This window comes from Hippocampus bargibanti, linkage group LG08 (assembly GCF_051943395.1).
Source record: "Hippocampus bargibanti isolate YZ-2025 linkage group LG08, ASM5194339v1, whole genome shotgun sequence".
NCBI classification, from domain to species: domain Eukaryota; kingdom Metazoa; phylum Chordata; class Actinopteri; order Syngnathiformes; family Syngnathidae; genus Hippocampus; species Hippocampus bargibanti.
In genome coordinates, this window is record NC_142741.1 from 8552249 (window position 1) to 8613196 (window position 60948).

General features: G+C 43.1%; 3 protein-coding genes across 4 annotated transcripts; 1 reads left to right on the plus strand and 2 right to left on the minus strand.

The window, feature by feature from the left end:
- Positions 1-13591: 13591 nt before the first annotated feature.
- cdk5r2b (cyclin dependent kinase 5, regulatory subunit 2b (p39)) lies at positions 13592-18002 on the plus strand. Its single transcript, XM_089003207.1, has one exon. It carries the CDS (start codon positions 13964-13966, stop codon positions 14810-14812), a length of 849 nt encoding a protein of 282 aa, XP_088859333.1. The 5' UTR covers positions 13592-13963; the 3' UTR covers positions 14813-18002.
- An 11910-nt stretch (positions 18003-29912) lies between these two features.
- Positions 29913-36670, minus strand: fev (FEV transcription factor, ETS family member). 2 transcript variants are annotated; one of them, XM_089003182.1, is made up of 4 exons: positions 36581-36670; positions 36277-36471; positions 32859-32930; positions 29913-31774 (listed from the first exon to the last, which is right to left on the minus strand). In XM_089003182.1, the coding sequence occupies exons 2-4, from the start codon at positions 36281-36283 to the stop codon at positions 31200-31202; spliced, it is 654 nt and encodes a 217-aa protein (XP_088859308.1). In that variant the 5' UTR covers positions 36284-36471; positions 36581-36670; the 3' UTR covers positions 29913-31199. The 2 variants fall into 2 exon arrangements, with proteins under 2 accessions (XP_088859308.1, XP_088859307.1); XM_089003181.1 differs by lacking the exons at positions 36277-36471; positions 36581-36670 and adding an exon at positions 33338-33930.
- Positions 36671-54938: 18268 nt separating this feature from the next.
- Positions 54939-60320, minus strand: cryba2b (crystallin, beta A2b). The gene is made up of 5 exons (XM_089002362.1): positions 60168-60320; positions 59091-59263; positions 56820-56961; positions 55683-55825; positions 54939-55282 (listed from the first exon to the last, which is right to left on the minus strand). The coding sequence occupies exons 2-5, from the start codon at positions 59246-59248 to the stop codon at positions 55135-55137; spliced, it is 591 nt and encodes a 196-aa protein (XP_088858488.1). The 5' UTR covers positions 59249-59263; positions 60168-60320; the 3' UTR covers positions 54939-55134.
- Between the last annotated feature and the right edge of the window lie 628 nt (positions 60321-60948).

Here is a 60948-nt window from a genome sequence, read left to right on the forward strand (position 1 = left end):
CTTCTGTTTTTAGCGCTCTGTCCTCTTTTATAATTACTTTACAATCCAAGAAGGCTAGTTGGTTCTCTTGAATGTCCTCACGAGTAAATTTAATGTTGAAGTCTACAGAGTTGAGGTGATCTGTGAAGGATTGAATTTCTTGTTTCTTAATTATGACAAAAGTATCGTCCACATATCTAAACCAGTGTCTAGGTTTTGTCCCTGGGAAGGATGTGAGGGCCTGTTTCTCCATCTCTTCCATGTAAAGATTAGCCACTATGGGTGAAACTGGTGAGCCCATAGCACAACCATGAATTTGTTTATAAAATTTTTCCCGAAATTGAAAATACGTAGTGTTAAGGCAGATTTCTAATAATTGGCAGATGTGATCCGGTTTAAGTTTGGTTCTTTCATGCAGAGAAACATCCGCCAGCAGCCTCGTCCTCACCACTGAGACTGCTGCTGGGGTTGGGACAGATGTAAAGAGAGAAGTCACATCGTATGATGCCAAAGTTTCCTCAGGTTCCAATATGAGGTCTTTGATCCTCTCTACAAACCCTGTGGTATTCTCTACGTGACATTCAGTGTTACCAACCAACGGAGCTAAAATAGTTTTTAAATATTTGGCTACATTGTATGTAGAGGAGTCAATGCTACACACAATGGGTCTGAGGTCATTGCAGGAGTTTCTGAAAAATTACAAAGAGTCCTTTGGCAACATAAAATTCCTACTTATTTCAAACCGATAAACACGTTAAGGCAAAAATTAGTGCATCCAAAAGATAGGCTACCAAATGAAAAACAAAGTAATGTAGTTTATTCCATACATTGTAAGAATGAAAATTGTAAAGAGCAGTACATTTGGGAGACTCAACAAATTCTCAAAAAAAGACTTTATCAACATCGCAGGGATAATACTAGTGGGCCTCAATCGGCAGTACATTTGCACCTAAAAGCTAGCAACCACTCTTTTGACGACAATGAGGTTAAAATCTTAGCGAAAGAACATAGATGGTTTGAAAGGGGCGTAAAAGAAGCGATTCTTATAAAACAACAAAATCCTTCGTTAAATCGGTTTGGTGGGGTGAGGTTCAATTTGGATCGTTCATACAATAGCCTGCTTAGGCAAAACAGGTTAGGCAACTTTCGCAATGCTGATGAGGGTCGTTATGCTGATGAGGTGATACCGGGGGCAGTGGGGGTAATAGGCCAATCGTTAGTCAGGAATATAGGAACAATCAGTGGGGCCACAGGGAGGGGTCCCCCGCCCCTCCCAACCTGAGAGTAGGGACCTATCATAGCTGTGTCCGGCGCCACCATGTCTGGACATTAGGGATATATAAATGGGGCCGATACGACCAGTCAGACTTTAGTTCGCTGACGAAGCCTCTTGGATAGGAGGCGAAACGTCCGAAACCTTCACTTTTGTACAGATGACGGCTGAAGAAACCTTCTCACAGTATACAGTTGACATTTTTATTTTGTTATGCTTAGAATATCTTGTTTTCTATCCTTTCACCCCACCCCAACTCCATCCCTTTTCAATTGCTGCTGTGGACTGCAAATTTCCCCATTTGGGACGAATAAAGGTATTCTGATTCTGATTCTGATTCTGATCATCGCAATTACTGCCATGTCAACCTGCAAAGATAAACTGTGAGAATAAATACTTGACATGATTATTTAATTATCTATAACTTTTAATAAATTTAACATATTCACACGCGTGATGGGAAACTACAGTCATCATTATTTGTATTCAATATTACACGAGAATAGTAAATTTAATAGCGGCAGCACATTTACTAACTGTAATATCGATTTTAAATTGTGTTAATAACCTCATTATTAAAATACAATTAACAGTACAGGTAGAGTAGATAGAAATTTTAGCTTCACTTTCACTTTATTGACCTTCTACTACCAATACTACGAATGTCCCGGTTGCTCTTGTTTTTCTTATTACATCAGACTGTGTAGCTGTATGCCCACCTTGTCGCTTTTCATACGTGTAATGTCCACGTGAGGGACATTTCTTGACTGCAAGAAGTGTTCTCAATAAGCAGCGCGCGCGAGCGTCTACCTGAGCCAAGCTGACCAGGTAGTACATACATGCGCATAAAAAAAAGATTGTGAGATTTCGAATTATTTGCGAGATCTCGCAAAGTTGTTTATTTTTTTGTTCGATGTCCCCAGGGGCTCCCTAAATTCCTAAGGGATATGGCGGCTCTAAAGTGATGATGGCGTTTCTAAAATGTGCTTTTTGATATGTTTGGGGAAATGAAAAGTTTTCCCATTGAACAATTTGCGTTAAAACAAAATATACAATATTTAGTAGTGATACCTTGGCTTACGAACTTAATTGGTTCCCAGGCAGAATGTGTAAGGCGAAATGTGTGTATCCCAAAAATTAATTTCCGATAGGAAACCATTAAAATGAAAATAATCTGTTCCCAGGTCCCCATAATACATAATGTTCTACTTAAAATATATCTTAAAATTACACAAGATATACCTTATTTTATGTATAATAAATGTGCTATGGTATTATAATTAAAGAAATATACTGTACAGTGGGGCCTTGGCTTACAAACTCAATTGGTTCCCAGACAGAGTATGTAAGGTGAAAAGTGTGTATCCCAAAAAATTATTTCCCATAGGAAACCATTAAAATGAGAATAATCTGTTCCCAGGTCTCCATAAAATATAATTTAATAAACTAAATAAGCCTTAAAACTACACACAACATACCTTATTCTATGTATAATAAATGTTATATTGTATTGTAATGAAAGAAATACATTGCACTGTATAATAATGTCACTTTATTTACATTTGTGATGGTCGTTGATGGCTCTTAATTGACACCTGTTGCAAGGTCTTGTAACTTGTAACAAGATCTGACTTCTAAGGTCTTACGAAACTGAGGCATCACATTATCATTCATCATGTTGATGATTCTCATAGCCACAGTCTTTTTTGCATGGAACTGTTCAATAAAAGCCTGCACATCATTCCACTTAGCCAACATTGCCTTGATGCTCTCACTTGATGCTGCAGCCATCTCCACCGCCTTGCCCTCAGATGGCAACTCCTGAATGGGTTGCTTCTGCTTGTCCTCTTGAAGGCAAATCAAATCCTCTGTGTTGAAGACCTCATTATGGTCAGCAACAAGCTCTTATATGTCATCTGCATCCACTTTGAGTCCCATGTTCTGTCCAATGGAAACAATGTCATCCAAAACAACAGAGTGATAAGGATCAAATCATTCAAAGTCCCTCTCAAGGATGCATGGGGCAACAAATTCTTCTATGCTGCTTTCAAGGATCGAAGGGTAACATCATGCCAAGCCTTTAGTCACGTGAAAGCATCGAGTAAATAAAGCCTTTGTGTAAAGCTTTGTTGCGAAGGATGGTAGCAATGGTGGACTTAGCATATCGGTACCGGGCCGCTAAATCAGACAAACACACACCTTATGTTTCTCAATGATCTCCTTCTTCTCCTCGACTGCAATTTTGTTTTGTGTCTTCTTCAGATGAGCACGAGCCTGTGGTGGGGTCTTTTTCGGTCCCATAACAGCAAAAGTATCTGTAAAAAAACTACTTGGAGGCGATCGACATGTGCATTCAGAGAAAGGGGTTGTGGAAAGGTAGGCCGGCTGGGGCTGTCGCGGTTTGCAAGGTGGTGATGGCAGATGTGGATCCCAAAAAGCAGGCATGAGGAAGCAGAAGGTTGTGTTTGAGAAATTGTATTAAAATAAAGTCAACAGGAACAAAATCTAAAACATCAAAGTCGTTCAAACATAAAAAATACAAAGTATCAAATAAAGACCAAGAGTAAAAGTCTGCCAAGATTAAATAAACATATGCACAGCATAGAATGCATACACAGTGCATACAATTGCATACAACAATGACCCGACAAGTCATTTTATTTACCTTTGTGATGGTCGTTGATGGCTTGATGGAATGGAGTGACCGCACTAAACACTAAATGTAACCTTCTTCTTTCACCATGTTGAGGTATGATCCCTTGTAGGTGATTTCTCTGTGATAATTGTATCTAGTGAATTGTAATTCACTTCTTTTTGGGGTCAATCAAAAATTTCTCCATAAACTCCAACTAGTCCAAAATTCCTCAGCCCGGATCATCACAAAAAACCCCTCATTTCACCACATCACTCCTGTCCTCCAACAGCTCCACTGGCTCCCTGTCAAACTCCGTATTGAATTCAAGATACTTCTGTTTACATTTAAAGCCATCCATAACCTTGCCCCCCCCCCTATCTGTCTGACCTAATTCAAATCTCTGTTCCTTCTCGGACCCTCAGATCCTCTTCCCCCCTCCACCTCTACATGCCCTCTGCCCGTCTCACAACGATGGGGTGCAGAGCTTTCAGCCGCTCCATTCCTAAACTCTGGAACTCACTTCCACCCAACATCCGCAACATTGACTCCCTTCCTTCTTTCAAATCTCACCTGAAAACCCACCTGTTTAAACTTGCTTTCATGGTCTAATTTATTCTGCTGTTTTATTATTTATTGTTTTATGCATGATTTTACTGTTTTGTGTGTTGTCTTTGTTGTAAAGTGTCCTTGAGTGTTCAGAAAGGCGCTTGTAAATTAAATGTATTATTATTATTATTATTAGTTCCTCATCAATTGTGTTCTGTTTAGCTGGGTTGATAGCTTTTTGCATCAAGTGTAAGATGGCTTGCGCATGTTGTTGGTGGAGCCTGGTTGATGGGATATTTTAACCTTGCAGTCTCCACTCTGCCTTTGAACTATCAAAGTTGAAACTCACTCACTGTCGTTTGCCTGTCTCTTTAATGTTTAAACTACCCCCCCCCCCTCACTGCTGCGATCTTGATCAAGCATGTGGCTTTAACCGAAGACTGGGGCGGGGGAATAGAGGACAAAAAGTCGGCTGCCATTTTGTTGTTAGACGAACAGGCTCGTTCGCAAACGACACATTACTCATTGAGGCAGCTCCGTGTACGAAAAAGTTTGTATGCCAGGGTAAAATTTTCATAAATGTAGCGTTTGTAAACCGAAAAGTTCATAATCCAAGGAGTTCGTAAACCGAGGTATCACTGTATACAGAAGAACTGTGTCCTATGTTGATTCATTCACTGCCAGACGATGTGGAAAAAATGTGTCCACTCCAGTGCCAGGGTTTTGATCATTTTCACTCAAATTGCAGGACCCACCAAATATTGAGTTTGAGAACTTACATAAATATTCAATACAGCGTTAGAAATCGTAAACTCTATTCTTTCATCAGGAAAAAAAGAGTTTATTTCTAAATTATATTGGTCTGGAGTTATGAGTTTGAAATGGGGGCACCTGTGCAAAATGCAATACATCCATTGATTTATACAGCGCTTTAACAACCGCTGAAGCTGTAACAAAGGGCTAACATGAAAAAGAGGAAAATGCTGCCCGCTCGTGGAAAAGAAAAACACATTGCCAGAGGTCCGACCAGCGCTTTATCGGCAGTCACGCAGGAAAAAACAAAACCCGAACAAACTCGGGAATCAGAATCATAAAGCCTTTAATAGTCCCACAATGGGGAAATTTGGCACTCTATATGTAATGTTTCAATTCCCGAATAAATTCGAGCATGGCAGTGAATGAGTTAATAAAGTAGCAGCCCTCTTTCGCAAATCCTTTTTTTTTTTACAACTCTGCTCACCTGTTTGTGACTAAGTGAAATACAATACAATACAATACAATACAATACATATTGATTTATATAGCGCTTTAACAACAGCCAGAAATGACCATTCGTGTCCACGAATCTAGCCGCTAATGATGTCACCGACGATTCAGCCGTGATGTCATCGACTGGCCCAAACAAGCTGCGCTTTGACAGAAAGCCTAGAAAAGCATTATAAGAGCACCTGATTAAAGATCAGTTTATTTAAATCGATGCCAGAGGCCAAATTGGTGGCATTTGAGTGAATATCCAAAATGCAAGGTCACTTGATATTCTGTATGTGTGATCCAAAGAAGCTCGATCCAATGCCCAGCTTGTGGGACAAACAGCGGCAATTTTCCTCCAATATCAGGAAAAAAGTCGAAAGCCTTTCTGCCGTATCCAAAGTCAAACAGATCGAATTCATACACGACCCGAAGCGGTTCACGTCCAACGTGAGGTCAAAGGTGAAGACCGTAGCCCTGTTTTCCCACCTGAATAAGAACGCATCCATATCCAGATGGAGGACCATTGTATCCACTTATCGAACGCAAATATGGAAGTGGCTTCACTAACTTGCACCAAAGCATCTGATTTTGTTTAACATCCCAACTCCAACGCGGAAATATCGACGCTTCTCATTTGGTGTCCCAAACCCAAGTGGACAACGCTTGTTCCAATAGTGAAGACATCTTCTGATCCGATTAATGGCTTCATTGGACAGTTTGAGATCAAATGATGTAACAACAAAATAAAAAAATGTTCTGAACAAAAATCTTGATGACATTGACAAAGTAAAGTACAAGACAAAATCTACAATTTCAGTTTACAATGCAATGAGATGAAAGGAGTGTTAACCGAACATTCGCGGCTTGGAATTGAAGCGAATTTACGTGAGACAATCTCTTTTAGTCAATGGATGCTCCAGCTTCGTGGTTGCTTTCAATGTTTAGCTTGTAGCAAACGTGCACATGGCGTCCCTGATTCATTGGTGAAAAGGACATTTAGATGTCTTTCATCTAGAACTGCTTTATACAAAAAAGAGGGCAGAAAAGTGCTTAAGATTGAATGACTGTGTCTTTGTGGTGTCATATTATTTTGTGATTTTGTTTTTTGTTGTTTTAAATTCAAGATGGCGCTGCGAGAGTGGCTGCCTTTACAGCAGCTCCTGTATTTTGTTTTTCCACTTCTTCCTTTCCTTTCCTCTTCCTTCCATAACTTTGCTGCAGTGAAATGGAAATTTCTCCCCTGCAAGACTAATAAAGGCTAATCCAATCCAAGAAGGACAGTCAAAACGTATCCCATTTTGATCAATTTCAATTTTAGGAACTTGTGCAAAATGTTCTGTAGATGAGGGAGGGTGTAGCATCTAAAAATAACTTTACTATCACTGGGGTGATTGCTTTTTTTACTGAGGAGAATTTTGTCTTCGCCATTTCCCCCACATGCCTCGTTTTATTTTATTTTTTCCATGAATGCAAATGGAACTCCGCCTTAGCCGTTGCGTCTACTTTCGGTTCATCTGAATGGAAAGTTGTCAGTCGGTGGCCTACGTAAGTCGGCTAGTTCTTCTTCGAACTAATTGGATCGGCCGTGGAATTCCCTGAGGCACGCAAGCAATCGTACTGTAATCTGCATATTGGATTAAAGTCGGCCGACAATACGGAATCCTGAATGGAGGGAACCAGTACGCATTTTGACTGAAAGGCATGCCCTGAGAGGGTTACAAAAGAAATAATGTGGGTGGAATTAAAAATAGATTTATGTTCGACACTAGAATTGTTTGTTTATTTACATTTACATTTTAGGCCAAATTTTAAATTTTATATTGCAACAACCCATATTTACAAGTGTCCAGTTTTTTTTTGTTTTTTTTCACATGTGATCATTGAGAAATGTGAAGCCTGACAGCAGTCGGTAGGAATGAGCGGCGGTACCTCTCCTTGCAGCGCGGGTGTAATAGTCTCTGGCTAAAGGAGCTACCCAGTGCTGTCAGGGTGGGCAGGAGGGGATGGGAGGGGCTGTCCATCATAGCTTTTAGTTTAGCTAGCGTCCGTCTGTTGCCCACCTCCTCCAGAGAGTCCAGCGAGCAGCCCACGACAGAACTGGCCCGCTTGACAAGGCGCTCCAGTCTATAATATAGAAATTCAGCACCATTTTTAGGCCAAAATGTCCAAAATAAAAGAAATTCCACATCCATTTTAGAACAACTTTCCCAGAATAATAGGCCAGAATACCTTTTAGGCAAATGTAGCATACATTTTAGGTCAACTTTTCCAAAATGATTGACAAATTCAGGCCAAATTAAGGCCAAATGTTCCAAAATAATACAGAAAACCACCATACATTTTAGGCCAAATGTTCCAAAATAATAGAGTATTATGTCCTTTAGAGTTTTGAAAGCCGTTTATAAATGAAATGTGTTATAATTATGATTCAGCAGCCATTTTAGGCCAAGATCTTCAAAATGGAGAAAGTCAGCAGCCATTTTAGGCCAACTGTTCCAAAATAATAGCGAATTTTGTCCTTGAGAATTTTGAAAGACGCTTATGAATTAAATGTGTAATTGTAGCCGTTGAGGAAGGAGGACACATGACGAATGTAGACACGTGTTTATTCCAACGGCTAACAAGTGGATCTGGTTCCAACATAGAAAATGCAGTCAAATATACTTAACAAAAACACACCCGTCCTGTGCACCTGCTGGGTGTGATGCCTGGTCCTAGTGCCCGCCACAGAGCCCCCCAGAACACCCAGAAGGAAAGTCAAGGTGAAAATTTTTGCTGGGGGCTTGACCAGCCTGCCGCAACGACTAGGCAGTCCTTCATTCGGTGGTATAGGAAGTTATTTGGGCAGGCAACCCGGGTGAGACTTGAGTGGGGGAAAGACACTTAACCCTTGCATGCTGCAGTGAGGCTGGAGGTTTCGGAGGGCATATGCGACGTGGGACGTGGGCCGGAGAAATGTACTCGCCCGCAACTAAATGAGCCGGTTTGAGTCTGTCTACTAAAATAGTGGAGCACAAAACTATTTTCACTGTGTTCGAGCACACTAAACAGGCCATCGTACGGCGGCTGGATGTGAGAGCGGTGGGCATCGTGACGCACGAAGACAAACCGGGCTGACCTAAGAGCAGACGGAACAAATACTTTGGGGACACAATGGTGAAATGGTGCTGGAGTCAGGGGCTCTCATGGTAAAAAGGGGAAAGAAGATGCACCCGAAGCTTCAGGCAGAAATTCACCAGGAACACGGAGCGGCTGACCGAGCACTAACTCTGCCGGAGTGGCGTTAAGGTCTTCTTTTGGGGCCGAACGTAACCCGAGCAGGACCCAGGGAAGCCGGTCGACCCAGTTACCGTCCGAAAGCGCGGCCCTTAGCGCGGCTTTAAGTGACCGGTGGAAACGTTCACACATCCCGTTAACCTGCGGGTGGTAGGCCACGGTGCGGTGTACCTGCGCAACCAAGGACTGTGCCATGGTCGACCAGAGCTCGGACAAAAACTGGGGGCCCCAGTCCGAAGTGATGTTGGATGGCGTGCCGAAACGCACGACCCAGGACGACAGAAACGCGCGGGCCATATCTGCCTAGGTTGTGGAAGACGTGGGGGTTGCTTTCGGCCACCTAGTGGTCCGATCGACCATAGTGATGATTGCAACCCTGCGAAGGAGGGAGGGGCCCGACCAGATCCACATGGACGTGGTCAAATCTCCTGGCTGGAATCTGAAAAGTTTCCAGGTTTGCCCGGGTATGCCTGTGGACTTCGGCGCGCTGACATGACACGCATGCAGTTGCCCACTTCCTGACATACTTTCGTAACACGGGCCAGACAAACTTGGCCCTAAGTAGTTTGACTGACGCTCGGACGCCAGGGTGTGAGAGGGAATGGATAGAATCAAAAATTCTCCGACACCACTCCTGCGGAACTACGGGACGAGTGCGACCCGTAGACACATCGCAGAGGAGAGCAGGACCCCCTTCAGGGCCATGCCTGTCGCCTTGAGCTCATGGATGTCTGGATCCTCAGATTGGGTGGCGGCCATCTCTGAGAAATCCACCCCAAGCTGGACTGGACATACGATCGCGCGTGACAAGCAATTGACCACACAGTTGCCAGCAACGTGCGTGCCGAATGTCTGTTGTGAATTCTGAAATGGCAGCTAAATACCATTGCTGTCGGGCCGACCACAGTTCAGACACCTTCGACATGGCGAATGTGAGTGGTTTGTGATCCACATATGCGGTGAAACGGTGCCCCTCGAGGAGGAAACGAAAATAGCGCGTTGCAAGATAGAGTGCTAACAATTCTCTGTCGAAAACACTATACTTGTGTTCATTATCTTGCAGCTTCCACCTGAAAAATTCAAGGGGCTGCTATTCATTCTCCACAACCTGCTCGACCACCGCCCCTGCGGGAACTTCAGAGGCATCGGGAGTCAAAGCTAAGTTAAGTGCAGTTGAGATCGGGTGGCCCAGAAGAGTTGCACTCGCGACAGCGTCCTTGGCTTGTTGAAAGGACTATGCTTGTTGCGGAGGCCACTCGACGGGGTCATTAGCCTTCTTTTTTCTCAAGGCGCCGTAGAGGGGTTGTAGGAGGTTGGCTGCGTGAGGGAGCAACCTGTTGTAAAAATTAAATATGCCCAAAAACTCCTGCAGAGCCCTAACTGTGGCCGGGCGGGGGAAGTCCACCACTGCCTGCACTTTGGCGGGGCAGGGGAAGGCGCCCCGAGAAATTGATCTTGGACACACCAAATTTTCACTTCACAGGGTTAACGATAAGGCTGTGCGAATCAAGACGCTTAAAAACCTTAGTTAAGTGCGACAGGGGAAGGCTCACCACAAGGATGTCATCAAGACAGACGAATACAAAATTGAGGTCTAGCAAGACTGAGTCCTTCAGTCTTGAAAGGTCTGTGTCACCCCCTTAAGGCCAAAAGGCATGCAAAGAAAGAAAGAAGCCAAAAAAGAAAGAAGCCAAAGGGGGTAATCACCGCAGTTTTTGGCACATCCTCTGCCCGTACTGGCACCTGGTGATAACCGCGAAATAGATCTACTTTAGAAAAGATCATGGCGCCGGCCAAACGTGCAGAAAAATCTTGGATGTGCGAGATTGGGTAACTGTCATGTGTGGTTATTTTATTAAGCCGATCAAAATCACTGCACGGCCGCCAAGAACCATCACTTTTGGGCACCATGTGTAATGGTGAGGCCCATGGGCTGTTGGAACGCCTCACGATGCCTACGAGCTCCATCGTCGCGAACTCCCCTTTTGCCATTGCCAATTTTGCCGTGTCAAGGCGACGAGCGTGGGAAAAATCTGGCGGGGCAACCGTGGGAATGAAATGCTCCACCCCGTGTTTAGTATTGGAATTTGAAAAGGCCAGAGTAGTTAATGACGGAAAATCGGTCAGCAGACGTTCCTAAATATTACCTGACGTTAAATAATTTGCGTGTGTTAACGTTCAGAGTCGTCCAGCCTCACATGGGAAAGTCGCGAATGAGATGGTGTAAATCAAACGACGGTTAGCAATGTCCACAAGTAGTCCGTGAGCACATAAAAAATCTGTGGCGATTATCTGAACTGTGATCGAGGCAAGTTCCACTTGAATTCCCGTCCGTGGAAGCACACAGTCACTGACCTGGAGCCAAAGTCGGCGATGGGCCAGCTGGTAGCTGCGCACAGGGGAGGCCCGCATCCACCTGCCATCTTGCCCGCGGCGGTGGGCGTCATCAGGCTGACTTGTGATCCGCTGTCCACAAGAAAACGTCTACCTGACAAGGAGTCCGTTATGAAAAGCAGCTCGCTTTCGTTGCCAGCGCCCACGGCTGCTACTTGGAGTTTTCCGGAGCCTCATAGAAGCAGGGGGGTACGCAGCATTGAGCCTTGGCGCCAAACCGCTGATGGAAAAAGCAGATGGCCTTCCCGCGCCTCTTCTGCGATACCACTCCGGCCACAACGGTCGGATCAATGCTCAATGCCAGTTCCCCGAGGGGTTCGGCCGTCATGCTTTGCACGGCGACCCGCCATGTCGCCTGAAGCACTCGATCCGCTTCTTCCGCCAAACCTCAATAGTCGCCGAGTGAGCAAGCAAGGCGTGCACTGTGAGTGGTAGCTCACGTTGACGCGGACGTTGCACGGCTCGTCGTGGATGCGACTCAATTCGTCATGCACGACGACAGCGTGGCTGGACGTGGGTGTGCACTGCCAGACACCCAGTGTCACCCTGGACGGCCACCTAGAAGGAGGTCTCGGCCAGACGTTGACGTGGACGTTACGGCTCGTCGAGTGACGCAATTCAAACTCGACGAGGCGTGGGCTAACGTGGACGTAGCATTGCCAGGGAAGAAATGAGATGGGTCCGTTGTACCTGCGGGATCCAATGGTTGGTCGGTTGATTCTGTCACGGTTTGCAAGGTGGTGACGGCGGGTGCGGATCCCAAAAAGCAGGCAGGAGGGAGCAGGAGGTTGTTTGACAAATTGTATTAAAATAAAGGTCAGCAGGAACAAAATGTAAAACATCAAAATGATCTGAACGGAAAAAAGTATCAAAAGAAAACCAAGAGTAAAAGTGCGGCAAGGTTAAACAAACACATGCACAGCATACAATGGATGCAATTGCAGACAAAGCATGCAACAAACAATGAACCGACACCGGATGGTCGTGCCGGGAGTCCTTTTAAGTGTCACTGATTAAAACGACCAGCACCTGCGAGGCTGCAGGCAGGGCTGATGTCGCTACCCGTTGGTCGCCAATCCGAACGTGGCAGTCCGCCACTGATCGGGACGACCAACACCTGTGCAGTTGCAGGCGAGGCCGACAGCGCCCCCCGTTGGTCCCCAACCAGATCATTACAAACAGCGACAGCATTTTGTCCATTAGATCCACTGCTGTTCCGTCGCAGAGTCCGGGAAGGGACATAAGCCTGTCTGCTCTCTCAGCGGCCGATAACGTGACTGCCTGAACAGCAGGTGTTTGAGCGCCACGTATTTCTCGCTCTGTGGAGGTGCACGTGAGATCGGCAGCACACGACGAGTAGTCTGCTCATTGAGAGACGCCACGACCAGATCATATTTCGGCTCCTCTGTCGTGATGCCTCGTAGGTGGAAAAGCGCTTCCACATGCTGGAACCACGAAGCCGGATCGCTGTGCCAGAACTCGGGCAGTCTCACGGCTGAGGCGGCAGTTGCGAGTTGGAGCGTTGGTCGCGACGACATGGCCGAGGAAGATACCTCTTCGTCAGTTGACAGGAACATTTTAAACGTCGAAGTCACCAGTGTAGCCGTTGGGGAAGGAGCACACACAACTGAATGTAGAAATGTGTTTATTCCAATGGCTAACAAGTGGATCTGGTTCCAACATAGAAAATGCAGTGAAATATACTTAACATAAACACACCCCCTCCTGTGCACCTGCTGGGTGAGATGCCTGGTCCTTGTGTCCGCCACACAATTCTTATTCTTATTCTTATTCTTATTCTTATTCTTATTCTTATTCTTATTCTTATTCTTATTCTTATTCTTATTCTTATTCTTATTCTTATTCTTGTTCTTATTCTTATTCTTAGTATTATTCACTTTGGAGAATATGTAATATTCACTTTGCTGCTGTGAAATGTAAATTTCTCCACTGTGAGACTAATAAAGGCATATCCAATCCAATCCAATCCAATTCAACTGCCATTTTGAGCCAAATGTTTCCAAAATAAGATAAATTCAGCAGCCATTGTAGGCCAACTGTTCCAAAATAATCAAGAAATTAATAGTAATGAACCACTAGAAACACAACACTACTCCAGGTAATTGAAGTGGTGTGTTTATACGCCCCCCCCCCCCCCCCCCCCCCCCCCCCGCATTATCCTTCTTTGGTCGCCCTGTTCAGGGAAAATAGTCTGGTAATGCGTCTCAAGGCAAAAAATAGAACAGAAATCTAAACGAGTGCGGGTCAACTCAATGTAGGCTAACAGTAGCTGCACTTGGATCCGTAAGCCGCGCTCCTAGTGGTTGCCCGCCGCGTCAATCAAGAGGCGGAGCGAGAGATACGGAGACTCGTTGCGCGTGGTGGGAGTGAGCGTCGGATGCGGTCTTCGTCCTCAAACGGGCTCCTCGTCGCTTCGGAACCAACGTCGAGCGTGTCGATGGATTCCATCACGTCATCGTGACTCTCCCACGCCGCTTCTGCGTGATTGTAACCGCCAGCAGTAGCCGCAAAATCGGCAGGAGAAACATCCTCTTCGCCTGCCTGTCACGCCACCGCGGCTTCCCCCCGCTCCGCCCCTTCCAGCAGCGATGGGCACCGTCCTCTCCATCTCCCCCGCCACCAAGAAGGCGATCGACGCCAGCGACGACAATGGCGACAAAAGCCTCAAGCGGCCCTCCGTGTTCGTGTCGCTGTCGTGGAAGAAGCTGGTGGCCAGCTCGGCTAAGAAAAGCGTCAAGAAGGTGACCCCCAACCCAAATCCGAACCCCCCTTGCGTCCAGGTGGCCCAACGCAACAGTGACAACATCCGCAAGAGCCTTCAAAGCGAGGAACGCAAACAGCGAGCCCCCATCCCGGTTCCGGTGCCCACCGTGCCCACCCAGAACCGCAACGACAAACCACCACCGGCGGCGAAGCAGGTCAGCAACCCGTCGGCGGCGTCCCCGAGGCGGATCGTAATCCAAGCTTCCACGGGGGAGCTGCTGCGCTGCTTGGGGGATTTTGTGTGCCGCCGCTGCACCAAAGTAAAGGAGCTGAACAGCGGTGAGGTCATCCTGTGGTTCCGCAACATCGACCGTACTCTGCTGCTGCAAGGCTGGCAGGACCAAGGTTTCATCACGCCGGCCAACGTGGTCTTTGTGTACCTACTGTGCGAGGCCACCCTGGACGAGAAGGTGAGCAGCGCGGCCGAGCTGCAGGGTGCTTTCCAGACCTGCCTGTACCTGGCCTACTCGTACATGGGCAACGAGATCTCGTACCCCCTCAAGCCTTTTCTGATGGAGGCCAACAAGGACGTGTTCTGGGAGACCTCGCTGGGCATCATCCACAGCCTCAGCGGCAAAATGTTGCGGCTCAACGTCGATCCGCATTTTTTTACCGAGGTCTTCCAGGAGCTCAAGAGCCAGCGGGACTGCGCCGAGGCCAACCTGGACCGCTGATGGCGGCTGCGGGGTCCACGCAAATGGGCGGATTTGAATGTAACGGCCGATCCGGAAGGCTCGATATTGCCAATGCGGCATTAGTTTAGACGGCGGGGGAACTACTTACTACTTGTGCATGCCATCAATGGTGCATTGTCACCCCCGCTTTTTTTAATGATTAAATTATGACCACATTTAAATGCTAATTTCATTTGTAATGAGACGGCTTTCCGGCGCAGAGTGCTCAGAGACCAGAATAGATGATTGCTGTTAAGCGCATGGGCTGAGCTCTCCAAGGTTCTGCTCTCTGGACCCCCCCCCCCCCCTTACCTCCCACCACACACACATCCACTGCTAAAGCAATTGCCTTGTGATACAACCTTAATTAATCCCACTAAAAGCTCCTAACTCAAAATAATTGCATCTCAAATCTACTTTCTGAATAAAAAAAGTTAATCAATTCCCAAGATTACAACAAAATAATAAAAAAAATAATAATTCAGATCAATTCATCGCAAAACCATCGGGTGTATCCACGACTTGGCCACCAGGTGGCAGCATCGCACAGCTGCACCGACAAATGTTTCAGCAAAACCACTGCATCACTTGGCTGACGTCGATCATGCTGCCTGAGGATAAAGAATATATGCCCTTGTGTGTCGTGATATTGTCTATTTAGAATCAATCTATTCCCGCAATTAAAAACAAAATACCTTTTTTAAAATAATTTGGAACAATTTATTACAAATCCTACGGGTGAATCCATGTCTTGGCCACCATGGGACAGCATTGTGCAGCTGCATACACAAATGATGAAAAATATTTGCAAAGTCAATACACTTGGATGATGTTGATCGCTGATGGATGAGGATAAAGAATATATGCCCTTGTGTATCATGGTATTGTCAATTTATAATCAATCTATTCCCACGATTAACAACAAAACATTTTTTAAAAATAATAATTCAGATCAATTCACAGCTGCATAGACAAATGATGAAAAATCTTTGCAAAACCAACAAGAGTCACTTGGATGATGTTGATCGTTGCTGCCTGAGGATAAAGAATATATGCCCTGGTGTATCGTCCATGCATCCATACGGAAAGTACCATGTTTTTGGAGTGTGGGGGGAAACGGGAGGACTCGGAGAAAACCCACGCGGGCCCGGGGAGAACATGCAAACTCCACACAGGGAGGCCAGACCGGGACGCGAACCGGCGACCTCTACACTGTGAAGCCGGTGGCTAACCACTCGACTACCGGGCCACCTAGTGTATCGTGATATTGTCTATTATTATTTAGCGTGTGTTGCTGCACCATTGGTGTGCAAATAACGACTACCACCTAAACTTTAGCACATTTTTTGGGGGGGTGGGCTCACCTGCCTGGCGATTAAAATACATAGATATTTCAGTTTGGATGTTAAAATGCAATTTTTAGATGTGAAACAGCCGAACTGTTGCGAGGCTATAGAAATAGGGGGCCGAGTCGGGTATTTCATCCCAAATTCTAGCTGTCTGTTTTATTTTCCGATTTATTGTCTTTGCGGTGGAGCCTTGAGATACAAGTTTAATTTGTTTCTATTAAATTTATTTAATTCGCAGTGGCACATGAGCGAGACCAAAACGGCACGTTGACTCAACGATATCAACTCGAATTGTTGGTGCCTGAATGTTGTGAGTTTAACTGCCGCCATCTAATGTTGGCGGGCGGAAGTATGCCGTGCCGGATTTTGGCTTTTACCAAATTGTATGTATTTTTTTTTACATTTAAAAATTTGGAAAAAATTGTTCATCTTATATTTTAAGGCATCGCTGTATTGAAGGGGAATGTATTTTTGTTGCTTTCTAACAATCTCATACGTGCCAACTGTTTTATTGTCTTTGCCTGCTACTGTATTGTTTACATTGTTCATATTGTGATTTTTGGGCCAAGCGCAATGAAAACATATGAATGTTTTTTTTTTTTTTGTTTATTGTTTTTTTTTTTTTTTTTTTTTTTTTTGCAAACCAGCAATATGTAAATAATGAATGTTGACTATTGTGTCATTTGGCACATCGCCGTCAGTTTCCGAAAAGCAACGTGGACAACAAGCAAAGCTTCGTCGTATATTTATGCCCATCGTAGGTCGTACGATGTTGTGTTGTGATGCCGTTGCTCCGAGTGGAATGTCGTGCCGCTACGTTTTTTTTTTTTTTGGTTTTTTTTGCACAGCCGTGAACAAAATTTGCGATATTTAGGTTATGTACCAAAAAATTCCACCGGGTGGTGCGCTGGATCATTTGCTCTTTTAACTCATTCACTGCCATTCACAAATTTATTCGGGAATTGAAAATATGACGTTGAGCGCCATTCCCGAATTTGTTAGAGTTTTGTTTTTTCATGCTTGGGTGCCGATCAAGCGCTGGTCAGACCTCTACCAATGTTTTTCCCTTCCACAAGGGGGCAACATTTTCCTTTTTTCCATGTTAGCGCTTTGTTCTAGCTTCAGCTGTTGTTTAATCGCTATCAAAATCCAAATCCAGCAGACATTTAAACAGCTTCTTCCCCCAAGCCATTAACTCTTTGAACTCTTTCAACAGTAGTCAAAATGGACTTAGCAGTTTTTTTGACGACGATACTAGTGCAGCGTGTTCTACCGGAAACAAATTCCTTGTGTGTTCTACATACTTGGCAATAAAGATGATTCTGATTCTGATTCTGATATAAACCAATATGTTTGTATTGCATTGTATTTTGGACATCCGCCCTCATTTCAAGCTAATATAACTCCAGAGCCATATGATTTCGGAATTATCTATTTTTTCTGATGAAAGAAGAAAGTCTAAGGTTTCTAATGCTGTATTGAATGTTTATGTAGTCCTCAAACTCAATATTATGTGGGTCCTGGAATTCAAGTGACAATGACAAATACCCTGGCACTGGAGTGGACACATTTTTTTTGTACATGGTCTGGAAGTGAATGAGTTAAATTACTCCATTTGCAGCTACGGGTGGACGAACGAACGCTTTGTGAACTGGACATTCTGTACAGCATTTTTTCCGATCCTGCCGTCAACGTGTTCTTTCGCGTGTGGTTTGATACACGCTTCGCTCTTCCGCCGCATCACGCTACGTGTTTATACAGTCAACACAGTGCAACTTATTATTTCTGGTGACCAGGGTGAAATAAATCATTTTCAACAAAATAAATTTTGACTCTTGCATTTAGATATTTTTTTTTGGGGGGGGGGGGTAGTGGCATACTACCGCAGACGGCGATCTTTGCGCCATCTGGTCACGAGTCCACTTGCAGTGTAAACAGAGGCTGGCAACCATCGGTACAGACCAGGGGTCGGGAACCTATGGCTCGCGAGCCATATATGGCTCTTTTGATGATTGCATATGGCTCGCCGATAAAACTATATACATATTGCCGTTTTATTTCGCTGTTCATTTCCCGTTGGGGCTGCAGTTGGCGGAAAGCGCAATTTTGATTGGATGACACTGACCTAGAATGGCCGAACGCGCCATTTTGATTGGATGATTGTGGCCGTCATGTTGAAACAGGTAAACGCCCCTTTAAATGAGCCCAACTAGTGCACTTCAGCGTGAATGCACCGGAGCATTAGAGGAGAGAAAATGTTCTGATTCTAATTTGCAATGAAACAATACCATCGATGAAACAGTCGAATGTCAGTGACATTTTAACAAGCCCCATGTTAACGTTAGCATCAACATACTTATGCGAGAAGTAGATTTCAGATAGCAAGTGTGGAAGCTTATGAGCCGTGTGCAGGCTAGGCAGTAACTTCGCCTCTGGACTGGCAAATTGAATTTCATTCCGATCGTTTGCCTGGATTTTTACCAATCACGAGGAACGGAAACCATTCATGTTAACGGTGAGTACTATCACAAAGTTATTTTAAATAATACAGTCTGATATTTTGTTGAAAAATGGCCGCGCGCGCGTGTGTGTGTGTGCGCGCGCAGTCGAGCTTTTGTACGTGCGCGCGCGTGCGTGTGGCTCTCACTCAAAAACATCTCTAAATATTTTACTTTTATGGCTCTCTTAGTCAAAAAGGTTCCCGACCCCTGGTACAGACACTCCCCTACTTACAAACATTCAAGGTACGAACAACGGCACATACGAACATTTTTGTAGTAACATATGGAGTATTCTCTCCAGTTTTATAGAGCATATATTTTATTCAATGTTTTCTTTTCAGTACAAATCGATACAGGTTACTTATACAAGCCTTAAACATGCTTATAGTGTACAAGCCTTAAAGGACAACCGACGTCTCCGGACAAGTTGTGTCCATAATTTGTAAAATGGTTTCAAATGACTTATACTGAGCGTATATTACAAAGATTACACCGCATATAGCTATATTTTCTGTTTTAAGACTTGCGCTGAATATTCCGGAAGTCTTGTTTTTGAGTTGTTGACGAGTCCTCACCCTACGTCACTGAAGGAACGCCCCTGATCGAAAAAAGGACACATTGTAGCAGTCCTTCCATCACATCAATGCATTTTGCTGTACTTGTTTGGTCTGAAAACTTCATGTTGCACCAAAAAGAGGCAGAAGAGGGCGTCAAAGCTCCCTGTAAGGAATTAATCAGCCTGTGAAAACGGGCTGATTAATTCCTTTCACGGAGCTTTGTCACCATTTTCTGCCTCTTTTTTAGTGCTACATCCCCCCCCCCCCCTCCTATTGCCTCAAAATGGCACGGAATAAATTATTGAATCGATTGCAAACATGTTTGCTTTCCCCTTCAGAACTATTTGAATCATATTCATAACTGGATGAGTAACAAGAAAGCATATTCTCCGAATCTGAAGCCATTATTTTGATTCTCCAGCAAGGCAAGACGTCTTGGGGTGACACCACGAACAAGGGGGCGGGACCTTCTGAAATTGGCCACTTCCGGGTTCATTTTTGGCAGATTTTGGACACTTTAAGTCATTTTTATCTGTTTTGCATTTCACTAAAAATATCACCACCATCAAATATGAAAAGTATTGGGTATTTTAGATGCTATAAAACGTTTTTATGATGTCAGTTAGGAAACAAAAAAGTGATGTCGGTTGTCCTTTAAACATACTTATATAAGCCTATAAACATACATTCCAAACAAAATATAGCACTGACGCAACTTACGAAAAAATTCAACTTATGGACCGTTCAGACCGTATCTTGTTCGTAAGTTGGGGAGTGTCTGTATCTACATTGGAGTCTTCAAAATGGTCGCCGCACAGGGTCACATGATCGTTCCGAAGAGGATTTGTGTGAATGAAGCCGTCTTGTCCGTGTGGGTTGGCGCGGCAGCTTCCGTCGTCTGATTGGCTACATTCTGCTGCAGTCTCCAAATTCTCACTCATTCCATTTGTCTTTAACGCATTTTCTATTCACGGGTTCTTGTGGTTTCTATTTACAGATCAAAATGGAACCCGGTAAGAAAGCACGGATATATCTATTTTCCCAATGTCCCTTTGATAGAAATTCAGCAATCTCAGAATCCACGATGCAGACTGTATGTGATTAATACTGCCTGAAGGCTGCCGGTTCTCACCTCGTTTCTGTGACTTCATTGCAGATGCTGCAGTAGGATTATATAAGAGGCTAGCGCCACTATTAGAATTCAGTCCTGGTCCGCGTCTGACGGTCTGTCCGCCAACTCCCATCCTCCCTCCCTCCTTCTCTCGACGCATTCTTTATCTCTTTCTGCTGCGTATCCATAGCAACGGCAAGATGTGAATGTGAGCCTGACAAAGTGTAGGCAGCTCCGAGTCGAAAGCAAGGTGCTCCCTGTTTTTACTACGACAACATCACTGATACATTTTTTAAAAAATACAATATTTATTAAAAACACTATAAAAACAAAGTAATGGAAATGTACTTTCTGTGTATCTAAAAGTGAGCAGCCATTTTTGGGAATCTACAGTGACACCTCAGCTTACGAACTTAATTGGTTCCCAGAAGGTGTGTATAAGGCGAAAAGTTGGGTCTGCCGAACATGTATTTCCCATAAGAAACCATTAAAAATGAGAATAATCCATTTCCGAGTCCCCATAAAACCTAATTTTCTACTAAATAAGCCTTAAAACTACACAAACTATACCTTATTTTATGTATACTAAATGTGCTATTGTATTGTAATTGAAGAAATAAACTGTATTGTATAATAAAGTCATTTTATTTACCTTTGTGATGGTCGTTAATGTCTCTTGATGATATCTGAGTGAAGCTCACATGCTTCACTCAGCTCACGTGCGATAATACCCTCACTCACAATGTCCCATGCTAGCTGCTTTTCGTTCATCCAAATCAACAGAAGTTTTTCGACCTCTTCTATTGTCTGAGATCGTTGCTTAGACAACACAGAAACACTCATAGACACACGTAGCAATGGTCGACTCAGCATACTGGTACTGCGACGCTAAGTCACACAAACGCACACCTCGTTCGTGTTTCTCGATGACCTCCTTCTTCTGCTCGACCGTCATTTTCTCTTCTTAGGCTTAACACTAGCCTGTGGGGGGGTCTTTTTCTGTCCCATAATAGCTCCACACGATAACAAATCACATCTGCACTCAAAGAAAGGAGGTGACAAAAATGAGTCCGCCAGCCACCGTGACGCTGTGTGGTTTAGTTCGTCCGCCGAAAACTAGTTCGTATGCCAAGATTATATTCTCGGGAATTTAATGTTCGTAAAGCGAAAGGTTTGTTAGCTAAAGCGGCCGTAAACCGAGGTATCACTGTAATTCCATGTGTAAAGGAAAAAAAATCTGAAGAAACAAAACCAAAAAAAGGATTCTGATATTTGTTTTATAATACAACAAAATACATATTGATTGGGATAGAACTGGAGCTGTAACAAAGCGCCAAATGTGGACAAGTAACATATGTTAAGATTAAAAACATAAATAAATGTTTGAATGCAACATTCGAAAAGTTTGAAGTTGCATTTAAAAGTTAAAGACAACTGATTGATAACAATAGCAACTTATCTTAAAGGCACAGAAAATCCCCAAAATAAGAAGGAAATTACAATTCCTGTAAGGCTAATGCCTCACATAACCAAAATAAAACAACAAATGTAAACAAAGTTAGTCGACACCTCAATGGGATTATTTCTTTTTTGCAATCTTGCTCGTAATCTCTTCAATATGTTTAGCGCGCACGGCATTGACCCGTTTCTTACAGAGCACTCAGATGAACTGAGATTTATTTGTGCATTCGTTTATATTTCGCTTTGAAATTCTTTTCGGCGAGTGTCATGTCGCGCGCGGTGCGGCATTCGTCTCATTTGAAACAAGACGTACACGTTACGCAACAATTTCTTTCATTCACCCACCTACAAAGTGTCCTTTGGTGTCCTTTTCCTTTAATTTGCCCATGAATCAATTGGCGGTGCATCAATCTGTATCCTGATTCATTCACTGATTGTTGTATAAGAGACTAAGAGACGTGGATTTTGTTTAGCAAGTCAGGAGGAGCGGGGGGGGGGGTTGCATATTCATTCCATTTGGGTTCCATTTGTCTCATATCTCACTAAAGTGTGTCTCTGCTAGCCTGGCGTACAGCCCAGATGTACAAACATACTCTTCTTTGGTTTATCACTTAGCGATGAAAAGGTTTCTTCGGCCGTCATCTGTACTTCTTTGAAGGTGTCGGACATTTCGCTGCTCATCCGAAAAGCTCCGTCGGCGAAGTAAAATTTTGCTAGTAGCTCTGGCTCTATACAGGTAACATCCGAGTTACGACTGGGTTCCGTTCCGACAAAACGGTCGTAAGTTAAAATAGCCGATGTGACGTTTACATGACAGGATAGTATACGATGTCAATCTGTTGTTTTAAGCAACGTTTTCTATTGAATACTATTATATACCAAACTGTTTACAGTTCATTTATAAATTTTATAACTTTTAGTGTCATTTTTATCATTTTATATTTCGTATTATCAATTTTTATTACTGTATAACTGTACCTGTAATGGATACAAAACTGTTTACTGTACAGTTCATTTATAAATGTTGTACTTTTCGACGTTTTGATCATTTTAAATTTCATATTATTGATTTATATTTTATGTTCAGATTTTATATAGTGGGTTAAAGAAAACACTTATACATAAAGAATACTGCATTATTACAGTATTAAGACAACATATACTCTAGGTACAAATACAAAATTAAACATGTAATAAAAGTACAAAAATGCAAAATCGCTCTCCCTGCTAACAGCCAGAAGAGGTCACCTGACACACACGCTTGGACTCAGGCGGACACAAAAGGAAAAAAGCAGTGTACAGAACTACAGGAGATGTTGCCGAGATGGTATCTGCACTGTATAACTACTGTATTGAGGGTAGTCACACAGTAGATTTCTGTGCGAGTGTGTGACATGCTGGCCGGCCAAAATTGTAGTATGCGTTGCCGGCTGCTTGCGCGTTGCAGTACCAGGCGTAGAGTTAAAAAAAGGGTCTGGCGGTCATAGTCATAAGTACGGGTGGTCGTAACTTGCGCTGACCACCCTCGGATGTTAGCTGTATTAGCTGACTTAGCTGAGTTAGCTGTATTAGCTGACTTAAAGAACATATATATATATATATATATATATATATATATATATGACAGGTCAGGCACGGCCTTTCCTGCCTCCCCTGACTGCACGTCACTGCACTTGAGAGCATCCCGACTGATCTCAAACAAAAATACATGTTGGTCTACAATGCATCGCGAACACATAATGACTATTTTCTGACCTTGATGTTTCAATTGTCATTTTTTCCATTCATCTTTTCATATATTATGTGAAAGGGAAACTAGGTGAGCGTCAAATAGACTCGAATGCTCCATGGGGGGTTGTGTGTCGAGTTAACGCGTCAATGAGTCACTTGGCCCATCTAGAGAGAAAGCCAACTAATTAGAACTGCACACTGAGACACTACTGAAATAGACTTGTGAACACAAGGGAGTGAGATGGAGAGTTTCCAAAAGAGAGACCATGAAAAAAAAAGCTGAGTGATAAATCCGTCTATGTAAACTTTCAGTCGTATCGGAGTGGCCCATATATCATGAGGTTTCTTCAACCGTCATCTGTACGTCTTTCAAGGTATCAGACATTTCACTCCTCATGATATATATATATATATATATATATATATATATATATATATATATATATATATATATATATATATATATATATAGAGTCGAGTGGTCAGCACACCGGTAGTCGAGTGGTCAGCACACCGGCTTCACAGTGCAGAGGTCGCCGGTTCGCGTCCCGGTCCGGCCTCCCTGTGTGGAGTTTGCATGTTCTCCCCGGACCCGCGTGGGTTTTCTCCGGGTCTTCCGGTTTCCACACTCCAAAAACATGCATGGCAGGCAGATTGACCACTCCAAATTGTCCCTAGGCGTGAGTGTGAGAGTGACTGTTGTACGACTTTGTGTGTCCTGCGATTGGCTGGCAACCAATTCAGGTTGTCCCCCGCCTCGTGCCCGAAGACAGCTGAGATAGGCTCCAGCAACCCCCGCGACCCTAATGAGGAATAAGCGGAACGGAAAATGGATGGATGGACTTGCTCACTGCAAGAATCCAAACTAGGGCACGGAAAATCCTACTGGACCCTCCGCACCCTGCCCACCACCTTTTCCAGCTACTCCCCTCAGGCAGGCGCTACCGATCCATGCGCACCAAATCCAGCAGACATTTAAACAGCTTCTTCCCCCAAGCCATTAACTCTTTGAACTCTTTCAACAGTAGCCACTTAGCAGTTTTTTTGACGACGATACTAGTGCAGCGTGTTCTACCGGAAACAAATTCCTTGTGTGTTCTACATACTTGGCAATAAAGATGATTCTGATTCTGATCTTCACAGCCCCGCTTTGTTCAGCGGAAAGGTCGGTGCTGTTGGACAGTCTGCGGCTGGATGTTTGCATGGCTTGAGGAGCCCGCGATAAAAAGAAAGGAGCGTCACCGCGGAGCGCCGATGCGTATGTGGAACTGTTGCGGATTGGAATTGAAGCAGATTTATGTGGCACACGAGATGTGAGACAATCTTTTTTCGTCAATGGATGCTACAGCTGCGTGTTTGCTTTCAACATTTAGTTTGTAGTCAACGTGCACGTTCCACCATGATGTCACTGATCCACTGGTGGAAAGATGCTTTGATCCTCCCCTCTTTCGGGCTGCCTTTCCAGCAGCTCATGTATTTCTTTTTTCTACTTTCATTCTTTTCATCACTTTGCTGCTGTGAAATGTAAATTTCTCCACTGTGAGACTAATAAAGGCCAATCCAATCCAATCCAATACATACACATTGGTTTATATAGCGCTTTAAGAACAGCTGAATCTTTAACAAAGCGTTAACATGGACAAAAAGGGAAATGCTGGCCCTTGTGGAAAAGAAAAAAAAAAACATTCCCAGAGGCCTGACCAGCGCTTTATTGGCACAAAGGCATAAAAAACAAAACTTGGTAGTTGCGCTCTACGTCATATTTTCAATTCCAAATTAAATTCGGCAATGGTAGTCAATGAGTTAATCACTCAAGGAGACGGCGGAAAATTAAATTACTGTATTTTCCTGTGTGTAAGGTGCATAAGAGTATAAGGTGCACCAATGGTGTATTTTAAAAAAAAATCCATATATAAGGCGCACCACACTTTAAAACCCACTTTCAAAGAATCAAAAATGTTTTTCAAATATATAAATACTGTATATAAGTTTTCCAAGTATATAAATACATAAAAGACCGGAAAATACATTTTAAATAGACAAAATAAACTGCAGTACCAAGACTCGCCATTGAGAGACAGCATAGCCCCCAATAGGCATCCAAACTGACAGAATATATTAAGAAGAAAGTGTAGCAGAAAAGCATGAGAAGCTAGGATAACTGCTGGCTTCATTGATAAGTGCTTGTAAACCATTTTTATGGGAATGACGAGTGAGACATATTGTCCAACAACTTTTAAAATAAGACAAACATTATCAAGAAAATCCAACAAAGGACTGTGTCCAAATCTGTGCTAAATTGGGCAATGCTAACTGCTTGTTTGTGGAAGCAAGCTTGGACCATCACATTATTTTATCAGCACACCAACCATTTGTACAAATCAAGGTATGAATGGTAGTGATGTGTAGATGAGGCATCTTTCCACTGGTGGAAAGACGCTTTGATCCTCTCCTCTTTCATCTAGAACTGCTTCATGTCATCACAAAGAGGGTACAGCAAGTCCTGAAGAATGAATGTCTCTCTGTGTCTTTGGATTGTCATATTGTCTCTATGCTGTCATATTATTTGTTATTTAGTTTTTTTTTTTTTTGTTCTTTTGACTTCAAGACGGCGCCCCGAGAGTGGCTGCCTTTCCAGCAGCTCATGTATTTTGTTTTTCTACTGTCATTCCTTTCATCACTTTGCTGCTGTGAAATGTAAATTTCTCCACTGTGAGACTAATAAAGGCAAATCCAATCCAATCCAATCCAATCCAATCTGTATCGTTTCGACACTGTATTGACACTGTGTTGACACTGAGTTGCTGAATACTGTTGCTGAATACTGACACCTGGTGGACGTGCAGGAAACATTTGACAGGGTCGTCTGACACTGATCTGTCAACACACATTTTAATCTTTGCCTTGTACGTAGTCCTGAAAATAAATAGATAGATAATTAAACAAATACGTAGTTAAATGAAGAAATAAAGAAATAAATTAATAAATACATTGGTGAATAGGTAAATAAATAAATACATATACGTATAATAAAAAATAAACATTTCGTAGTACTTTTTAACCATTTAACGCCATAAACCAATAATGACAAGGAACCCTGTACCTGTTAGCGTTGAAACATTTAACCTGGGCCGATTTACTATTTTTTCAGATCACGTTATATTGAACGACCAGTTCATTCACAATATATTTGAACGTGTACTTAAATATTAAATACGTCCCAAACTTTATTTCCGTGCTGAAAAAGTAACACCCTACGTCAAGAAGTCCTCGTCCGACTGGTAACTAAGGAGATCACTTTGACGTTACGAGAAAGCCTAATTATGTCCTGCAACGTCATTTGTAGGCGACGGATAACAGAATCCAGAAAGAGGGGGGAAAACTGCTGCTATTTTTACCGAACATTTAAAACAATATGAACCTCCCGAAGTTGTAGTTGTTAACTATTCTACAGTGAGTGTTTCGGTATATTTCCTTCAACGCAATGACGACGTAATCACCAAAAGTTTAACAATGACGTCATAAAGAACGTGCCGGTTCCCATATCAACGGGGATTCCTGTAGTTGTCACGTGACTTTCTTAAAGCGGTACGCGCACTGACACGGGGTTTGCCCTGCAAGCTCGGCGCACGCATCGACGCCTCGGTGTCGCTGGACCAATCACTAATGAATGGCTACGTAGAGTTTACCGGGCAGACCACCATGGACTTTTATTTTGTTTGTTTGTTTGTTTTCGGAAATGGACAAAATTTCCACTGCAGGTGCAACTGGCAAACCATTAATGAGCCAAAGCAAAGCCTTTTGTAGCTCAATCAACCGTGGTCGTACCATATTTGTGCAAATTGTAGGGGGAAGGGTGTTGAGCTTTTCTTGAAAATGTTATTTTATAGACAATAATAATAATAATAATAATAATAATAATAATAATAATAATAATAATAATAATAATAGTAATAATAAGAAGAAGAAGAAGAAGAAGAAGAAGAAGAAGAAGAAGAAGAAGAAGAAGAAGAAGAAGAAGAAGAAGAAGAAGAAGAATACATTCAATAATTTGAATTTGTGTAAGACAGATTCATTTTATTGGCCGAAGAGTTTTTTTTACCAATGATGCAAAAAGTTGACTTTGATCGAAGTGACCTAACCACATGAGGACACTTCTTGTTATGGTCCAACCCACCAATTCATTACATCACAAAAACATGTAATGATGATTGATTCTCAATTATTCATTGAGTGACACATCCATATGAAATATGAGCCTTTTGAATCAAAAACAAAGCTGATTTTCATGACGTGTTCTGTTGTTGGAGTGGTTAACAGCTGTTATCAAATGCAACTGTGTGTTTTTTCACTATTCTGCTTGTCAAAATATGTTGATAGCATGGAAAGTTGAATTTCCCAAAGCACCCTTGATGAGCTCTCGCGGCACAGAGGGGCTCAGAGGTTTAGGTTATTTCACAAAGGAAGTTTGGTGCCTGTCTACCTCATAGGTGTCAAAGTCAAGGCCCGGGGACCAAACCTGGTCCGCAATGTCATTTTATTTGGCCCGCAAAAGCAAATCAAACTTGTGAAATTCCATACTCATCTATCGAGCTAGCTGGCGATCGAGCTAGCTGGCGATCGAGCTAGCTGGCGATGGAGCTAGTTAGCGATGCAGCTAGCTAGCGATGGAGGTAGCTAGCGATGGAGCTAGCTAGCGATCGAACTACCGAGTGATGGAACTAGCTAGCGATTGAACTAGCTAGCTCTCTTTCTATTCAAATAGCTGGCTAATCCCTTACATCACAGGTGTCTAAATCAATGCCCAGGGGCCAAATCAGGCCCACCACATCATTTTATTCAGCCCGTGAAAGCAAATCCAACTTGTGAAATTCCATGCTTATCAATCGAGCTAGCTAGCAATCCATAAAAGCTTTCTTTTAATGGAGAGGTCAGTTATAATGTTGTTGTTTTATTCTCTCCATATTTCTTCTATTCCGTTTTCCTGTGTCTTCCTGTCCTGGGCGCTCACACTAGCTGTTCTTCCGGCGGCTCAGGAAGGAAAACACCCACCAAGTGTTATGCAAGGGTACAGATGAGGAAAGTTGCTCAGCAGCAACAGTAGAGGTGATGTGTGGTGGAAGCCTGGCAAGGATTGTTTGCTATTATTAACTCAACCTATAGTCAAGCGCTCGCTACTTTCAAGTGACATTGGAGACGTTTCAGTATGTGTGTGTGTGTGTGTGCGTGTGTGTGTGTGTGTGTGTGCGTGTGTGTGTGTGTGTGTGTGTGTGTGTGTGTGTGTGTGTGTGTGTGTGTGTGTGTGTGTGTGTGTGTGTGTGTGTGTGTGTGTGTGTGTGTGTGTGTGTGTGTGTGTGTGTGTGTGTGTGTGTGTGTGTGTGTGTGTGTGTGTGTGTGTGTGTGTGTGTGCTTTCGTTTATACGTGGTTATGGGGACAAAAACCTGTTTACACAGTCACGTCCTGGGGACCATTTGACGTATGGGGACAAAAAAACCCGGTCCCCATAAAGAAAAGATACAAAAACGTTTCAGGAGCTGCCCTGCATCTGTGTGCGTGTGCGTGTGTGTGTGTGTGTGTGTGTGTGTGTGTGTGTGTGTGTGTGTGTGTGTGTGTGTGGGTGTGTGTGTGTGTGTGTGTGTGTGTGTGTGTGTGCGTGCGTTCGTGTGTGCGTGCGTGTGTGCATGTGCGTGTGTGCGCGCGTGTGTGTGTGTGTGAGTCACGTGAGGATTGCAGACACTTTGGGGTTAATCTGTAATTTGCAAATGGATCAAGCCTCCTTGTCTGTCCTGTAGACACTTTGTTGTTACGTAAGGCAATTTCTGGTCATGAAATGACAGCGCCACCAGCTGGTCGCTCGGTGGTCATTGCAAATGCTCGTCAGTGCTTTGCCACTTGACGACAGGAAGCAAGAATTAAGTACAAAAAATAAGAGTGCAGGTACAAAAATATGTAAATTATTTTAAACGTTTCATAAAAATAATAAAACATTATTTTGTCACACAAAAATGTTTTGTAAAAAAAATAAGTGAATTTGTTGCGATAAAAAGAATAGAAGTCAAAGCAAAATAAAAAAGATTATTTATTGGTTGATAATATTTAACCATTATTTTATACTGCATTTCACTTGTCAAGACGTACGACAGACCTGCGTCGGAAATCGATCATCCTGTGTACGACGAAATCCGCGAGGTGTTCGCTGTCGAGTAATGGCCGCGAGATAGCGTCACTGGTCTAAAAATGCGGCGCCGTCTTCCGGTTTCATTTTATTGACGTTGAAAAAGAAACACACAAACTGTTGAAGAAACAGCAACAAAAATATTTTTTTTTATTCCAAACCACTTTATTGTATATTTCATTTTAAAAAATACACACTGGAGATATGGTTGAATCTTTCTGGAATGTTGTGCTTATTTGCGTGCAGTCGCAAACACAAAATGGTCATCAGCACAACAACAATCAAAAAAAGCAAAACTATACTCACCATTTGATGACAATGTTCTGATTATTATTATTATTATTATTACGATTATTATTATTATTATTGTTGACCAAGAGCAATACCATCAAACACCAGGCCCAGGGCAGACTTGGCCTGCTCCTTTGTTTTTTTTGTATCCAAATAATACATTACACTCGTAAATAAAGTACAATAGCCTGGATTTGTGAACTATAGTTTAATTTTACTCAGCTTTGACCTTGAATCAACATTTACATTCCTGTATTTTGGAAAAGTTTGTTCTATTTGCTAATTGTTTCCTAGCTACAGGAAACATTTTGAATTGAGAGCGAGGCGATCAACTTGCTATACCTGATGACCTGGATGAATTTGTGATGTTGACAATTACATGTACTGTGTATACATCATATTTGGATTTGCCTTTATTAGTTCCGCACTGGAGAAATTTACATTTCACAGCAGCAAAGTTATGAACGCAATGAGCGGGGATGTGAAGATGCTGCCCATTACAGGCGCAAAAAAGCACAATGGCCCCAGAGCTGTCCAGCAACGATAGTCAAATGGCACCGACATTCCCCCATTTAAAAAAAGCACTGGCATATTGTTGCTGCCGAAAAGACACAACCGCTCAGCACAGTTACCTCCTTGATGAATGCCGGGGCCAAAAATGCTGAAAAACAATCTGTATCCATTCCACATGATGCACAGCAACACAAAGTGACAAAATAAAACACAAAAACAAGACAAAAACAACAAAAAAGCAAGGCATGAGAGCACTTGCTGACAGCTGCCTACTCGGGCGCCATCTTAGACTCCATTTATTATATGAAATAATTAAATAAAAGACCAATGAATTGAAGCTGCACAGTTCAAAAGCAAAAATGGAAAACCTTTATGATGAAAGTTTCTTTTCTTTGTTACAGAATTTTCACGCGTTTGTCACATTGTGTTAGTGTGTGTTACTTCCAGGATGAGCTGTCTGGCTGCTGCTGATAACCCGCCAAAAATGTATCCTCTGACTGCAAAATGTCCTTGAGAGTTTTGAAAGGTGCTTATAAATGACATTTACTATTATTAAAATTGTCAAAGAAAAAATACAGAACCCCAAATTTGGGTTTTTGCAGCAACTGCGATGCATTTGTTTACTACCGCACACGTCACGCTGGCACCCCGGAATCGACGGCGACTCGCGATTCTTCCGCTCCGTGACGTCCGTCAGTCAGTTGTAGGGATTATTAATATTGCTCAGCGTGTTCATGCCGTTCACGCTGCAGCCGATGTGAGTCGGGGACACGGTGGCAAAGGGGCCGGCGGGCTGCAGGTTGGCGCCGTGGTGGTGCGAATGGTGGTGGTGGTGGTAGAGGGCGGCGGCCGACGGCGAGCCGGCCCAGTACGAGAAACCCGACGGGCCAACGGCTGGCGCCACGTGTAAGTTAAGTTTGGAGATGCCCGAGAAGGGAATGGACGAGAAGTTACCCTGGAACTTGTAAAGGGCCTGTTCGGTGGAAGACGGCTGGCACACTTGAGCCAAACCGTGGAAGTCGAACTTGTAAGCGTATCGCTTACCGTGCACTTTCGTCATGATGTTCTTGTCGTAATAGTAACGCAGAGCCCGGCTGAGTTTGTCGTAGTTCATGTTGGGTTTGCTTTTGCGCTCGCCCCAGCGTCGAGCCACCTCGTCCGGATCGATTAGCTTAAACTCGCCGTTGGTGCCCTCCCACGCGATGCAAGACACGTTGCTGCTGTCCGAGAGCAGCTCCAGCAGGAACTGCCACAGTTGGATCTGCCCGCTGCCTGCGAGACTCCGTGGAATGATCACAAAAACACGACGACGATATTATCAGCAATAATGATAATTACAACAGTTATGATACGAGAAGTTACATTCAAATTAATAATGACGGTAACGAAGATTAGATAAAAAATTATGATGTCACGTTAATATTAATCGAAATAACGTCAAATTGCCTTCGAAATAAGGTTAAAATCAATGACGATGATATATGCTAATTACATAAATAACGTCTGCACGATGATGGTGGTTAAATCAAAACATAAATTTTATTACGTGTTCTGTGCCGGTTGAATCAATTGATGAAGGACTTTACGAATTGCATTTTATTTAATCGCATATGGTGTTTGTTATTTTTTTGTCTAGAAATATTAATATTTTTTTGCTGTTTTTTCTTTGTCTTATGGAGTTGGTTTTATGTTTCCCTTTTAAACATTGTCTTTTTTTTCTGGGTGAATGAGTTTGGGGGAAAAAAACAAAAGCCTCATTGTATTTTATTTACCATTGAGTTAAATTTACGAAATAACATTCGATTTTTGGAATTAAATGAGAATATTTGTTCCTGTTCATTTTAATTACGGCATTTGTATTTTCTGCTACTTTTTAAAAAATAAAATCATTGCAAATCTTCAATTGTCTTTTTTTGCTATTAAGATTTTTGTATTTTTATTGTATTTTACTATCTAATATATCCGAATCAATTTGTTCATCGACCATTTTTTAAATGCTTGTATTTTATTTGACTTGTTTTACTAAATCGAAACTACGATCATCTTATTTTCTATCCCATTATAAAATCAACATATTCTGGGCCCGGCGTTATTCTCTATTTTTTTCTGAAAGTCAAAAAAAGAGTATTATGTTTTTGTTCTCGGTGAAAATAATGATATGACAAATCTCAACCTGCGTACTCACAAAAATAGAACATAAATGCAAAGCATTCCGAATGTTCAAGTGTGACAATGCAAGGGGGGGGGGTGACCAAGGCCTGCTGAGTTCCGCAAAAGAAAATTAATTTGTTCCAATATTTTCTTGATCGAGGCGAATATATCATCAATTGAAGTGGATATCTTGGAGGGGCCTCACCTTTTTGTGCACCGGTGTTAATCGGCCCCCATGATGCCCCTTTGTTGTCTTTCAACAGATTTTCTGTCGGATCTGAAAACGTAAGAAAAAAATATTTTGAAAACAATCAATTTCAATAAATTACTTCGATCAATCTGACGTATTTTCGACAATTCGACCGTGTGGAAATGCGAAGAAACCCCAAAATATGTTCCAAACGAAACGTCGAAAATATTCGCTCGGTGTGACGAAAGTGCGAGCGGTGCTCTCAGTGAGGTTTTTTGATGGCGCTGGTCCGGTCGGGTCCGGCTTCTCGGAGGATCCAGGAAACGCGTCCAGGAAGACGGATTTCCGATTTCCGACAAAAGAATGTACGAGCCCGCAGATTGAAAAGAAGACGACACACGCTCGCGCGAGCGAAACGTCGCCCTCACCGACGTTTCTGTCTCCCTCTCGAAAAAAAGAAAACCAACTCCGGATTTGGGCCCGTATCGACCTACCTGAGAGGAACATGTTGAACACGAGCTTTCCTCCACTCTCCCTTATCATTGTGCTCACTTGTGCACAAAAGGCTTGGCTTTCATTTGCTTGCTGCAGGCGGGGGGGAAACGTGTGTGTGTGTGTGTGTGTGTGGGGGGGGGGGTTATTATTATTAAACTTTATCTCATAACTGTGATCTGGAATAAAAGCGAGTGGACAGATTGAAGTTTCCAGGCAACTGTCGGCCATCTCGCAGACAATATTCAGACAGCAATTTCCTCTGCTCCATTGCTTTAATTAAAAGAGCAATTTACCTCTGTCAAACTCGCCTTGGAGCCCACAGTATAAAAAAAAAGAAACGCCAGCAAGGGACAGAAATTGGGCTCCTTATCAATCCGCCATCGCAGTTTAATAAAGTCGCCGCGTTAAGATCTGAGTTTCTATGGTGAATTGAAGTGTTTGACGTGGACGTGGCTTGATTTTCCGCCTCTTTTGCTCTCTGCAAACAGACAAGACTGCATCTCGGATTGGCTTTACCTCGACCACCACGCTCGAATGGACGTCAGACAACACCAAGGTTGCAAACCTGATCCTATTTTACCACCACCCCCCTAAAAAATCATAAATGGGTGCGACGGACTGCATCCATTTCAATCCCCTTTATTCCATTTAGTAGATACTCAAAACATGTAATCAACAAATCTAATCAATCGTGGAAATTCGTATGTCTGGTCACCAGAAAATAAATATGTTAAAACATCTTCTGGGACGTTACTGTGATTAAATACGAAATAGAAATCACAGTAATATGATTAAAATTCAAGTGTATTGGGCATGATGATTATTAACGTTATTGGGGTTAACGGAAACAAGCTGGATAATTAGAAAAACATATTAAATAAAAAATGATGATAAAATAAATGTATGTGTGCATGAAGTAAAAATCACTGTAATCGTAGCGAAATCCTTTTTTATTGACTTTTCTAATCAATAATAGGTTTGTGGATTCGTTTTTTATTTTGGTATTGGGGACAGAAACGAAACAGTCGTATGAGAGTTGTGGTTTACTTTATTACAGAATATATTTTTAATCTTGCATTAAACAAATACTCCATCTATTAAAAAATAACACTTATACTAAAACCAATAAAAACTCAACTAAAACAAAGCACGTATTTACAAATAAAAACAGATACAAACGAACATACTTGCGAGAAAAATGAAGGCAAAGGTAGAAACAAAAAAATCCCGCATAATTTGGAGACTTCTGAAATGCGCAAAACAAAATCTAATCTGGATTTGGGGGGAAATTTCGAATTGCTGAAAAAAGATCCAGTTTAAATAGTTCGATGAAACGATTCTATTGGTGACCACAAGAGGGAGACCACGTGCCACACCTGGTTATAAAATAACTTTCCAGCGAAGATTGGGACATTTTCACTTTCAAATGTTCTCATTTTTAAAACAGCATTTATCGTGCTGTGTACATAATTTTTTATGAAATGAAAAGTTTCTTTAAATTTCACGCTGAAAAAAACATTTTTTTGTTTTAATGTGAAAATTATAAAAACTTAACGTGGTAATTTACCAACCATACTTAGGTGAACTGGAGGCCATTTTAACGTGAAAAATAAGACACTAAAATAGAGTGATTTCAACATTTTAATTGAATTTATCATATTTTAAAGGACAACCGATACAATTTTTTTTTTCCTAACTCACATCAGAAAAACGTGTTATAGCATCTAAAATACCCAAAACACGCAGGGTGATATTTTTAGTCAAACGCAAAACACCAATAAAAATTACTTAAAGGATGCTAAAACTGCAACAAACTGAGCTGCGAATTGGGGATTTTCAGAAAGTCCCGCACCCAGTTTGTGACGTTATGCCAAGACGTCTTGCCTTGCTCAAGAATCAAAACAATGGCTTCAGATTCGGAGAAGATGCTTTCTTGTTACTCATCCAGTTCTGAATATGATTCAAATATTTCGGAAGAGGAAAGCATAAATGTTTGCAATCGATTAAAGGAGTCCTCTCATATCAATTCGAGCCGTCAATGACAGCAATGTAGCGTCCCAGAAAATCCAGAAGATGCCGCCCAAGCTCCGTTGGAAATGGGCTGATTTGTCTGCTGGGAATTTGTGTCAGCGAATATCAAATAGTTGTCGTGGTGCAACACACAACGATTCACCGTCGCGTTATTTACGTGTTTTCCTTCTAATTTCGCCATCAACACGGATCAACATGAAGTTTTCAGACCAAACAAAGTACCGCAAAATGCATTGTGTGTCACTTTCTCGGTCAGGGGCATTCCAAATGTGACGTCACATGGGGGATAGTCATCAACTCGAAAAAAGACTTCCTGAATATTCAGTGTGACTCTTAAAACGTAATATAGCTATTGCGGTGGAATCTTTGTAAAATATGCTCAGTAGAAGTTGTTTGAAGTGATTTTACAAATTATAGACACAACTTGTCCGGAGGCGTCGGTTGTCCTTTAAAGTGGAGAAGATCGCTTTTGAACGTAATAGCTTAGCTTCCGTCGTTGCGTAGCAAGGACTACGCGAGTCACGTGACCGAAAGTTAAACCACTCGTCACATTTTTAACGTTCATATTAAAACATTTTCACGTTTTAATATGAAACCTATTACATTTTAACACGAAATTCATCAACTTCTTGCGAAACGTTTACATTTGTCAGATGACAATATGAAACTCAAAACGTTTTACGTCACTATACAGATCACATTGAAACGTGTCACTTTACGGCATAACATGCATCATATCATGTCAAGTCGAATAGACGTGAAACATATCAATTTACGGCGTAGCATGGTATAATGTCGTGTCAAACTAAATAGTTTAAAAACACACTTTATGTGTGCGTATGTGTTTTTATTTTTTATTTCCATCCTACTCCCACATCGGCAAAAAGCCCCGACAGGTCGTCCACACCTGACATAAGGGGGGGAGCCCCCACTCCCCACGCGAATCCCGGAGTGCGCCTTCTCCTCTGGGCTGACAGATGTCTCTCGCATCCCAGACTTGCTTTAGCTGCCTGTGTCCAATTATACGTCGCAGGCAACTTAAAACAAGCCTCGAAGGCTGGACCGCATTCAGTGAACCGGAAACAAGTCCAGCGAAACCGTTCTGCAAGCCAGATTTTAGCATGAGACACTTGTCCTTGGTGCAACGATGCGGTTCCGTCGAGTGTCGTGGCCGCCCCAGTCTTGTACGTAAATACGATGGGGGAACTTACCTCTGGCACCTTGGTCGTCCAAGTGGCCCCTCGCCTGTAAACGCGAACAACCGAGCAGCGTCAATCCACGTCGAGTGTCAGCACAGCGGCTTTAATCCGACTGTGGAGGAATGTGTATTTGACAAAGGTGTGCGCTGTGCATACAGTTACACAATTATTAAAATATCCTGTTATTTTGGGCGTGGGAGCGAGAGTTCGTGTCGGGATGTGGGTGTGTAATGCAGACTCGCAAATCCTGAAGGGGGAGGGGGGCGTGGGGGTGCGCATGGTCATAAACACACTCTAGGATCCAAGTCGGTGACTGTAAAATAAATATGATGATTCTGCCACATTAGAATAGCCAAACAGAAGCTAAATGCTCTGTTCCGGTTTTAAATTTGAAGAATTAAAACGATTCGAAATGCTGTTGGTGTCTTTTTTTCGAATCGTGCTCAATGTGGGGCAGAATCAGCATCTATGAAGTTTTCAAAGTTTGAACACTTTCAAAAAGTCTGGTCTTTAAAGTTGCATTTGACATATGTTCAAAAAAAAGGCACCCGCTCAATTGAGGTCTTCAATTTTTTATTATTGGAAAATAAGTTTAAAAAAATGAAGCTACTAGTATGTTATTGTATCCATCAATGACCATAAAAACGGAACTTGTAGCTGTTGAGGAAAGTGCACACACGACTGAATGTGGAGACGTTTTTATTCCAACGGCTAACAAGTGGATCTAACTCAAACAGAAAATGCAGTGAAATATATGTGACATAAACCCGCCCCCTCTCGTGCACCTGCTGAGTGAGATGCTTGGTCCTGGTGCCCGCCACACAGCCCTCCCAGAACACCCAGAAGGAAGGTCAAGGTGAAAATTTTGCAGGGGGCTTGACCGGCCTGCCACAACAACTACGCAGTCCGTCGTTCGGTGGTGAAGGTGAACTCATTCGGGCAGGTGATCCGGGTGAGACCTGAATGGGGGAACGACACTCAACCCTGGCATGGCACGGTGAGGCCGGAGGTTTCGGAGGGCGTCCGTGACGTGGAACGTGGGCCGGCGAAATGTCCTCGTCCATGTAGGGGGTTAGAAACGACCTCTGTTATTGTATGTTAGTCGATTAGACTACCAAGTCAGGAGAGGGCGCTACGCGCCTGTGAATGGAACAGAGGAAGGCGATGTAGGCTCAGCTCACGCATGCGCAGTTGTCATAAATGCCGTTGTGTGAAGCTGATTAACACGGTTGTCTCGTGTCGTCTTTCCTCGTCGTTCACAGGTATTCAAAATAATAAGTGTTAGACATTCTCAAGATGTTAAAGTAATTGGGGACTTATTGGGCGATGCTATATATGAATCTTGTTTTGTGGCTTTGATGAATATTTTGTGGCATTGATGAATTTGGATTTTTGGATGTCAATTGTAGTTCCCAGTACAACACACACGAGCGGGCAGACGTGCATAAGCATGTGCGAATGTGGAGGATATATACAATGTATAGATGTTGAATGTATAGATCTACACATGAATGTTGTCTGATATTGAAATTGCTGAATTCAATATCAATATGTTTTGATGAGTAAATGCTCATAAATGCCGTTGTGTGAAGCTGATTAACACGGTTGTCTCGTGTCGTCTTTCCTCGTCGTTCACAGTGCTACCTGCCTGTGACGCCTTTGGACCGACCCAGGTATCCCCTAGGCCTGAGGCCGGTTACATCCGCAACTAAATGAGCCGGTTTGAGCCTGTCTACAGAAATGCCCTCCTTTCGCCCACCCATATCGAGCACAAAAGTCTTTTCACTGTGTTCGAGCACTCTAAACGGTCCATCGTACGGCGGCTGGAGGGGAGAGCGGTGGGCATTGTGACGCACAAAGACAAACCGGGCTGACCTAAGAGCAGACGGAACAAATATTTTGGGGACGCAGTGGTGAAATGGTGCTGGAGTCAGTGGCTCTCGTGGAAAAAGCGGGAAAGATGTACCCGAAGCTTCAGGCAGAAATTCACCAGGGACGCGGAGCGGTTGGCCGAGCACGAACTCTGCCGGAGCGGCGTTAAGGTCTTCTTTTGGTGCCGAACGTAACCCGAGCAGGACCCACGGAAGCCAGTCGACCCAGTTACCGTCCGATAGCGCGGGCCGTAGTGCGGCTTTAAGTGACCGGTGGAAACGTTCACACATCCCGTTAGCTTGCGGGTGGTAGGCCATAGTGCGGTGTACCTGCACACCCAAGGACTGGGCCATGGCCGATCAGAGCTCGGACACAAACTGGTGACCCCTGTACGAAGTGATATCGGATGGTGTGACGAAACGTGCGACCCAGGACGACAGAAATGTGCGGGCTATATCTGCCTAGGTCGTGGAGGACAGAGGGACTGATTCAGGCCACCGAGAGGTCCGATCGACCATAGTGAGGAGATGTATGCAACCCTGCGAAGGAGGCAGGGGCCCGACCAGATCCACATGGACGTGGTCAAATCTCCTGGCTGGAATCTGAAAAGTTTCCAGGTTTGCACGGGTGTGCCTGTGGACTTTGGTGCGCTGACATGACACGCATGCAGCTGCCCACTTCCTGACATCCTCTCCCGGGCCAGACAAACTTGGCCCCACGGAGTTTGACTGACGCCCGGACGCCAGGGTGTGAGAGGGAATGGATAGAATCAAAAATTTGCCGACGCCACTCCTGTGGAACCACGGGACGAGTGCGACCCGTGTGACACATCGCAGAGGTGTCACCCCTTCACACAGTGCCACCTCCTCAAGTTTCAGGGCCGTGCCTGCTGCCTTGTGTTCGTGGATGTCCGGATCCTCAGATTGGGCAGTGGCCATCTCTGAAAAATCCACCCCGAGCTGGACTGGACACACGATCGCGTGTGACAAGCAATCGGCCACAGGGTTACATTTGCCGGCCACGTGCTTAATGTCTGTTGTGAATTCCGAAATGGCCGCTAAATGCCGTTGCTGTCGGGCCAACCACGGTTCGGTCACCTTCGACATGGCGAACGTTAGGGGTTTATGATCAACGTAGGCGGTGAACCGGTGCCCCTCGAGGAGGAAACGAAAATGGTGCGTTGAAAGAGAGAGTGCTAACAACTCTCTGTCAAAAACCCTATACTTGCGTTTGTTATCTTGCAGCTTCCGACTGAAAAATGCAAGGGGCTGCCATTCATTCTCCACACGCTGCTCAACCATCGTCCCTACGGCAACATCAGACACATCGGTAGTCAGGGTCACCTGTGTGGTTGAGATCGGGTGGACCAGAAGATTTGCACCCGTGAGAGCTTCCTTGGCTCGTTGAAAGGACTGGGCTCGTTGCGTGGCCCACTCAACCGGGTCATTAGCCTTCTTTTTTCTCAAGGTGCCCTAGAGGGGTTGTAGGAGGTCAGCTGCGTGAGGAAGACACCGGTTGTAAAAATGGATCATGCCCAAAAAACTCCTGCAGGGCCTTAACTGTGGCCGGGCGGGCGAAATCCACCACTGCATGCACTTTGGCGGGTAAGGGAATGGCGCCCTGTGGAGAAATGCGATGCCCCAAGAAATCGATTTTGGACAGACCAAATTGGCACTTCACAGGGTTAACAATAAGGCCGTGCGAATCAAGACGCTTGAAAATCTTAGTTAAATGCGACAGGTGTTACTCCAGTGAAGGGCTGGCCACAAGAATGTCATCTAGATGAACAAATATAAAATCAAGGCCTCGCAAGACTGAGTCCATCAGTCTTTGAAAGGTCTGTGCCGCCCCCTTCAGGCCAAAAGGCATGCGTAGAAATTCAAAGAGGCCAAAGGGGGTAATCAACACAGTTTTTGGCACATTTGTACCGGCATCTGGTGATAACCGCGAACTAGATCTACTTTAGAAAAGATCACGGCGCCGGCCAAACATGCGGAAAAATCTTGAATGTGCGGGATGGGGTAACGGTCATGTGTGGTTATGTTATTAAGCCGACGAAAATCACCGCACGGCCGCCAAGAACCGTCACTTTTGGGCACCATGTGTAATGGTGAGGCCCACGGGCTGTTGGAACGTCTCACGATGCCCAAGCGCTCCATCGTCGCGAACTCCCTAATGGGTTTATTTTGATCGTTCGTCCCTGATTCATTGCTTCTACGGGCGTTGATGGCAGAGGATGGTTAAATCATCAGGAAGCCAGGTGTTGAACAGACAGTAGGTTTAATCTTGAAGACAGCAAAGACATCGCGGTGTCGGCTAAGGAAGAAGCATGGCGAGAGAGAGAAGAAGAACTGGGAGAGCATTTATATATGGCGCACAGGGTGTGACGCGATAGGATGTGACGTAATGTAGATGTGACATCATGTAAGGCAGGGGTGCTCACACTTTTTCAGCATACGAGCTACTAATGATCTACCCATGACAAAAATGCAAAACATAATTTTCAAATGTTTTAAGGATTCTTTGTATGTACACTGTATGTTGATGTACCATGCATAACTGAATAAGCCAATATTGCACAACACACATAATAACTATATATATATATATATATATATATATATATATATATATATATATATATATATATATATATATATATATAATATATATATATATATATATATATATATATATACATAACATAACAAATAACTATTAACATGTAACATTGTAATTACCTGAGGTTACTTTGAGGACTTGCACTGAATTGAATCAGCCAGGGATGCATAGTCCGGACAGTAGCTGCTGACAGCGAGCCTCAAGCACATTTCCAAATGTTCATCATTCATGGTGGAACGGTATTTGGACTTAATGATCTTCATGTAGGAAAAGGCTAACTCACATAAATAAGTGGAGCCGAATAATGCAGTCAAGGAGGTAGCACATTTCCTCATGTTGGGGTACTTTTCCTGCGTGAGTAAGTTACAGAACTGTCCATGAGCCCTGGACTTCAGCAGTGAGAACACTCACAATCTCCGATGTCTTTCCACATTTAACTGTATGTCTTGACAGCTGCAGAGCTTTGATTGAAGATAATATCTCTGCCTTATTTTTAAAGTCTCTGAACAAGGAGTCAGCTGCTTCAACGAATGCTTCTTTTACCATCTCTCCGTCTTGGAAGGACTTATTGTTTTTAAGGATGGCGTGACTCACCCGGAACGATGCTTCGGTGGCGGCTATCGCTTTTGAAGTATGTTGAGTGAAAAATGACTGCTGTCCGGACAACTGGGATTTTAGTTCGTCCACCGTTCTCTTTCTCAGCTGGCTTTTCGGCAGGAAGTCAATGTCGTATTTTCCATGAACAGTCCGAAAATGCCGCTCCACATTTTCCCATTCCGTATGTTTTGCCCCCTTACTTGGTCCCGCTTTCTCACTCATTTTGATCACCATATGTTTTAGCAAGGGCTTAAAATCTGAGGTAATTCGCTGACTAGCTTGTAAATTTTGCTGCGTTTAGCGCCGTTGTTTACGCATGCACGGCGACCTAAAGGTAAAAATTCAGTTGTCATCTGAATGGTTGCCCTGTATGTCAATCAAGTGACGGGACATTTGATAGGCTGACAAATGATTTTTTTTTATGTCACGCTGCAATCGACCAGTACTACCTCCGTGATCGACCAGTAGATCGTGATCGACGTAATGAGCACCCCTGATGTAAGGGAAGGCAGGATATGACGTATCAGGAAGTCCAAAACGTAAACAAAGATTAGAAAGCGATATTTAAAGATGTTCATATAGTGAATTACCCCAACATCTCCCCCTTGACGAACATATCTAACATCGGTGGAGGTGAACAGAAAGAAGAAAGAAAAAATAAAAGAAAATTACAAAATAGAACAATCACAATGGAAACAATCTCAAATTAAAGTCATGTCATTCGCTACAACAGTCAAATCTTAATGGCATCCTGGATGGTGATCACCAGGACGACGAGGAGGAACGAAATTGTTGCACTTGTCACAAGCAGGCCCCAGGGTGTGATACGGATGAGCTGGTGACTGGGAATTTGGGTGTGATCTGTCGACGCGGCTTCAGTGACGTGTATCGGGAATCTTCTTGACGAACGATATCCTCGCGAATCCAGATGCGGCCTGTGGCTGCTGAGACTGCTAGCAGCTCCGCAACCGGCCCATCCCACGTTTGTGTGGTCCACATAATTCTCTTCAGACCGCATGCTCCGTCCTGTGGAGATCAAAAGAAGACTTGTTCCAGGTAACATGTCGAAAGGATGGTTTCATTCTATACATCACACTGTCTTGGTGTTTCTTTCCCTATCAAAGTCTGTCTCATCGTTTAGGCTCTGAAATGCATTCTCTCACAGAAATGGCAATAAATCATTGTTAGATTGGATTGGATTTGCCTTTATTAGTCTCGCAGTGGAGAAATTTACATTCACCGCAGCAAAGTTATGAAAGGAATGAAAGTAGAAAAACAAAATACATGAGCTGCTGGAAAGGCAGCGACTGTCGCGGCGCCGTCTTGAAGTCAAAATGATAATTGTTGTTATTGGTTAGTACATTGTTAGCCAACATCACTCATGACCAAAAGTGAAAATTTTGGTAATGAGGATCTGAGCTATCGTCACTCCCCCCTGTTGAGACATGAAAAGTCTCAATTTGCCAACTGGGAACGTGTTTGCGTGGAAAACACGATCCATCTTTGACATTGCACAGATTATCAATTTGTATAAAACCATTTGTCAATCATTGTTCCAAAAATTTGGAGGCCAAATTTTGGCATGTCGCCACATTGCTTGGGTGGAGGACAGCCTTCCACAATTCGTTAGAATCAGAATCAGAATCAGAATCAGAATCAGAATCAGAATCAGAATCAGAATCAGAATCAGAATCAGAATCAGAATACATTTATTCGTCCCGCAATGGGGAAATTTGCAGTCCACAGCAGCAATTGAAGAGGGATGGGGTTGGGGTGGGAGTGAAAGGATAGAAAACAAGATATTCTAAGCATAACAAAATAAAAATGTCAACTGTATACTGTGCAAATGTAGATGTGCAAAAACCGTTCTATAAACAAGACTGTACATAGTGCAGAATCAAGAAATGCATTTAGATATATTGCAACAACCCATATTTACAAGTGTCCAGTTTTTTTTTTTTTTTTTTTTTTTTTTTTCACATGTGATCATTGGGAATTGTGAAGCCTGACAGCAGTCGGTAGGAACGAGCGGCGGTACCTCTCCTTCTTGCAGCGCGGGTGTCATAGTCTCTGGCTAAAGGAGCTACCCAGTGCTGTCAGGGTGGGCAGGAGGAGGTGGGAGGGGCTGTCCGTCATAGCTTTTAGTTTAGCTAGCGTCCGTCTGTTGCCCACCTCCTCTAGAGAGTCCAGCGAGCAGCCCACGACAGAACTGGCCCGCTTGACAAAGCGCTCCAGTCTTTTTCTGTCTCGGGTGGTGATGCTGCCTGACCAGCAGACAATGCCATAGTGGATGGCTGATGCCACCACAGAGTCATAGAAAGTCTTTAGGAGTGACCCCTGATCTCCAAAAGACCTCAGTTTCCTGAGGAGGAAGAGGCGACTCTGTCCCTTTTTGATTAGGGCATCCGTGTTTGTTGTCCAGTCCAGTTTATTGTTGAGAGTAACACCCAGGTACTTGTAGGAGGTCACCCTCTCAATGTCCGAACCCTGGATGTTCAATGGTGCAGGTGACGATTGTTTCCTGCAGAAATCCACCACCAGCTCCTTGGTTTTGCCTTTGTTGATCTGGAGGTGATTCTGCTGACACCAGTCCACAAAGTCCTTTGTCAGTCCCCTGTACTCCCTATCGTCTCCCTCTGTAATGAGGCCGACAATAGCTGAGTCGTCAGAGAACTTCTGAAGGTGGCAGGTTGGGGTGTTGTAGTTGAAGTCCGAGGTGTAGAGGGTGAAGAGGAATGGAGCCAGGACTGTTCCCTGCGGCGCTCCGGTGCTGCAGAGAAGCCTGCCCGACTCACAGTTCTTTACTCTCACGTACTGTGGCCTGTTTGTGAGGTAATCTGTAATCCAGGATGTGAGGTGATGGTCGACTCCGGCATGCTGCAGCTTGTCCCCCAGTAGACTTGGCTGGATGGTGTTGAAGGCACTGGAGAAATCGAAGAATGTGATCCTCACCGTGCTCCCAGCATTCTCCAGGTGCAGCAACGCCGTATGGAGGAGGTAGATGATGGCATCCTCCACACCGATGCTGGGCTGGTAGGCAAACTGCAGTGGGTCCAGCGATGAGCTTGCCAGCGGTCGCAGGTGGGCGAGGACGAGTCTCTCCAGCGTCTTAATCAGGTGAGACGTCAGCGCCACCGGTCTGTAGCTGTTGAGCTCTTTGGGGTTGGCAATCTTGGGCACTGGGACCAGGCATGACGTTTTCCACAGCTGTGGAACTCTGCCCAGCTTCAGGCTCAGGTTGAACAAGTGCTGGACAATGTCACACAGCTGGTCGGAGCAGGTCTTGAGGAGTCGGGAACTGATGTCATCCGGACCTGCTGCCTTCCTCACCTGCATCCTCCTCAGTTGGTTCCTCACCTGCGCAGTTGTGACAGACAGGCAGGAACCAGGAGGCAGAGTGGCGGCTGAGGGTGTGGCAACGGTTGGGAGGGCAGATGTTGGTTGTGGAAAGCTGGTCGTGAGAGGGGGCAGGGAGGGTAAGGCCACAGTGAGAGTTGGTGCAGGTGCAGCTACAGGTGAAGTTGACGGTGGGCCGGGGGCGGCTGGCGTCTTGTCAAACCGATTGAAAAAGCGGTTGAGTTCATCTGCCCAGTCCTTGTCTTTTTCGTTCAATGTCACTGGGCTTTTGTGGCCTGAGATGTTTTTCAGGCCCTTCCAGACACCAGCGACATTGCTGGCTTGCAGCTGCTCCTCCATTTTCATCCTGTAGGCCTTCTTCCCCTCTCTGATCTTCCTCCTCAGTTGGATCTGCACGGCCTTCAGTTCCTCTCTGTTGCCCGACACAAAAGCCCTTTTCTTCTCCTTCAGGAGGACTTTTATGTCGGGATTAATCCATGGTTTGTTGTTGGCAAAACACCGCACAGTCCTGGTGGGTACGGTGTTTTGTTCACAAAAGTTAATGTAGTCTGTGATGGTGTTGGTGAGTGAGTCAATGTCTTCCCCATGAATCTCAGTAAAGAGCTCCCACCTGGTTGAATCAAAAAGCGAATGACATGACTTTAATTTGAGCACAGGTTGACATGGTCAGCAACATTATGGCAATCTGCGTAAATGGTCATCATACTCGCCTTTTGTCATTCAGTTGGAGGGCACCAGTTGTCAGTCAGTTTCGCTTCTGGAGAGGACATCCATTCGCGCAACCCACCTTCATCTCCGGTCACCCTGGCACGGATGCACCAGGAGTTTGAAGAATCTCCTTCTCCCAATTCTGAAAGAAGCTGGTTCGCGTGGAAGCCCTATACAATATAATAACTGATTCCGCCTGAATCTCTGACTGACACCGGCCCCCACTCCACATCTCCGTCAATGTCATTCTTAACGGTGAGAAATTCCTTTAATGTGCACTGCAGTCAATTACTTTAATGTGCACTGCATCCAATTCATAATAATAATAATTCGTAATCACTCTCGACAGGTTACCCTCACATCACCAACGTTGAATATCTTTTGGTCGATCAAGCCTAATTGTCACAATTTGTCGCTCGCTAGATGGTTGGATGAGAAATATTTGCAAAAAATAATAATTGTCATGCATTTGAATAAATGCCAAACACTATACTTTTGGAAATCAAAACCATTATCAATAGGGGCTCTGTCATCGATCCCAAATCATCAGTTGGGTGTGCCAAACTCTAGATGTGCAGGTGCATCACACCTGCCGTTGCGGCTTTCCTTTGTCGGATCTCCTATGACAATTGAAACAGAGATTAAATTTTGTTTCCAAAAACATCAAGAATCTAAATGCAGAATACAATTCTACAACTGTGATTCAGCAGCGTCTGCGCCTAGAAAATCACAGGAAGGGTGGATGCAAATGGCTTGTGCATCTCACAGTTCATCAATTCGTCCTGCAAATCGAAGAATTTCTCAACCACCATCCCAGCTCTGTCTGTGAATTGTTGCGGTCCACATCATCTGCATGAAAAGCATAATGAAAAAAAGTTTAGTCATCAAATTTTGCAATTCAATCTTGTCCTCTTCAAATTAATTAGAAAATAGAAACTAATAAAGGTGAATCCAATCAAATTCAATTTGTATATCGTATGTATGAATCTATCTGGCGGCCCGGTAGTCGAGTGGTTCGTACACCGGCTTCACAGTGCAGAGGTCGCCGGTTCACGTCCCGGTCCGGCCTCCCTGTGTGGAGTTTGCATGTTCTCCCCGGACCCGCGTGGGTTTTCTCCGGGTCCTCCGGTTTCCTCCCACACTCCAAAAACATGCATGGCAGGCAGATTGACCACTCCAAATTGTCCCTAGGCGTGAGTGTGAGAGTGACTGTTGTACGTCTTTGTGTGCCCTGCGATTGGCTGGCAACCAATTCAGGGTGTCCCCCGACTCGTGCCCAAAGACAGCTGAGATAGGCTCCAGCAACCCCCGCGACCCTAATGAGCAATAAGCGGTACGGATAATGAGATGAGATGAGATGTATGAATCTAATCATCTGTTCTTTGACTTCAGGGGGATGACAATTGTCAGGTCAAAACAAGTGTAATGATCATGTCACAATCATTATCTTAAAAAATCTATAAGCTTTTATTTTATGAAAAGTCCAACGATATCAACTGGTGAATCTCTTTAAAGTAATTAATCACCAGCAACATTTACCTTGCCAATTCCATCCAATTCAAGATAAATGTTCTTGTCATTTAGCCTTATTTACTGTGTAAATAACTTTGGCTTCTTTCAAATGGCTTAATCAAGCCATATACAAAACAAAGTTTATCTCAATCTAACAAAACTAATCCTATAATTTTATAAATTCAATCTAACAAAAATACTTTACTTTTGCCTTCGAATTCACTCATGTTCGGCTTCTGTTTATTCATTTGTTTGTTGGCTTATTTATTTGTTCACTCAGTCTTATTTGCCTGCCTATTTAATTTAGTTTTTTGTTTCAAGTGGAGGGTATTCATCAAAGAGCTATGGGAAAAACAGTGTTGTGTCATTCATGAAGACGTCGAGCTGGCGGCATGGTTGGGCAGGTTTCCCGATGAGACAGGATAGTCATCTGCACGGCACCCCCGTCGAGTCCTCTTGTAATGACAAGGCAGTCTCTCGTCCTGTGAAGAAGAGAGAACTGGGCGGCAAAATTCCATTTGGCAACAACAATGTTTTTTGCACAATATGTTTGTGAATGTTAACGCAAACCTTATTCATTCTATTTCCGTTTATCTACCTATTCGGCGAACTAATCAATTTGCGATCCTAGAATCGCAGTGTCGGCTAAGGAGGAAGCATGGTGAGAGAGAGAAGAAGAACTGGGAGAGCATTTATATATGGCGCACAGGGTGTAGGGATAGGATGTGACGTAATGCAGATGCTACATCATGTAAGGGAAGGCAGGATATGACGTGCAAGGAAGTCCAAAACGTAAACAAAGATTAGAAAGCGATGTTTAAAGATGTTTGTATAGCGAATTACCCCAACACTCCCCTTTCGCCATTGCCAATTTTGCCGCGTTGAGGCGACGAGCGCGGGAAAAAACTGGCGGGCTGACCGTGGGGACGAAATGCTCTACCCCAGAAGTGTCAAAGTCATTTTTTGCCGCGGGCCACATTGTAGTCATGGTTTCCTCTCGAGGGCCGTTATGAATTTGGGGAACCCATTAGAATGTTTAAATCCCTTCAAATATTACATATAGAGCACACAGCAAATTCATGAATAACTCGTTTTCAAATCTGAAGTCAAGAATAATGACTTTTATTGTGGTTGACATCCAAAAATATGAAATTTTGGCTCAGATTTTAGGAATCATCATGGAATTTAATAAGTTTGATTTGCTTTCGCGGGCCGAAAAAAAATATGTGGCGGGCCGGATTTGGCCCGCGGGCCTTGACTTTGACACCTGTGCTCTACCCCGTGTTTCGTATCGCAATTGGAAAAGGCGGGGGTAGTTAACGACGGGAAATCGGTCAGCAGAGTTTCATAAACGTTACCTGACGTTAAATAATTTCCGTGTGTTAATGCTCCAAGCCCTCCAGCTTCACACGGGAAAGTCGCGAAAGAGATGGTGTCAATCAAACGACGGTTAGCAATGTCCACAAGTAGTCCGTGAGCACATAAAAAATCCACGCCGGAACTGTGATCGAGGCAACTGTTGGGGTAATTCGCTATATGAACATCTTGAAACATCAGTTTGTTGTTCTTGGACTTCCTGATACGTCATATCCTGCCTGCCTTTACATGATGTCACATCCTATTACGTCACATCATATTCCGACACATCCTGTCCGCCTTAAATAAATGCTCTCCCAGCGTGTCTATCTTTCTCTCTTTCTCTCTGTCTCTTAACCGACCTCACAATGTCCCTGCTGTCTACAAGATTAAAATAATTTATTCTGTTCAACACCTGGCTTCCTGCTGATTTCACCATCCCACTTCTAACACCCTGAAGAGCGATGAACCAGGAACGAACGATCACTTTTAACCCATCATTATTGGTGCCGAAACCCGGGAGCTAGCGGATCGGCGTCGAGAGGGGGGAGTAGGCCCCACATCTTCCAGAGGACAAAGCCTCTTTCCTTTGAGTGGGGCCGCCTCTCTTCTTGATGCTCGTCGCTCAGGATTGCTTTAACGGGTGAGTGTCACCGGCATGCAGCTATGTTTGATGAATGGATTGCATAATAATTGTTTTTTGGGCCAAGGAATTCTGATTACGGTTGATCTGCGATTGATGGGCTTGTAGGCAGGTGAACGTAGTATAGTGGATCAGTTTGAGCCGAGCCCTGTGGGCGTAGATTTTCTGTCATAGACTCGTAAGGCCTGTACGGATTATGAGTCGAATACCGCGCGCCTGGCAGACCAGAGTTCATAAAACCAGGGGTCACGCGCGAGATGCAAATGTGTACCGCACACAAAATTTGCAGATATGATTTGCTTGTGTGCCAGCAGAGAAGTGCAGCAGGAGAAGAAGCTGTGCTCAACGCGCAAAATTTTTGTGCCATATGCCACATGAATTGGTGCCCATGCTGGTGTTAAGGGACATGCCAAAATTTGGACTCCAAATTTAAGAGCAGCGATTGACAAATGGTGCTTTGCAAATTGATACATCTGCGAAACGGGTCGTGCTTTCCACGCAAGCACCCAGTTGGCAAATTGAGACTTTTCATGTCTCAACAAGTGGGAGTGACAATAAATAGCTCAAATCCCCATTACAAAAATTTTCACTTTTGGTAATGAGTGCAGTTGGCTGCATCATCGTTCCTCAAGAAAGTTTGTGCCCTCCAGGAATGCATACTCACTAACCACTAACATTTACTAACCAACTAACATCTAACAATGATTTGCTGTCATTTCTGTGAGAGAATGCATTGCATAGCCTTAACAATGAGACAGACTTTGATAGGGAAAGAAACGCCCAGAAAATGTGTGATGTGTAGAATGAGAAAACATCCTGTCGACATGTGACCTCCCGCAAATCTTCTTTTTGTTCTGCACAGAACGAGGCTACGGTCTGAAGAGAAGGACGTGGGCCACACCAACGTGGGATGGACTGTTCGCAGAGCTGCTAGCCATCTTAGCAGCCACAAGCATCATCTGGTTTCGCGAGGACATCCTTCGGCAAGGAGATTCCCGATGCACATCACTGGAGCCGAGTCGAGAGATCACACCCTTTTCCCAGTCACCCGCTCATCCGTATTACACCCTGGGGCCTGCTTGCGATAAATGCTACAAACAATTTCGTTCCCCCTCGTCGTCCTAGTGATCACCATCCAGGATGCCGTGAAGATTTGACTGTTGTAGCGAGTGACATGACTTTAATTAGAGATTGTTTTCATTGTGATTGATTTATTTTGTGATTTTCTTTTGTTTTTCTCTCTTCTTTCTATTGACCTACACCGATGTTAGATATGTTCGTCAGGGGGGATATGTTGTGGTAATTCGCTATACGAACATCTTTAAATATCTTTTTGCATCGTTTTGTTCTTGCTTGGACTTCCTGATACGTCATATCCTGCCTGCCTTTACATGACGTCACATCCTATTACATCACATCCTATTCCGTCACATCCTGTCCGTGCTCTCCCAAGCCAGGTGTTGAACAGTATAAGTTATTTCAATCTTGTAGACAGCAGGGACATTGTGAAGTCGGTTGAGGAGAGAAAGAGAGGAAGAGAGAATCATAGACACGCTGGGAGAGCATCACCAAGTTGAGGTGATCTGTGAAGGATTGAATTTCTTGTTTTATAATTATGACAAAAGTATCGTCCACATATGTGAACCAGTGTCTCGGTTTTGTCCCCGGGAAGGATGCGAGGGCCTGTTTCTCGATCTCCTCCATGTACGGATTAGCCACTGTGGGTGAAACTGGTCAGCCCATAGCAAAACAAGAAATTCAATCCTTCACAGATAACCTCAACTCGGTAGACATCACATTAAATTTACTCGTGAGGACATTAAAGAGAACCAATTAGCCTTTTTGCATTGTAAAGTAATTATAAAAGAGCACAGAGCGCTAAAAACATAAGTCTTTAGGAAGGCTACGCACACTCACCAATACTTTTTGATTCTAACCACCCTTTACAACACAAACTAGGAGTTATCAGAACCCTCCAGCATAGGGCTAAACTAATACCAACAAGCGTTGAAGGTAGAGAAAAGGAGTCAAAACATATCAGGAGAGCACTCACAAACTGTGGGTACCCTCAGTGGTCATTTAACAAATGTCAGAAAGAAAGAATAGGGAATGAAACCAAAAATTCTGAAGATACAAAAAGGAGAGGAGTAGCAGTACCTTACATTGCAGGAGTTTCTGAAAAACTACAAAGAGTCCTTTGGCAACACAAAATTCCGACTTATTTCAAACCGATAAATACTTTAAGGCAAAAATTAGTGCATCCAAAAGATAGGCTGCCAAATGAAAAACAAAGTAATGTTGTTTATTCAATACATTGTAAGAATGAAAATTGTAAAGAGCAGTACATTGGGGAGACTCAACAAATTCTCAAAAAATACGTTATCAACATTGCAGGAATAATACGAGTGGGCCTCAATCAGCAGTACATATGCACCTTAAAGTTAGCAACCACTCATTTGACGACAATGAGGTTAAAATCTTAGCGAAAGAACATAGATGGTTTGAGAGGGGAATAAAAGAAGGGATTTTCATAAAACAACTAAATCCTTCATTAAACCGACAGGGTGGGGTGAGGTTCAATTTGGATCGTTCACACAATAGCCTGCTTAGGCAATATGAGATTATTAATTCTGATCAGGTGATACCGGTGGAAGTGGGGCAATCAGGCCAGTCGTTTGTCAGAACAATAGGAACAATCAGTGAAGCTGCAGGGAGTAGTCCTCTGCTCCCCCCCCAACCTGGGAGCAGAGACCTGTCATAGCAGGGTCCGGCACCGCCATGTCTGCACAATAGGGATATATATAGGGCCTAAACTACCAGTAAGACTTTAGTTTGCTGACGAAGTTTCTTGGATAAGAAGCGAAACTTCCGACAACTTCCGAGTACAGATGACGGCTGAAGAAACCTTTTCATCAATGGACCACTCCTGTACGACTGAGAGCTTACACAGACGTTAAGTCCAACAGGTGTACTATATGCAAAGATGGTTGATTTGCAAAGTCGCATTGACTAATCTCCAGACTTGAGGATGTAAATTCCTGGAGCTCAAACAAAAATTAGGGCCGCACAAGAAAGACGGCCGTTTGGCTATTAGCTTCAATAGCACCTACCTACTGCAATTAATAAATTAATTATGAGTGTTCATTTATTTTTATCCCATTGCGTTCTCCTAATCATACATAGCACACCAAAGCGGAGCCATTCAGATACACAATGCAAATGGAATACATACTTTTTGTGTCACAGTGAGCTAAACTCAAACAGTCAACAGCTGTTTTTATCTCCACAATTTTTTTTAAGGTAGGAGCTCAGCATACTTGTCGCAGATACTGCGACCGGTATGCTCAATCGAGCTAGCTAGCTAACGATCGGACTAGCTAGCTGTCACGGTTTGCGAGGTGGTGATGGCGGGTGCGGATCCCAAAAAGCAGGCAGGAGGGAGCAGGAGGTTGTTTGACAAATTGTATTAAAATAAAGTCAGCAAGAACAAAATGTAAAACATCAAAATCATCTGAATGGAAAAAATACAAAGTAGCAAAAGAAGACCAAAAGTAAAAGTCCGCCAAGGTTAAACAAACACATACACAATGCATGCAGCAAGCAAGCAGCAAACAATGAACCGACACCGGATGGTCGTGCCGGGTGTCCTTTTAAGTGACAGTGATTATAATGACCAGCACCTGCGAGGCTGCCGGCAGGGCTGACGTCGCTACCCGTTGGTCGCCAATCTGATCGGGACGACCAGCACCTGTGCAGGTGCAGGCGGGGCCGACAGCGCCCCCCGTTGGTCGCCAATCAGATCATGACAGTACCCCCCTTCAAGGGGCTGCTTCCAGAAGTCCCAACAGTCTCCCAAAAGGTCCACTCGCCAGGGAACGGTCGGTGGAGAGGGCAACCGCTGCCTCTCCAGCATACGACGGGCGGCGGCCTGATGGGAACGGGACTCGGCCTGGGGTGGACGAAGACGCAGCACGGATCGTCGTGGGCGTGAGTGTGATCCCTCTCGCACGTTCACGCGATGGCGCATGGCTCAACGTGGACGTCGAACCGCCAGGCGCAGAATGGCACCCCGTACGGCCGTATGGGACCAGGTCTCGGCCGGAAGCCGACATGGGCGTAAACTGCCCGGCACCGGGGGAATGAGACCAGTCTAGAGCCGCTCCGGGATCCAGCGGTGAGTGGGGTCTCGGACTGACGTTGACGCGGACGTTGCACGGCTCGTCGTGGATGAGACTCAATTCGTCATGCACGACGACAGCGTGGCTGGACGTGGGCGTGCACTGCCAGTCACCCTGTGTCACCCTGGACAGCCACCTGGAAGGAGGTCTCGGCCGGACGTTTACGTTTACGTTGACGTTACGGCTCGTCGAGTGACGCAATTCAAACTCGACGAGGCTCGGGCTAACGTGGACGTAGCATTGCCAGGCACAGGGTGGAAATGAGACGGGTCCGATGTACCTGCGGGATCCGATGGTTGGTCGGTTCATTCTGTCTCGGTTTGCGAGGTGGTGAAGGTGGGTGCGGATCCCAAAAAGCAGGCAGGATGGTGCAGGAGGTTGTTTGACAAATTGTATTGTAATTGTATTATTAAGTGTATTATTAGGAACAAAATGTAAAACATCAAAATCACCTGAATGGAAAAACAATGCAAAGTAGCAAAAGAAGACCAAGAGTAAAAGTCCGCCAAGGTTAAACAAACACATACACAATGCATGCCGCAAACAAGCAGCAAACAATGAACCGACACCGGATGGTCGTGCCGGGTGTCCTTTTAAGAGACAGTGATTATAACGACCAGCAACTGCGAGGCTGTCGGAAGGGCTGACGTCGCTACCCGTTGGTCGCCAATCTGATCGGGACGACCAGCACCTGTGCAGGTGCAGGCGGGGCCGACAGCGCCCCCCGTTGGTCGCCAACCAGACCCTGACAGTAGCGATCAAGCTAGCTAGCGATCATGCTCTCTTTCTATTTAGCTATGTGGCTATTCCCTTACACCGCCATCGATCAAGTTAAGGCCCGGGGGCCAAATCTGGCCCGCCACATCATTTTATTCGGCCCGTGAAAGCAAATCAAATTTGTGAAATTTAATGGTGCTTGCAAAAATCCGAACCAAAATTTCAAATTTTCCCATGTGAACCACAATAACAGTTAATGTTTTTGATTTAAAAGTCTAAAATGAGTTATTCATTCATTTGTTGTGTGCTCTACATGTAACTTGTGAAAGGAATGAAACATTCTAATGGCTTCCCCAAATTTATAACGCCCCCCTAGATAATAATAATAATAATAATAATAATAATAATAATAATAATAATAATAATAATAATAATAATAATAATAATAATAATAACAATAACAATACATTTCATTATAAGCACCTTTCAAAGCTCTCAAGGACACTTGACAGTCACAGACAAGCATAGGTACTATAATAAATAAAATACAATCACAAATAGAATACAATAAATAAAAATACTAAGTTATACAGTTATACAGCTATAAAGAGAAACAAGAGAAAGAGCTACACAGAAAATGTGATTCTAAATAGGTGGGTTTTGATATGGGATTTGAAGGTGGGAAGAGAATCGATGTTACGACTGTTGGGAGGAATCAGAGCTACAATGTGGGCCGCTCCAAAAAAATAACTGACACCTTTGGTATTCGGAATCGCTTAAAAAGTTAAAAGAACATTTCATAACAGCCTTGGTTTGAAGAAAAGCCTTTATTTCCTCTTTGCATTAGCATGCTTGCGCCTGGTGAAGGAAGCAGACGTTCAGAGAACCAAACGTGTCGAGACACAGTGAGAGAGAGAAAGACTTGAGTCCATCTACTGTTGCTCTGTCCGGTCGATGTGAGGAAAGCATTCAGTTTTTTTTTTTTTTTTCAGTTTGGGTCAAGCCTAGTGCTGGATTCTCCGGATGGACTGCACCTGGTTGGTGTGAGCCTGGGTGCTGTACTCGTTGTAGTTTTTGTACTCGCCTTGGTGTCGATCTCGCTCCAGAATGTACTGGTAACCACGGTAACCGGGGAACTGGTAGGCCACCCAACTGTCTCACACACACACACATATTTAATCTTGATTAATTTTAGCCAGCGAATGAAAGGGAAGAAAAAGTCAGCAATTTACGCCGTTGTGGGCGTGAACACATGACTTAATTTGCTGCCAATCAAAGCGTTTCATTTCTTGTAAATGTAGGACATCGCTGTGTGATATAAGACACATCAAAATGTCCGTGACCTGACCATTGTTATTGATCTTATGTTTTGGGCTGTTATGGTAACACAAAATGTGCTAATTACCTCATCACATACACAATGAGGTGGAGAAAATTTGTCGCTGACTATAAATGTGTCTATACACAACCCCTACCACTAATTAATTCCAGATTTATTTGTTGAATCATATTTTTTTTTCCTTTTTTAAATGAAGAGTTGTGAAGAACTTACGCTCCGGAGTTCACTTTGATAGACGGCACCTCTTTGGTGCACCAGCCCATAGCTTGTAGGGAAGGACAGTCGTCGCTCATTTCAAATTTACGTCCCTGGAAGTCCTCATTCTCGTACAGGGTGACTTTGCTGTCGCTGTGGTTCTGCAAGAGACGTTTTCAGCAATGGATCAATTACAATTTGGATCTATCGACAGCAGTGCCAGGAGGGCTCCTTTTGTGGTAAGTCAAAGAATCACTTCCTCGCCACGGTTCGGTTGCACGCTAATGCCGAGAAGGAACAAACAAGTAACAGTATAGCAGGTAGTCAATAGCATTTCAAAAAAAAGAAGCGTGAAGCTGTGGTAGTCAATGTTGACATTCACTGTCAAACTAAACATCAAACTAAAAAGAATTACACTTTGTATATTTTGAACAACCACGTGTGGAAAAAATGTAGCATTGAATTTATTTATTTATTTATTTATTTATTTAATTAATGTTATTTGTTAATGTAGATGTTTATTTATTTATTTATATTATTATCATGTATGTATTGTATAGTATGTATTTAATTATTTATACTATTATCATTTATGTACAGTACATGTATTTATTTATTTATTTGTGTTTTTGTTTGTTTATGTGTTTAGTTGTATATTTTATTTATACTATTATTATTTTGTTTTTATGTATTTATTTATTTAGATTATTTAGATGTATTTATATTTACTTATATACATAATTTAAATATTTATAATTACATCAGTATATATTGTATTATATTGTATAGTATTGCATTTTTTATTTATCAATGTATTTATTCATGTGTTTATTTATTTGCTTATTTTTTATTTTAGTGTTCATTAGGTGGTCATTCAAACAACACCAAAATCATTCATTCTGGCACGAAAGGCAATTGATCATTAAAAAATCATCATTAAAAAAAAAACAATGCGAGTGAAATTAAAACTGATTTTACGATTCAATCCAATTCTCATCACACCCCTAACATGCATATCATTGTCAAATGAAACATCAAACTAAAGACAATTACACCTGATGTATTTTGAATGACGAGGCTTATTCGCTATCAATAATTGTTATGGAGGCTATCTGGGAAGTCCAAACAACATGTAAAAGAACAGTAGCGACTTACGGCACACTTGATGGGCCTGAAGGAAAGAACGTGCTCCGTCCTGTAGCTGCTGTTTCCGCTCCAGGCCTCGTAACGAGGGTAGTCACCCTTCTCCAGGATGAACTGCTGGCCCTGGAACTCGGGGTACTCGTACCCCACCCACCTACAAATGGAGCAAGAGTGTTGTGGAGTGTGAGGGTGAGTGTTAAGATGACACTTTGCATTTGTTCGGACAATATGGTGGTGTTTGGGGCTCACAAAGACCCCGTCGTGAACACAGCTGCTTTTTCATTGAAGGGCAGCACAAAGCAAACATTTCATTGTGCCGCAGCTGAAGGCCTGTTATCTGATCGCCAGTCAGTCAGCCATGATGGCTGCCGGCCAGCAGATGCGCGCACGGCCTCGGCGGTTCGTATCTAAGCTAGGTCACGCTTGATGCATGCTAACCAGAAATGTAATAATAATATGCATGCATGCCATTGTTTGGGGGAGCGGTGATGGTTCATCACACAAATTAGATTTTCAAGAAATGTATAGTGAGTTGGACGATGTGAAGTGCATTCGGAGTTCATTTTTCGAATTGGACATTATTAATTAAATATATCATATATGCTTTTTATATTGTATTGTTATACTTTGCACTATGTATGGTTCTTTTTATGCAATTTTTTTTGTGCACTTGTACGGTTCAGTCTTTATTTCTGTCTTTTCAACCTGAAACCCTTTTCAATTTTTCCTGCTGTAGATTGCAAATTTCCCCACTATGGGACGCTTAACAGCTTTCTGATTCTGATGAACAGGGATGTAAAAAATCTACACACCCCCATTTAATTAAAGGCAAGATTTTTTTTGTTATCTAAAAATAAATTAAGAAATGAGCCCGGCATATAAAAACATTTCCCACTGTAGCCCTTAATTCTGTATGTGCTGAAATGATTGTCTTTTTAGTATTTTAAAGGTGGGATGTAAAAAAAATGACATAAATCTATTGGCTTGCTAGCTAGCTTTCTGTCTATTTGTCATTCTATTTTATTTGAGTTACTTCCTGGTTGAGTGAATGCTGGCGCGTGTGGCCGCCGCTACTCACCCACAGAAAAAAGTATCCAGTAACTGTAAAGTTACAGTTTAGAGTTTTGAGGAGTTACAGTTGAGAGTTGTGAAAGGCGCTTAAAAGTGAAACATGTTATTATTATAAATAAAAACAAACAAACAAATAAATAATACAAAAAAATAAATAAACTACTAAATAAATAAATACATGAATAACAACGATTAAATAAAAAATAAAAATAAATAGATAAATAAATAAGTACAATTTACGAACGAGTGAATGAATGAATACAATACAAAAATAAATACATACATACATACATACATACATACATACATACATACATACATGCATGAATGAATTAATAAAGAAAGAAAGAAAGAAAGAAAGAAAGAAAGAAAGAAAGAAAGAAAGAAAGAAAGAAAGAAAGAAAGAAAGAAAGAAAGAAAGAAAGAAAGAAAGAAAAGAAGGAAGGAAAGAAGGAAAGAAGGAAAGAAGGAAAGAAGGAAAGAAGGAAAGAAGGAAGAAAATAAAGAAAGAAAGAAAGAAAGAAAGAAAGAAAGAAAGAAAGAAAGAAAGAAAGAAAGAAAGAAAGAAAGAAAGAAAGAATGAAGAAAGAAAGAAAGAAAGAAAGAAAGAAGAAAGAAAGAAAGAAAGAAAGAAAGAAAGAAAGAAAGAAAGAAAGAAAGAAAGAAAGGAAGGAAAGGAAGGAAGGAAGGAAGGAAGGAAGGAAGGAAGGAAGAAGGAAAGAAGGAAAGAAGGAAGAAAATAAAGAAAGAAAGAAAGAAAGAAAGAAAGAAAGAAAGAAAGAAAGAAAGAAAGAAAGAAAGAAAGAAAAAAAGAAAGAAAGAAAGAAATGAATGACTGAATAAATAAATACATAAATAAATGGAGAAATAAAAAGATGCAAAAATACATAATAAATAAATAGATAAATAACTGCATAAATAAATAAAATCAATAAATCAATAAATAAATAACTAAATAATCAAATACATCAATAAAAAAATACATTAAAAAATAAATAAATAAATGTTTCTTTCACTGTTCATATCTAACTTACTGCGGCTTCCAATTCCAGCTGAAAAAAAAACAATCTCAAATAAAGTTTAACTGTTCGAGTACCCAATTCTTTTATTCTTTTTTTGGGGGCGTGGCGGGTTACATCTCCTCAACCATTGTCTGAGAAGGATATGAAATGAGTTTAACGTGGAAACGCTGCTACCCGGCGTCTTACTTACGGTCCGTTGTCAACCTTAATGGACCGGATCTTGTTGAAACCTCGTTCCATGATGTTCTGGCATTCCAGCATGAACTCGCATCGCTTGCCCTGGAAGTTTTCCTCTTCCCAAACGGTAATCTTGAACTGGCCCATCTGCTCCAACTGCTGAGTGTTCATGGTTGCTGCCGCAGTCTGACAAGGCATCGGACATGAGAATTGAATCGGAGCCACTGGATTAATGGACATCACTCTCACATTTACGACATGTTGAAGGCTCAATTTGACTAACTGCGCATTTTATCAAAATCAAAGATTTTTGTCTTTAAACTCATTCACTGCCAGACAATGTGCAAAAATGTGTCCACTCCAGTGCCAGGGTTTTTGTCATTGTCACTTGAATTCCAGGAAACAGAGACTATATGATTTAGGACTACATCAACATTGAATTCAGCGTAAGAAACCTTAGACACTCTTCTTTCAGCAGAAAAAAAGAGTTAATTCCTAAATTATATGGGTCTGGAGTTATCTGAGCTCGAAATGGGGGTGGCTGTTCAAAATACAATGCAATACATACATATTGGTTTATATAACGCTTTAACAACAGCCATAGCTGTAAGAAAGCGCTATCATGGACAAAAGGGAAATGCAGCCCCCCCGTGGAAGGTAAAAAAAAAACATTGCCAGAGGTCTGACCATCGTCTTATCGGCACCCCAGCAAGAAAACAAAAACCTAATGAAATTTGGGAATGGCACTCCATGTCATATTTTCAGTTGCCGAATAAATTCAGGGATGGCAGTGAATGAGTTAAGGTACAATTTAAAAAAAAAATGTATCATATTTTTTTTCACCAAAAATCTAAAAGTTAAAAGTATCAAACAAGGTAAATACCAAGCCAGGAATTTGTTACTTACACCATCCCAAACATGGATGAATTCTCCCACTGTTATTTAAAAGTCATCACAATGACACTGACTGATCAGAAATATTATTTTTACTCTCATTTGCATAACATTTCTCTCGACAACAGACGAGCATTTTGATTATGACCTGCATTCACAGAGCTGACTCGGTAATCAAATATCTTGACATACTTACAGACGGTACTGAAGTGGGGCAGATCGGGTAAAATCAATGACGGCTTAGAGACCCTCGCTTGCCCCTTTATAAGGCTGAGCCCCCCCTGGACCGTCCGCCCAGCGGCATTGCACACTCAGCAGCCCGGCAGGCCTGACGGAAAGGGCGGCATTAGCCGAGCGCTTTGTGGAGAATACGCGGCACCATTGTCCTCTGAGCCCAACACCCACTTAGTCATCACTATGACTGCCAGGGCTCGCCATACAACCGTAACGCACTGACGTGACATTTTCATTGCTGCCAAAAGAATAGACAGGTTTTTTTGCTCTCTCTCTCTCTCTCTCTCTCTCTCTCTCTCTCTCTCTCTCTCTCTCTCTCTCTCTCTCTCTCTCTCTCTCTCTCTCTTCTCTCTCTCTCTCTCTCTCTCTCTCTCTCTCTCTCTCTCTCTCTCTCTCTATATATATATATATATATATATATATATATATATGAGACCTTGGCTTACGAACTTAATTGGTTCCAGACAGAGTGTGTAAGGCGAAAAGTGGAAAATAGGAAACCATTAAAATGAGAATAATGCATTCCCAGGTCTCCATAAAATATAATTTTCAATTAAATAAGCCTTAAAACTACACACAACATACCTTATTCTATGTATAATAAATGTGCTATTGTATTTTAATGAAAGAAATACTCTGCACTATATAATAAAGTCACTTTATTTGTAATGGTCGTTGAATAGCCTTTTCTGGAACTGTTCAATAAAAGCCTGCACATCAACTCCTGGATGGCCCGCTTCTGC

Bases quoted from the DNA above. Each gene is read 5' to 3' on its own strand.
- cdk5r2b (XM_089003207.1), top strand. From the start codon at position 13,964: ATGGGCACCGTCCTCTCCATCTCCCCCGCCACCAAGAAGGCGATCGAC.
- fev (XM_089003181.1), bottom strand. From the start codon at position 33,566: ATGGCCGACAGTTGCCTGGAAACTTCAATCTGTCCACTCGCTTTTATT. The intron at 32,931-33,337 runs GTAGGTCGATAC...TTACGTTTTCAG, and splicing joins GTTCAACATGTTCCTCTCAG to ATCCGACAGAAAATCTGTTG. The intron at 31,775-32,858 runs GTGAGGCCCCTC...GGAGTCTCGCAG, and splicing joins TAACACCGGTGCACAAAAAG to GCAGCGGGCAGATCCAACTG.
- cryba2b (XM_089002362.1), bottom strand. From the start codon at position 59,248: ATGAACACTCAGCAGTTGGAGCAGATGGGCCAGTTCAAGATTACCGTT. The intron at 56,962-59,090 runs GTAAGTAAGACG...CTCCATTTGTAG, and splicing joins ATTAAGGTTGACAACGGACC to GTGGGTGGGGTACGAGTACC. The intron at 55,283-55,682 runs GTAAGTTCTTCA...TGTGTGAGACAG, and splicing joins ATCAAAGTGAACTCCGGAGC to TTGGGTGGCCTACCAGTTCC.